Source organism: Spea bombifrons, chromosome 8, assembly GCF_027358695.1.
Source record: "Spea bombifrons isolate aSpeBom1 chromosome 8, aSpeBom1.2.pri, whole genome shotgun sequence".
In the NCBI taxonomy this organism is placed as follows: Eukaryota; Metazoa; Chordata; class Amphibia; order Anura; family Pelobatidae; genus Spea; species Spea bombifrons.
This window is the reverse complement of record NC_071094.1, coordinates 29,311,600-29,383,688: the sequence shown is the minus strand read 5'-3', so window position 1 is coordinate 29,383,688 and position 72,089 is coordinate 29,311,600. Positions and strand designations below refer to the sequence as shown.

Below are 72,089 nucleotides of genomic sequence, written 5' to 3'. Positions count from 1 at the left end.
CCATTTACGCATGGCAGGGACTGTGCAAATATATCCACTGCCCACAGTGAATTGTGGTGAAGGAAACAGCTCTTAACTTGTTCTGGCAGTGCCCGTTTGTTCAGAACTCTGGAGTTGGAACTCAAGGACTCTATTGAGAGAAAGTTTCTGCCCTAACACTGTGTGCTTGACGGACTTCCGTAAAGAAGTCACAAAGAGCGTGCCATTGACGATGCTTGGTGTGTAATGTGCTTAGTAAAGGATGCCTGGTGTTGAGGAGGGAGCAGGTCACAGTCCATGACTGCCGCAGGCTTATTCACAGCCTGCTGAACGACCAGGGATGTAACCTTCCGCAGTGGTCCAGGTCAGAAGGGCCCTTTCTAAACTATTTTGAACCCGTACAAGGAGACAGGAAGAAAGGGTCACAGGAGTCGCACCGAGCCCCTTAGAGGCGACCCCTGTAATTACGCTAGTGTGAGGGACTACTCTCTTATGGACAGTCTAGAGGAGGAGGAGGACTAATCTCACTCCCCTTGTGACCCATCCTCAACCCCCTTTGTTTTTACCCCCACTTCACTCCAAGCCCACTCCCCTCATACACCCCAGTCACATTACCACCCCATTTCCCTACACTGTTTCCCAATGTGCTAAACTATATATGCCTGGAATCGTAATCGTACACTACTTTAACTGTATTTCCTTGCTTTCCGTTAATCTGATGTTGTACTGTACATTTATTGCCCATGTATTTGCATTTTAAATGCAAGAAGAAGAAAAAAGCTGTTCATGAACCCAGGCTAAGCAAAGATTGCTTCTAGGCAACATATGCCATTTTAATGGCAGCTTGAGCTATTATAACTAGCCAAGAAGCAGGAGTACACAGAAAAAAATTCAGGGAACTTCTCAATCTTAAGGAATCTTCTGCAGCGACAAAGGCAGAGGACGCAGGAAGGCTCCAACTCCAGTGGAAGAAAGGCAATGAAGGAGGAGGTGGCGGCAGAAGGAAGGATGCCTTCCATCTTGTACAAACAGATAGGTAAGATATGTGACTTAAAGAAGTGTCCCATCTTCCTCCTTAATGTGAACTACAAGATCCTAGATAAGGTATTATCAATTAGGTTGTAGTCAGTCAGACAAATTGTCCACCCCAACCAGACCTGTGGCATTCCTGGTCGACAGCCTATCCCTTATAAGGGACACGATACATTACATCAAAGAACGCAAGGTTCGATCGGCTCTGGTCAGTCTTGACACAGAGAAAGCTTTTGATTCCAGTATGTTCTGGTGTCGGACATGGCTGCCCTCTTTCACCTCTTCATTTTGTCTGTTGCATAGAGCTGTTTGAGGTCTGCATCAGACAGAGCCCACAGATAAGATTAATTACCATGCCAGGCAGAAGAAGCAGGACAGAGAGAAAGACCTCGCTCTACATGGATGATGTCATCTGTGCAGAGCGAGTGTTGGTGAGACCTTGGCTTTCAGGTGCAAAGGTCAACTGCAGAAAGTCAGAACATGCTCTTTGGACATTGGGACCTGTCTTCTGAGCTGCTGCCTTTCACCATTGCTGTCCACAGCAAAGAAAGAGGAGGAACCCTTTTCAATCTTATATACCTCTATAGCATCATAAATCCCCATTTTACTATAAGTTCTGCTTTTGCTATTGTTGTGGGTACTTTTGGTAGAAAAGTGGTTAATGTTATAGGAATCTAGTAGCAGTCCTAACATTGGTGTGATTTGCAAACGCCCACATTGATGGTGGAGAATATCAGATATATTCTTCTTCCCACTCACCCAGCCCACATATCAAAACCTAAACAGCACTCTTGTGGAAGGTCAGCAATAGAAGAAATTCATTAGTACGATGAGATTAACAGAGCGGCATTGTCTGTTACCAGTTAATGCAAAATACCTGCTCAAGGCTTTCTTAGAAAAAAGTCAGCAGAATTATGTAAATACCCCCCTGTCACTTTTATAACCTAATTAGCTGGTTTACAATTCTTTTCAAACTATTTCTATAGAGCTATACCACTTTTGGATCTAGCTATTGTACACAGATGGACCTTTGATCCGAAAAGACTAGGGAATGCTTAGATTGAGAATATTCTCTACCTATAACAGAGACTGTTCAGGAGCTGTGAGTGCCAGAACTTCGGCTGCTTCACTAGAGAACCAAACTTTAAGGGATAACCCTAAATAGAGGTCCAGATACAGGACAAAGTGTTGGGGCAGTCAAGGGTAAGAGTAAGCAATAATGTTACATTATGTCACCTAGCGTACATTTTCTTGATTTTTTTGGAAAAATAATGTGCAAATGGTATTAAAAAATAAGTTGAAAAAACCACAGGAAGCAAATGCCCCTAGAAAACTGCCTGAGGCTAAGTATGATCACGATGTCACAACCTACTGCTTATCTGATAAAAGCAGAATAAGCTAACTTTGAAAGGAAAACAAAAATACAGTAAATCTCATAGAATGTATGACGGCTTTTGAAACCAAGCATTTCCTACAGACTAGATTGTAACCATATGTTTATAGACACCTCTCAAGTGCTATTCAGAACACAATTGCTTATGATGGTCCACAAACTTAAAGGAAGTGCGCCAAATGCAGAACAAAATTACCAAGTTTCATCATTTCATCAGAAAAAAAGACTTGAATCCAAAGGATTGCAGATTAATCTAAAGTTATTAAATAATAATTTTGAAGTTATGCTGCCAAATGTCATAACCTGACTCTATATATCACTGTTGCAGATATCTAACCTCAGCTCATCGTTCTGGCATTAAGTTCCCACTGCATGTCATAGCATCAGGAAACACAGAATGTCATTGTCAAGCTCAGATAATTAGTATTTTTAATAGCAATAAATTAAACCTCATATTCTGCAAATAACAGTCCTCACAGGGGGTAAGACATATTCAGCAAGATCTTACATTTAAAACTAATTAGGCTGTCATCCATAACTTCATCTTAATTAAAGTCAGTGAGGCATTCTCAGAGGATGCTCAGAGCTGTCTTTCAGTCTGTTGAAAAGCCGTATGAAAGGTAAAGTGAGATAGGATATTCCAAATCAGAGTGCTGGTAAAGGGAAGCATACAGAGTCAACAGTATATATATATATATATATATATATAATATTTGGGAAGAATGTATGTAGAAAAGCACTTTATGTTTGATTACTGCTCTTATAGTATTTCACCCCTCAATCTCCTAACAGAATGTAAGCCTTCAAGAGCAGTTCCCTCCTCTGTACGATTAAGTCTAAATATGTGTTCATGTTACTTTGTCTACTGTTAATTGTGTCTCCTAATAATAGCTATTGCTAAGTAAATCCTAAACCAAAAGTGAGATATTCTCTCCTATGATGATGGGACAGGAGGAGCAACTTTTGAGTCCCACCATTTTCACATTCCTCCGCCCGGCTCAGAAGATGGTGCTCTAGACACACGCCTGGCCTTTCTGGGGGCCAATCCAGCCCTGACTGAATTGGTGGGTATTTTAGGATTATGTAATGTTAATGAAAATATTGAGGACCATAAAAAGATATCATTGTCAAACTTTTTTTTTCTATTAAGACATTTAAACAGAGTTGAGTGCCTCTCCCCCACAGTGTCCTATTACCACAACAATTTTATGTACACATTATCAATATGCAGTATGTCACAAATATATTAACTGTTGAGTGTTATATATGATATGTTAATATTACGTTGCATAATACGTTTATTTTTGAGGGAGTGTAAGTGCAACTATATACGTTTCCACCAGGGGCATAACTAGAAACCACAGGGCCCCGGTACAAAATTGCCTGGTGGCCCCCCAACTTCAACAGCTGGTTTGTGCCATCATTGCCCCTAAACAACATGTCTGTGCCTTCTTTGCCCCTTGCACCTTCTTGCAAGATACAACATATGTAAACGCACTTACACAAATTACACACTCATACAAACACACACTCCATCTCACTCCACGTACACAAACATGCTCACAAACACTTACACATCTATGCTCACACACAATTACACATCCATCCCCACACACAATTTCACATCCATGCTCACACACACACAAGAAGACATCTATGCTTAAACACACACAAGTACACATCCATGCTCACACATAAAAAGGGCACTTTGTAAGCCATTTTGAACCGGTACAACAGACATGAACAAGGCGTCTCAGGGGTCCCCTGTAGTTACGCCAGTGATTTCCACATATGATTTTATCATTATTCAACTTGGGGGTTAAAGGACTCTTTTCCAACCTAACGTTGGCCCTGCAGTACAACATTTAAAATACTGTTTAGCAATCAATTTAAAGTATGTTCATTTTATGTATCATTAAATTCTATCACGTTTCACCAAGGGAGTTCTTATTGCAAAAGACTAAAAGCAGGCCACTGAATTCACAGTGATGATAAAGAGGGGATGAATCATGCTGTGCTTATGGAAATTAGAGCATGTGCACATAATATTTAAAATGTTACTAACAGAAAAAGATAAACAGCAATGACAACATATTTATTGTCTTAGCCAGAAGAGGATGAAATGCGCCTATAAGGAAAGATTAGGATACTTGTCTGACTGCGTCGGGAAGGTGGTAACAGAAATCTGGATGATGCCACCAAGCTTGAAGGCATCTGAGTAAACATCAGCAGGGAAGAACGTTATATATTATGTACCTCATCATCTAATTTTGGTTTACCCAAGAAATTATTTGTTATCCATGATTCTTATTTTCTTTGCCTTCATCAAGTCAAGTCAAGTTATCTCAATAAAGATCATTTTTATATGTTTTCCATGATAAAAATGTCTAGCACTAGTTACATTGACCTAATCAACTGTGCTTAGTACAGGTATAGGCAAGTGGAGATTTACAGTTCCGTACATTGCCAAGCTATCTCACTTGGAATGTGTCTCACAAGACTTTTGGCCACTTGTCTTCCCCCCTAGTAACTAAGATACCCACTGGAACACATTTACACACACTCCGACCAACATACACACACTCATGCTGACACTTTCTCTAAACACACATATTCACTCTACATCACACACATACATACACATTACCTTCAGTAACAGTCTTTACATGTCATTTCAGAAAGAAAACTAATATTGTTGCTAGTTGAAATCAAGTGATCATTTAATCATAAAGGGACAATGCATTTAATTTAGGGGATGCATTCAGAGTTTGAGGATCCTATACTCATTCGTTAGTGGCGTAGACCAACTTTATTAGTGCAAATATTTGCAGAATTATCTTTATATGAAGACATTTTTGTGAAGAAAACAAAACAAAAATGATTCCGATACTTATTTTGCATTAGTTAATTTAACAGAGCTGAGACCTGGCACAGAAGATCAGATTGACAGACGGTCAATAAGAGTTTGGTGAAGGTCAGCCAGGAGGTGCAGGGGTTAAAACAATGCAGAGCTTAAAATGTTTTCACGTGAAACTGGAGCAAAGCTGCCTTATGTGTCACAGCTGCTTCCTTTTCTGATTGTCTGAGAATAAATTGGCTGTAGAGTGAGTCAGATGTAAGAAGAGCAGGTCTTGCGTCTTCTGTCATGTCAGCCAAAACAAGGTGTTGATCAAAGCCGAGTTACATGCTTCTCTGCATGGGGGGATGTCACTATTCCTGATGCCTCTGGCTTCACAACATAAGTCAGAAGGGATGATAAAAATGAGTAAAGAATTATTGGCGTTGCCATTAAACAGAATCATTTGTGTACTACCTATTATATATGCGATTGCAGATGCATAACAATGGTGGTTGCACAAGAAAATATTCAATAGGATTAGATTAGATGGCGTGCATGTATTTTGTCCTAAAAGGTAGGCACATTAAATGTATTAATGAGGATAAGATAACGAAGAGTATCCTATTTCACCATCCCAAGAAAAGTGAAGCGACAATCAAATATCTGCAGCAAAACTGCAAAAAATAAAGATTTTATCATTGAAAAATGAACCACTTCTGCAAGAGTAATGGTTGTTATTGAATCTGGGCTCTAGAAGCTTTATTCACTAGACTTTGAGTTGCAGGTTAAGTTGACCCAAGCCATTTCTCTCAATTGTTAGTGTGCATTATGCACAGCTCTGGGCATCCCAGTATGTCCTTCCCTGTGTGGTACCTGGACAACTTGGTAAGCTTGGGGTGGTTTTTGTTACGTTAAATGGTTAATGTTAATTATTCATGTTCATTATTTATGTTAATTTATGTTATTGTGTTGGTCATTGTTAACGCACCTATTTCAGTTTTAGGTCTGCGTGGCAATGGCTAGTGCTAAAATAAAAAAGTCTGTGGCCTTTTCTAACCCAACCTTGGTTGTTGTGTATTTATTGGGGGGGTTATGTGTTTCTGTATTTGTACTCGGGAACCTCAGGTCTGGGTTTGGGCATCCCGGTGTCCTTCCCTGTGTGGTACCTGGATAACTTAGATTGTAAGCTCGTTTGAGCCAGGGCCCTTCTCACCGGTTGCCTCTGTAAGACAAATTGTTATGTTACATACTACTTGTTTTGTCCTGTCCACCCATTGTACAGCGCAACGGAATTTGATGGCGCTATATAAAACAATAATAATAATAATAACTTGGTAAGCTTGAGGTGGTTTTTGTTACACTACACCTCTGATTCTTTGGATCACATCAGAACTCCTGCACATCTGGAGAGCTGCTGGTTGCCTATGTGAACCTATTTGCATAAACAATGAATGTGTGTCAGTTAAAATCTGGCTTAAATTTGATTTGTAAAATAACTAAATAAATAACCAAAATAAGATAAACCAGTCACCCTGTCATTCCTCACCATATAAAATATCAGCTCCCGCCAAGACGAGATTGTTAATACGTTCACTCTCCATGTTACTGCTAACCCTCAGATAATGGACAAAGTTTTCATAGCCCTCTTGATTCAGGGCATTTTGACATAGGTTGGTGCAAATTGGAAATCTGCTTGCCACCTTAAAAGTAATTTCTTTTCATTGGAACAAGACGAGAAAATAGGTTTTTCAAGACAAATTGTTTTCTAATATCAACTTCCAACCTCATCTCCATTATACTCGCATAACAAGGGCATGTCGACCTCCTAATCCCATTCCATTAATAAACAATGAAGTCTGACGTTGTAGAAAGACCAGTGTTACATTTGCTTCAAAACATATCTGCTGTGTATATAGCCACATGCCACTAGAAAATAGTTTAAACATATCCTACCCAATGTCTCCGGGTCATAATTCACTCTAAAGTGATGTTGGGTAACTGTAGACACTCCTTTACACATTCAAACTAAGCTATCCAAGTCAATATTTAACATACTTGTTTTTTTATATTTTTAACAGGATCCACTACAGTGTATAAAACAAATTTTATATTTGTATAGTATATTTTCTTGAAGGTTTTGTTGCTATACATGTATAGGAACCTTTTCCTTAACCTATGGAGGACTGGCACCTTCTGATCCAGGGGGCAGCTACAGATAATTGCCCCCCTGGCCCACTGCCCCTCTCCCGAGTAACTACGCTCGCTACTCACTATGTCGCTCCCTCATGTATTAATTTCAATGGGAGCGCTTTCCAGTCACTAATTGGGTGCTTAACACTTCCAAAATGGCTTTTCTAGATGAGTAGTAAATATATTATATATAACCAGTCGTAGGCACCAACAGTGCTCATGAGGGACATTTACTGGAGTCTGTGGTGGAGAACTGAATGATGTTCTATAGACCAGGGGCATTCCTAGAGTAAGAAAACTATTTTTTTCCCGCCCAGGGTGCAAGCTCCAGTGGTAAGCTCCAGGCCCGCATTAGGCAGCCATTTGGTTTCCCCTGAAGAGTGACACCCAGGGCAGAGCGCAACCCCTTAGGTAGGCTACTGCTATGGACCTTCCCAAACATTTTGCCACAGACACGGCGTGCTTACACAGACACTTTGCCTATCCCTGCAAATAGCTAAAGAGGAACACTTTTGTTTTAGGGGTGACAACTTTACATGGGAAAAATTGTCCTAAAAGGGTGTTTGTGAGTCCTCTACAGCCTGGGTTTATATAATTGGGGAGGTATGACATAGGGTCCCATAAAAGAAGCACATAAATAAATGGTTGGCAACTCATCTTAACATCCATGTTCCAAGAGAAGCAAGTGTTTCTGATCAACCTGATCACATGGGCTCGAATAAACAGCACTACAGACTTTCATTACAAATGTTTCAAGTCCAAGCTAAAAGACTGGGTCTCTTCACATACATCAGTTTTTAATACAAGGATACATTAGATGTGTGCAGTTCAACCAACCCTGCGCTCTGTATTGACAATATTGTCAGTACCCTAATCATAGGGTAACGCTTCTGCTATGTGTGGGGTTAGTGACACTTGAAAGCCAGTACTGAGTCCAGCACATAGAAAAATAAAATGTTTTATTTCTATATTTCTTATTTTCTTGAGTGCATTTTCTTTTTTCGAGGTTCCACTAGGAGCCCAATATGACAGGACATACTGCGTACTTAATATAAATAAAAAAATGTAAATAATGTAAAAGATTTAATGAATGTTTGTAATAGAGAGAACAATTGGTTGAGCATGCATATTCTATAGTTTATAGTATGGCCACATACTATATGTATACATCAGCTACTATGTTTAAAGGTGTATTCAACCAATATTATTGCATTTTCTGGTATGTTAAGCAAATCGGTGGAATGCTTCAGAAGCCTTTTCAGTTTATATGACAACATCAGTGCTTGTATTGTGTCTTATGACAACTGACCCCAGCACAAATAATGAAGAAGATAACATTTCTGGGAAGGGTTTCAGCATCCAACAGCGCTAGAAATAAAGCTTCTAATGTTGCATTTAGTTATAAAATGTTGAAGAGTAACAGAATCTTTACATCACTTCTATAATTAATTTTCCACACGATCAGAGCAAAATTTCTGTACTTTGCAGTGTGAAAGCCGAAGTGTGAGTCTGTAACCCTGAAGCAGAGAAATATTTAACCACTCCGCGAGTCTGAGTGAAATAAACACAACAAAAACTGTTTCATTTTTGCAAACTCCAGTCCAACAGACTAATTCCAACAGAATAATTGTAATCCTTGGTGCCAGTACTGATTCTGCTTCACCCCTCATATCGAGTTGCTTACCAATTCCTGCCACCTTCAACTTGTACTTGTTCTTTCCTTACACATGAAGCCTCCCACACCTTTCAACACTCCGATCCACCCTGAACACTATTGCCAGACTACTTTTATTTTCATCTCATCACTCTAACTGCTGTCCCATTAGCACCCCATACTCCCAGAATTAAACCCCTGACCCTATCCTACAGAGTCCTTAACACTAGCTATTCAGAGAAATCTTCCACCTACTCTTATAATGCCCTCAACCAGGGGTGTAACTAGAAACCACAGTATCCCGGTGCGAGAATTGCCCTGGGACCCCCCACACTTCATCAAGCAACAGCATGTGAGTGCCACCTTCTCCCAAACAGCCTTCCTGTGCCTCTGCAGACACCACTGACCTGCAGGAGTAGTGTCTCTTCCTCTATGCTGTGCGCAGACTGATCCAGAATGCAGGAAGTGGATCTGATGTCCATACCAGGGAACTTCTGGGCTCCGGCTACCTGGAGCTTACCCTTGCCGGACGCGGCCAAGACGGTCCCGCTGACGTCGGTGGTCAGTCCTGCTGACATTGGGGACATTCCCACAGATGTCAATGTGTGTTCCAGCTAGCAACGATGGAAACACCCCCATTTAAAGGGGAATTGGAAGGGGAGTCGGGCCTGTCAAGACCCCGCTTCTGCTACCCAGAGGATTCAGGTGTTGACCCAGAGAACCGGAGAAGCATCACTTCTCCGGGAGTTTTCCGCGTCAAACCTGGAGAGTTCCCAGGTAGGAGTGTCAAATTGTATATTTTCAATTTTAATATTATTGTTAAATTTCACTGTCCCAATAGTGTAATGGCGCTATGAATTCTGCTGGCCCTCATTTATAGATGTAATGAGTAAATGTAATGTTGCTGAAGTTTGGGGTCCCTTGTGTCTGGGCCCCTTACTGAGCACATGGACTTTGGAATTTTTTTCAAAACATATACACATGAGAACATGAGACATTGTTATTTGGGAACCGTATGGCATATATTATTCCTTATACCACTAGAAGAGTGATTCGTGAAAGCAGCGGTGATTTTTTGGATGTGAATACATCATTGCGGTGCTTACATTCTGGGTGGCCAAAGGTCACATGAACTAATTCTTAAAACATTTCAGGTCAGTTAGGTCAGCCTGAATTAATTGCTGGCATTTTAAGGGTGTCCTTTCAGGTAATATACATCCATAAAGGGCAGCTTGGTGCTCATCTGCCCTTTCATTTAATTGGGCTGCACAAAACTCAAATATACACCAAGGTCATCCTCAGAGTCTGATTGGTCACATTTGTCTTTATGATGACAGCTGTCACAAGTCAAGTCTTCTAACTTAACACAAGTTGGTTTTGACAATCGTAGAGATTAAATCAATTAAGGTGTCTTTCATTTCCATTTTCACAGTAAAGGACAATGCCTAAGGGGAAGCAAAACTTCTGAGGCTGGCAGCTAGGGTTAAATTATGACTTGGGATGGGTAATTGCACTGCAATGATTAAATAAAGGTCATTTGCAAACTTTTTCTGTGAAGCTGTGTTCCATTGTTAATCAGAATGACAGAGGTGGGTTAAAAGCAGCACTGTGATAAGGCATACTTTTCTTTCTGCTATTGTTTAACTCATACCCTTTAGCCACATCTGCTGTAGTTTGATCATCTTTGATCTAGCACCACATGGGTAGGTGTTTGGTCTTTTCTTGACTTGTGCGTTAGAGACACCTATTTTTTTCCTAAGAACAGAATCTGGCCCGGACTGAAGGGAGCCAACTGAACTGGAACAAAGCCAACATGCAGCATCAACAGGAAAGTGTCACCTGGAACAAAGACGAATCAGGAGTGTCAACTCGAACAAGCAGAGTCTGGTACAGTAGAGCAAACAAGAAAAATAGTTAAAGCAAAACTTAGTAGCAGCCCTTTTGTGGATTAAGAAAGACCTTGTGTGTTGGAGAATGGACATCACAGGGGTCTCCTGTAGCCACGTGGTGAGGTCTGCAATCAGGGCCAGACTGGCCAACAGACACACGAGGCAAACTTCTTTGGGTTGGTACCCGATGGCACCCCCATTTACTTTTTTCACCATTCATGCCTCCGATCTAATCAGCACATTTAGAAAGTGTGAGAGCATAGCATACCGTAGTGTGTATTCAGCAGGTGGCTGCAAGCATGTAATTTATCATACACTGGCCTTAAAATACCAGGGCTAATTTTGATTGCCAAGCTTTTCCTGACTGCATTTCATTTTTTTGCCACTCAGCTCACATCACCTTCCAGCCACTCTGCTTTTAGTAGTCATGACTCAGTTTGACTGTTATTAAACCATAAACCTCTTTAATTATTTATTATTAAACCATTAAACCTCTCAAATGTCCCAGTTATTGGGGGACAGTCCTAATTTCCAGTGTAACTGCCTCATTGTCCTAATTTTGCTTTGATCTCCCCAGACCAGCCCAAACACAATCAATGTCTGTGTTGTTGCGGCTTCCATGTGGCCACCTTTGGATGCTCTGTGATGTGGCTTTTCAGGTAAGGTGGGCCAACCACACCCTTTGACCATCCCCTTCTCTAGCTACCCGCCAATGTGTCCCAACCTGTGGGGTTTATTCACCAAACACAATAAATACATGATACCTTAACAAATTTAATTTCCATGTTATCACAGCTTAAAATACATCTCTCCACACTTCTCAGTCAACCTTCTGTTCATGTGCAAAAAACATAACTTTTTTATAACTATGATCTTCCAGCCCTTCCAGGTTGAACTAATATGTGAAAAATTAAGAATAAAATAAGGGAATGAGGCTATAGTGTAGATTAACTCTCGGCCATGTTTATGAAGCAATTATATTTGTGTGCATATTTGTGTGCATTCTATTACAGTATTTGAACAGGTGTCCTTATGCACTGCTAATATGACAGACCTCAAAATGAATGAATGACTGACTGTGTATAATGGGTGGAACATGGTCAAACATGTTGGGACTGGCAGAGCTAACCTCTACTGATTTGTAGTCCTAGTGCACCTACAATGAGGCCACTAGGTGCGAAGAGCTCTAGTTATGGCTGTGACCACCATGAACCATGTCACAAATATCCAGGGAATGCAGCACATGCTTGAGTCATCTGGCAATGCCCTTGTGTCTTCTTTCACTTCCTGAAGCAGGTGTATAAATCCATTTTTCTGGCAACTGCATACACAACCTGATAGATCAGATCTAAAGTACAATATCTTATTCTTAAGAATAAACTCTTATTTTAAACAAATATTTTAATATTGTTCTATCTTTCAACATTTTGAGTTTTTTGGTGCAAAACTAGTCTTTTTCTTCTATTAAAATAATCTTTATTTTAATCTAATATTTAGCAGCGGAGATGTGACTGGCGGACACTGCAATTTTCATAAACAGGTTGGGGTGGAATAGGTGAACATATGCTAAGGATATATTTTTCAGTCATGGACAGATAACATTTGACATATAACAAGTAGCAAGGTATAAGGTTGGGGTGATTCTCTATTTCACTTCATAATGAAGACTTCATGTGCGATAAGAAACAATCTCTTAGCAACATGACACATTTCCCAATGTTTCATCCAAATATGTCATTTTAACAGATGACATTTTCTTTTATTGTTACACACCTACAGTTGTAACATATCCTACATTATTTAGACATGTAAAATTAATATTTGTTCCATTTCATACAGCCTAACTTGATTAACTAAATTGACATCTCAGCATGCCAAAGAAGAACACTATCCAGCCAATGGCAGGCAAGCAAAGAGATTTCAGCCTCATTGGCTGCACGTACCTTTATCAGTTTTCTTAACCTTAGTATCCCCTTCTCTTCTAATCCTCAAAACCCACATGAAGTAGGGTTATGTAGTGCAAATATTTATAACCGCTTTATCTTTAGGGGCCATTTAATAATTGGCTAACTTTCTTCAACGTCAAAAGTGGGAGGGCTTTGGTAATCAAGTCCAGACACAAAGCGGTAGACCATTGAAGTGAGTTACAAAAAAAGCTTGTGCGTCGGGAGCTTCATGACATTGGTTTCCATGGCCGAGCAGCTGCATACAAGCTTACAAGATTACTATGCACAATGCCATGCGTCAGTTGGACTGATGTGAAGAACAGCCCTGGACTCTGGAGCAGCGGAAGAGTGTAGTCTCTGGGTCTTAGCCCCAATAAACACCTTAGGGATGAACTAGAATGGAGACTGCAAGCCAGGCCTTCTTGTCCAACATCAGTGGCTGACCTCACAAATGCTCTTTTGGCTGAATGGGTAAAAATTCATGAAGAAGCATTCCCAAAATCTTGTGAAAATCCTTCCCAGAAGCTGTTACAGCTGCAAAAGGGGGAGGGGTCCATATTAATGCTTATGGTTTTGGTATAGGTTGCCTATCAAGCTCATATAACCCACAATAACTGCCAATGGACCTGTATACTTTAAAGATGTTTGAGTATTTCTTGTTCCTTCTTCAAAAAACAAACCCTTGCATGTTTCCATGTGCGCTATATGAAGACCTGATCTGTGTGGGCAACAAAAATAAATTCATGAGAAATAAGATTTTTACTGTGAGTTGTTAAATCAACCATGGAATAAACCCATCGGAAGCACTCATGTTATGTTCATATTTGTACAGGGAATACTACACTTCACCCTCCAACACTGCTTTTTCAGGAACAAAAACCTCATCTCTTGAGACCTCTAGTCTAGGTAGTCTTCACTATTTATTGAGCTTCCTTTCAGCACAGAGCAGCAGTAATGGGATGTGGCTGCTTGTAATGAACTTTTAGAAGCTGTTAATGAGACTCCCAACAAACTTGATTGAACAGCTAGCAGTTTTTCTCTGCACTTTTTCATTATTGCAGACCTAAAATTAGAATCAGCAGGAACTGGCTGCGCCGGGGGAGCAAAAGGTCTTTCTCTTGCTAGCTTTTCATTTGCCTTCAAATGACAAAACGCACATTCCTCCTACTAGTTATAAGCCCAGACTCTGATCTCGTTAACTATACTGTAGGTACAATGGATAATGTTCCACTGGCACACAGATCAACCAGTTTTGCACAATGCAATCATTATGTATGAACAGAAAACACACATTACTCATTAATGTGAAAAGTGACAAAAATATGTGTTATAGGATTAGATTATTGCCTGAACATTGGGGAAGGTTTTTCTCTTTGAAAAACATTGACAGTTTTTTTGTGAAATAAGGTATCTGAAGCACCTAAATACAGTGCCACTCTAGGTGCATACCTTGTTTATCTAATGTAAACTCCAAGGGAGGGACCCCCTTCCCTGCCCAGGTGTGAAGAGCTCTAGTTATGGCTTTGACCACCATGAACCATGGCACATGGCAAAGTATCTTCAGAATCCCCCCCCCCGTTGCATTTGTAAGGAGGGCACCATGTAACTTTATAGGGGGCACTCAGCTATCATACACATTAAAAGTGCACACAATGGCTAGAGTGTCCTTTTGTTAGAAGGTACTAATCCAGGACACCCACTTTATAGTCTAAATTATTTTTCATGGGGAGTCATAGAATAGTTTGTAAACAGATTCCACATTTGGTCTGCCTACTATATAACTGAAAATCGAAATGTTCACTGATCTTTTTTATTCCATTTTTTTTTCTTTTTAAACTTCCACTGTACGAATTTGGTTGCCCCGAATGCCATGCATCCCATGCATACACTAAAGCCATGTAAGTCAATGGGGCTCTCATTTCCTTCACTTTCCATTACTAGGTCATTACTTCGCTCATGTTCAGAAGAGTTGTTTTTGAAGAGGGGGACTCTACTAGGTTTGCAGATTGACTAAGTAAGTTGGGCTTGGTTCCGGCTTGTCATGCCTATTTCTGGAATTCACAACTGTTGTTGGAAAAAGTTTTTTTTTGTACGTGTGCCAAATGAATGGACCTCTCAATGAATGGAAGTCATTTGGACATGTTTTATAAATTGTTCTAAAGTGAATTTCAAAAGTGGATCCAACTCAGGATCTTAACTTGAATGGTGCTTATGATACCCAGGACAAGCAGCTCATGGAACTCTAAATAAATCTCACAGGCTGGGGTAGAAAACGCCCCCTTCAACTTAAACCCAAAATTGAGCTGAGCTGGTGCAGAAAAAGGGTTACTGAAATTTCATATAATCTTTACCTTGATGATCACCACAGACCAAATCAACTCTTAAGTGAATAAACGCCATAGTCTATTACAAACAATATATATAATGCTCAAATTATATAACAATACATGTTCATATTCAGACATCAACTACTAGCTTCAACTAAGGTCTGAGTCTCGTCTTGTCTTCTTCCAAGTAAATTATATGGTGTCTAGAGCAGAAGTTCTATTGACATTTACCTTTATTCTTAAAGGGGAACTGTCCATTTCTGATAACGTAATGAATTCATTAAAACTTGTGCACTCCTGTAGCTATCACCCCCAGGGCCGGCCTTAGGGGTGTGCGACCTGTGCGACCGCACAGGGCGCCATGGTAGCAGGGGTGCCTGCCCGGGACTTACGGTAACTTAAAACATCGGGGGGGGGGGGTTTAAACTTTATTTAACATCATTCATGTTAAATAAAGTTTTTTAAAAAAAAACAATAAAAAAAACGATGCTTTAATCTAAGTCCCGGGCAGGGGCACCGAACGGTTGCTCGTGAAGTTCGTGAAAGTGACATTTTTTTGGAAACAGGAAAAATATGTTACTGGAACTAAAAATGTCCTAATCTCTTACATGCTGTGCATGGATGATGGGTGTTGTAGTCTGGATCCGAGTGCAACTTTTGTAGCAATACATGCTTCCCTCCACTGGTTTAACTTTGCAAATCAATCTAGTGAAGTATAAAATCTCCTATCTGTTTGAGAAGACAGGGGTGCTAACAGTTGGAACAAGTGAAAAATCCATAGGTGAATCAATGTGTGTCAAAAGCCATTACTAGGATCAATTACCAGTGATTTAGAATTAGATTAAGAACAAATCTCCTGAATCTATGTTGTTCCTTTATCTTCCACCATGTTAAGGCTATCCACCATTCTCTTCCCATCACACATCACATGTAATGGACAGTTACAGCAAGCTTGTAGACCTTGAATTTAAAAGCCTGCTGTTTGTTTTTTATTATTTATGTAACACATATTTACTAGGGATGGTGTGTGTGTCAAATCCAATTAATGTTTAACACCTGATTCAACAGAGAAACGACACAGGGGCATTAAAGTCAATCTGTCACCCAGAAATATTTGGGAAAATGTATAACGAACAAATGTGCCAACACAATATCAAGTAAATTTAGGGGGTTTTTTTACTTGCAACCCTGGTATTTCAGTTAGAGACCATATTGGTTATTTTAGTAACCGACTCCGTCCTGGGAATGTATTTAGCCCATTTTATTTCTGGACTTGTCATGGTCCACCACACAAGTCTACCGCAGTTCTAGCAGAGATACTTAGTGCCTTCTCTTAAGCCACTGGTATAGGCAGCTGCTGAACCCTGTAACTACAAGATAAAGCACTGGGGACATATGAATCATGTTCAATGGACAGAGTAGTCCCAAAATGGTTAGGTCAGTTCCAGTGCTTCTGTTACTTTCAAGGCCATTGTGGAGACTGTTCAGGAACCCATTGAAAGGGACAGTAAACTTTCCCTTTAAAACAATGCATATTACATCGCGATGGACATGGTCAGCAACAATACTCAGGTAGGCTGTTCCATTTAAACAATGCTCAATTGGTACTAAGGGGCCCAAAGTGTTCCAAGAAAATGTCCCCCCACACCATTATACCACCACCACCAGCTTGAACCATTGATACAAGGGAGGATGGATTCATGCTTTCATGTTGTTTATGCCAAAGTCTAACCCTGCCATCTGAATGTTGCAGCTGGAATCGAGACTCCTCAGACCAGTCAATGTTCTTCCAGTCTTTCATTGTCCAATTTTGTTGAGCCTGTGTGACTTGTAGCCTCAGTTTCCTGTTCTTAGGTGACAGGGGTGGCACCCGGTGTGGTCTTCTGCTACTGTAGCCCATCTGCTTCAAGGTTCGACGTGTTGTGTGTTCAGAGATGGTATTCTGCATGCCTTGGTTGTAACGAATGGTTATTTGAGTTACTGTTGCCTTTCTGTCATCTCAAACCAGTCTGACCTCTGACATCTACAAGGTGTTTTCGTCCACACAGCTGCCGCTCACAGGATATTTTGTCTTTTTCTGTGGTTGTGCGTGAAAATCCCAGTAGAACAGCAGTTTCTGAAATACTCAGACCAGCCCATCTGGCACCAACACCCATACCACGTTCAAAGTCACTTAAATCCCCTTTCTTCCCCATTCTGATGCTCGGTTTGAACTTCAGCAAGTTGTCTTGACCACGTCTACATGCCTAAATTCATTGTGTTGCTGCCATGTGTTTGGCTGATTAGCTATTTGTGTTAACAAGCAATGAATAGGTGTACCTAATAAAGTGGCCAGTGCGTGTATATCCAACAGACTGTTGCACGTATGTCATTTAGCCACTTCTGGCCTTAAAAAGCCGGCCCTACAATATGGTATACATACCCATGGTATGGTTGCTATTTCCACTTTTTCTGCATATTGTTATAACAGGAAACAAACTACAACATAGAGGTTTAACATGAGCATATGTGCTAGCTGAATGTTGCCATCTGATGTCAATTAAACACTGACTTCAATTAAAGGGATACAACACATGTGATGGAAGCATGCTTACATTCTCTATGCTTTCGGTAGAGGCAAAAAGATGGCAATCAAAAAATCTTACCATAAACCTCAACATTTAAGGGGTCCAAATCAGGGCATCTTTGTTGAGGGGCAGACTGGATCACCTAGATCCCCAGGATCACCCTGAACTGAGCTTGAGAGTTTCTTCAAGAAATAATTTATGCATAATCCTGGTCTGTGTACTTATGAATGAGATTTATAGAATGACATTTTCTTTTACCTAAAAGGAAAGAGATATAGTATACACTTCTGTAGAATATGCTTAACTAATCTTTTATAATATTTGGGGTTTTTTTTCACTTTAGTCTAGTATGGACTCAATCCCCCACATTTTCCATCACAAATATGCGGTACTCCCACCCAAACCAGCTTTTCTTCTTCACACCATGTATAATTTGCTTTATAAAACAGTGACTAACAGATGTGACTGGCTGTAAATTGCCATCTTTGAGATACAAATGTATTGCTCTTGTTAAAAGCTCATGTCTCAGTGAGATGACAGTTTAGTTCTCCCTTGTTCATTAAATATTTTGTTCTTCATCACACAACATCAAACACTGATAGAACTTAAATCCTTTGCAAGGGAAATCAAAGACAAGCTCATTCATAATCAGGGTAGAGAAATATTGTAAGGACGCTCGTTTGGTTATTGTATCCATGACAATGAGAGCTATTTTGTTAAATGCCACATCTTGCACTTACTGGGTCCCAAAGAGGAAGGGACATGAGCCACCATTTACCAAATTTACAAGATGTTTGATGACGTGTAAATTGATGCCAGCTCATGCCCACATCCATGCTATCACACACTTATACATGCATACTTACTCATTTACACATACTCATTCACACACCCTCCAGCACCCCCACCTCACCTGCAGCTTTCCCTGTGGCACTCGCACACAGTGCAAGCAGCTTCTTTTTTTTTACCGTCCAGGTGAAGCAGGAGAGCAGCAGAGTAACGTAACTTAATGCATTCCTGCTTCCCCTGGGTGAGGTAAACTGGGGGCCTGTGAGGGAGTAGTCACATGGTGGTCACGTGGCCCCTATAGTTGTGGGCCCGGTTGCAGTTTCAACCCTTGTGGTCATGGTTGTTACGGCCCCCCAGGAATGGGTCACCTACACCTAGCACAACGGTGATATATTAAAAGTTTTTAAAAAGCAATAAGCAATATGAAAAACATAAATTAAATTATTTTGTTAATGCCACGATAATGAAAATATATAGGCATTCTGATTGCATTGCTGAAAAAAACTGTGCTGAAAACTAATACTATATCCCCACCATCAGCATAAGTCGTGAACTGCAGGGCACATTACCCTGTTCAGCTACAAAAGATGTTTTATGTTGCTAAAAATTACACCTTATCAGTGGGCAGGGGAAGGCTGGTACCTTCTGTAAAGCCAAGTGCCCCCCATCACCTTGTCTCCTCCTCCAGTAACTAACATATGCACTAGCATATACATATTTACACACACGTTCACGCTAACATACACTTAATAACATTACACACACACACTTATGCATACATATTCACGCTCCCACTGACACACACTCACTTTATTATCCCTCTTACCCTGCCTACAGACTTTTCTCTAGCTGCTTGCACACACTATGCAAACAGCCGCTCTATTACATCGGATGAGCCCACCACTCTTCCTCCTCCATTAGTTGGGGCAAATTTCTTTTAATTTTATTCAATTTGATAGGAAAATATTGTATAAAAGTGTCCTAACCAAATATTACAGTGCACAGCTTGTTTTGAAAGATTGCCCTACTGCCTTAGTTAAAAATGCCATACAAAATGTCACGAGCACAAGGGTTCCGGTCAGGATGAGGGACACAATCTGGCTTTGTTTTCATGGTAAATTGTATGTTAGATCTTATTTAAAATTTAAGAATTTGGTGGATCAAAATTGCCCAAGGGACGAATGTACAGACATTTTAGAAGCTATGTCCCATTTTTTGTGTCTATTTAGTGAAAAAATATGGAACAAGATGGCAGCATATTTAAAGATGTCTCATCTTAAAGTTGGTATATGGTGAATTTAAAAAGCCAGGTACTATTAATAAAAGTACCTTGTGTGTAATTAATGCCATTGTTATATATAATTTTTGTGGAATGCTAGGTGTTTAAAGTCAGCAAAACAAATTTTGTTATCAGTTGAGTCTGTAAGAACTTTGATTATTGATGCTTTAAAAGATGTATATGTTAAGGAGAGAAGTACACAGTATTGGGAGGGGATCGATCTGTCATTTCTGTTTTGATGTTTTGGGCAATTTTTTTTTTTTTGTGCGTGTTGTGATTATTGTTTTTGTGATTGTATTTTTTGTTGCATTAGTTGGCCGGTTTATACCCAGCAGGCCTCAAAGTGCTTTTAGCGCTTGCTCTTGGAATTAAATTGGCAGCAGAATCATAGCTGTTACTATTACCCCATGAATGGTACTCACTTATCAACCTCAGAAGCATGAGTTGACGCTGCCATAGCTGAACCTGTGACCATGAGACTTGAATAGGCTCTGCAGACAGGGGCATTTACCACCTGAGCTATCTCACTGGCATACATAGCAAATCATTGATGTAGCTTTAGTTAGTACGAGGTCCTCTGAGCAATTTGAAGGGCCAAAGTAGGACACTTTTTTGGTTTATTATCAGAGGTGCGGCTAAGGGGGGAGAGCTTTCTTTATATGAATTTATGACCTATGGTCATTTATGTAATTGAGTAGGCATGTAGAAGAAGACAAAGAATGAAAGAAGAACATACTAAAATGATTTATAGTAAGGATAGTGAAAAATCTAAGTCACATTCTTACGTTATAATGCTCATTTCTGTAGTGTCATATTGTTTCTGTAATGGTTAAAGAGAACCTGTAACTTTCAAAATACCCGTGACTTACCTTTCCGTCCGTGTGTACACCATGTGTCTAGCGGTTTCCTCACAGTGCCTCTGCCTTGCCAGCATCAATGCGGGAGGGAACGGCTGCCGGAACATCTTGTTGTGGGACAGAATTCAGCTTCTCAGGACACAATATTTTTATCCAGGACATTGCAGTGTCCAGAATTCAGCTTGCCCATGATGTAGAACAGGTTCCCTTATTACGGGACTGTGGGCAGTCTCGGACCCTCGATCACCCTACTGTAGATGATTTGAATTAGCAATGAGCCATTATATTGTTTATCACAGGTAGTATGATAAGGAGTCAGGGTGTTTGTCTAGTAGACTGGGCTAAGATAACAGAGCTAGTCCACACTCTGTTATCTTATTATGTAGCTGCCTGAAGATATTATGCTTAAAGGGAAAAGAAGATTTCTATCTCAATTTTGAGAACAAATGTTTGTTAAGTCACTGCACAATTATTGCATTGAACGAACTTAGTGACATGTTAACCACCGACAATGTTTCTTTTTCTGTACAAAAACAAATTGTCTTTTAAAAATCTAATAAAAAGAATGTGAAATTAAGATATAATGCAAAAACTAGAACTGCTTTTAATATATATATATATAAATATATACTTTTTTAATCTGATACTATTAATAAAAATTAGTGGGAATTTCTTTTCAACGAATTATTAGAAGAAAATTATTATATTATTATTATTATATCCCTTTGATAAGTCAACTGAGGTACAGAATGAAACAGGAAATAAAATTGGTTTTTTGGCTCATCATTTGACCTAGCTTTTGATTTATTCAAGAAATGCACGCACAATTTTTCTTTTTTTCTATGAATATTTTACATTTTATTTCACAGATCCAATTGCCTATGAAATATATTTGAGCAATCAAATAAAAGCCACAGTCATCTGTAGAAAGAACCCTCTAAACTGTAGTTTCACACAATTTCTCTCTTTCAACATTAAACATATCAAGACTTTGTTTAAAGGTCTGAATGTTAGAACAGCACCAGAAAAAATCCTATTTCTAAAAAACAAATAATAAAAAAAAAATTACGAACACTGGGAATGTATGTTTTACGGCAGAGTAACAGCCCGAACAGCTGAACATTTGGCTTTTGTATTGAAGCCCAGAGCCATTTTTCACTGCAACGGTGCCACAGCAATGAAACATGCCCTGTTGTGCTTACAACACGTTAAATAGAAAAACAACACCAATTCAGTTCAAAATCGCACAGAATTCAGGGCAATTACAGTTACATTATTACTAGTGAGTATCAAGGAAGGAGCTGCAGAATGGTATTAGAGGAGGAGGAAAGAAGCTCTATTCATCCTGCTTCCGCTTTGGCTTCTTTGGATTTCGGGACCGGCTTTTTGCTTTGCAAAGGGGGCAGATGGGTGCATTGCGATGGATCTGCTGATGACAAGACAAGCAAGCCTGTGGAAGAAGAAGAAAACTAGTTTCAATCGTAAAGTGTAAGCTATATAGGAAAACAAAACAAAAAACACACAACAAGCAATTTATAGCAGATTGAACGCAATATGATCAAGAAAGATTATACTTTTAACAAGCAGGGAGCCTTTACATAGGATTAAACTCTGGGGGAACATAATGTCTCACATGCTCACAACTAAAGGCAATGGGGTGCCAACATATTGTACTAGGTACTGGACCTGGTGGGTAGGTAGGACACTATTAAGTTAAGATAAGGGACTTAATGATGCAAAGGGGTTTATGGATTCCGTAGTGTTAGGGGTCTGTCCCAATACTGGTGTTTAGCCCTGAAGAAAGGGCTCTCAGTCAGATAATTAAGAATTAGTCTTATTTTGTGTTTTTCTATAATTTATTCTAAAAGCTGCTGCTCTGGAACATTTTCAATGTTTAATGTATTGATGGGCATAATATAATAAATTACTTTTTTTGGTTGTCTTTAAATTAGTGTGTCCTTTTCATTCTGGGTTGTTGATTATTTCCAGTGTGTGCAGAGAATGAAATGAGGAGAATGTAATCTATGTTGATGAGAACCATAATTTAGTACTGTATTACACAAGTGCCCTTGAAGGTGAAGGACTTACAAGTGCCTTAATTCCAATATTTTTTTTATACGTTAGCCACAGGTGTTTCCTAATACAGAAAATATGATGCTTAGCAGTGGAATTTCTCTGCATATAATTCTTAAGATAGGTAGGTTATGATTTAAAGGGGAGTCTCAAGGGAAAAAAATAATTTTCTTAATCAGCGTGGCATATTTTAATTTAATGTAGCAATGAAGATTTGTTTATCTGTATATCACCATTGTAGGCAGTCATGCTATTTTGGCTCCAATCAAGCACATATTGAGGGTTTTTGCGTTTGTTTTTTATAGTAATGTTAATGAAGTCCTTTACCCATAGACATCTCTTCGAGGCAGTATGATAGGAACTGACCGGACCAAGATAACAGACCTCAACAATATACAGCTGCTGCCCTTTAATGGCATACTTGCTCCAATCGTTAAGGTTTCTTTGATTTAGTGATTTACGTTTGTCCCATAAATTCAGACGCTAGAGTGAGTTTGAAGATAAGTCAAATTGTTTGTTCCCTACAGGTTTAAAGACTTTGTCAATTCCCACTGATGAAACCTGTCCTTATAGAGATATACTGAGTTCACCCTGGCACATTATTATCTATGACTGTGACTCCAGTAACAGGGGTTAATCTAAATTGTCAAATGGAATATGGATAGGGCTGCAAGCAAAGTCATGGAAACGGTTCACTGAAAATGCCATAGCAGAGTGGAATCCCAGATGATTCGGCTTCTAGGTGAGGGTGGTGATGCCTTCTGGGCTCCTGCCTCCCTCTAAAACCTCAGAGGTCCCCCTCATGGCACTTTTGAGGGAACCAATAACATCCGCTCCCCCTCCAAGCTTTTGCCATGGAGAAAGAGACCATGTATCTCTTTAGGGACTGCCTCCTCAGAAGATTTTGGGGTCCGGTGTCCAATGTGGCTCTTTGTGGAGCCCCACACACATACACTTCTTCATTTCAGAGCAACGAAACACCAGCACTTCAAGCTTCAATCAAACAAACGGGAGTCACCCCTTCAGCAGTTAAATTATATGAAATGTGTTCCTGATTGACATTCTCAGAATTTTCAAATTAAAACCATGTTTTCTTATAAATTAAAGTAAAATCTCAGGTGCATGCACTCCTCCAATTCACGTGCAAACTTTAACCCTTTCTTATCATCTAAAGTCTTAAGAGAAGATGGAACGAGAAAAATTACCTTCATAGGAGGTGGCTGCTGACGGAAAGTGGCCGTCTGTCTTGTGTCCTGCTTTCTGGCCACTTGTAGCTGTTGTGCTGCCGCAGCAGCTGCAGCGAGTGATTCTGGAATAGGAGGTTCCTGAGACTCTGTTTGCCATTCTGCCTTCTGTTTCTCAAAGTAGCTGGAACCAAATAATGAAGCATGTTTGAGTTTGTGATCTACAAACCGATCTTTTGCAAACATTTTGCAACAGGTGATACGCCATAAGCATGTTATATTGTACAGCATGAACAAACATACAAACATTTCTGGAGGCTACGGGGTGGCTAGCTAAAAAGTTTCTATCGAGTATATATGCTAAAGTAGAGCTGAACATTTTAATTCTCTAGCTGTGTGTTATGGAAGGACCAGCACCCTTTCATCATGATCGGCCCGGGCGCACGTTACATATACATTTATGAGGAAGTATAAGAAAAATACTATTTTCCATCTACTTTTGGACATAGACAAACTTTGTATGTGTTATCATGATACCGAGCAATGGTACTCTCCCAATTGGACCAGTACTTTGATTGCTAAAGATACTTTTGCAGAAGAATCACTTTTATGCACACACACACCCATGCATTTCTTATAATGCTTGCTTGCTTGCTTTTTGCAATACATCAAACAAAAATTCCAGCTTTGTATGTAAATATGACTGTCAGATTAGGTTTTGCTGTAGACATTTTTCCCATAAATATCAAGCAAGAAGCAGGAGAAACTACAGATGATTCAGAAATGATTATGTAATGTTTTCTTAGACAAAATAGCACATAATGTAGAAAATAACGCTTAAAGTGTAAGAATCAAGAATAATGTTATTTTGTAGGCTTCGGTATACGGTAATGCGCTATAATGCTTAAAACACCAGTCCTCTTCTAAACAAACAGTAACATTTAAACTGAACTGTGCAGCTATTATTTTAGTAATTCTTGCTTAATATATTTTTATATGAAGTGCTGCATGAAATGTGAAAAATAACCATTGTTTAATCAGTGTCCAATATGGCAGAACTTTCCACAAATAACTAGAACTGTTGATTAAGACATATGCTGTATAATATTTGTACACTGTGCTGGCAGATTGCAGGGATATACAAGTATGCAAAATGAGGGGTTTATACAATGGACTCACTCTCAAACTCAAACACACATTCCAACACACACACTTAGACATACACACTCACCTTAACACATGCATACATACAAACTCACTCCCTTACCCTCTAACTCACTTATTCCCTTCCTAGTATCCATTGAAGCCTTCTTTCTAGCAGCCTCTTTTTTATCACACAGTTATGGAGACTGACCAGGGGCAATTGTCCCCCTGCCCCTCACAACGGCCCACTGCTGATATTCATCTTACAGTGTTTGATATTTCTTATCTTCCCATCTAACGTTACTGTGTCACAATCTAAGCCTACCCCGTCCTGCTTACAAATCACACTAGACCTAATCTTAGAAAACACACATCTGGGGCGATATAAAGGACTCACTCCAAAGAGAGCTTCTCTTCTTCCTCACAGAGGTCTGGAAGCCTCTGCAGTCCTAGCGTCATCCTCAAGGCGTCTACGTGTTCCTTCAAGGGTTTGTATTCCTCATGCAATCGCCGTGTGGACTCCAGCAGCTTATTTAGATCATTCTCTGACTGCTTAATTGTGTTTTCCATCTGCATAGGAAAGAAAACTGCATTTTAAAGAAGGTATAAAAAAATATACTCATATTGGACTAAATTCACACAACCGTAACATTAAGCACTTTATTATTATGCCATTTACCCTACTGCCAGGTGAAACATTGTGACATATAGATCTTTTTGTTGGTAAGAATGCAAAAAATGTAACTAACTCTGATGATTTTTAACCCCTTAATGACAAAGCCCGTACATGTACGGGCTCAAAATGTATTGTTTTCAATGGGTTTAGGGACCGCCCATTGTCCTTAAGGGGTTAAAAGAAAAGTTCCTTAATTTTGCACTTCCCCTGGAGAACTACCATCGTTTCTCAAAAGGGTTTATTTTAACCTTTCCAACTCCAGTCTGGAATTATTGCTGCTAAGACTATAGCACACTGCTTATAAAGCCACTTGTTGACAAGATGAACTAATGGAAATCCTACTCAGGGATGATGCAAAAGACATGTAGTGAAAGTCTGACATCACACGTAGAGGCGTGAGATTGGATTAACCAAATCACATGTTACAGTTGGGAAATCTATTGAAGTAGGGAAGTGACATAAACTCCAAAGAAGAGAAGCCTAGATGCTGCCCCATGGTGGGTACAGAAATCTGTAAGCAGCTTGCAAAATAGGCCACACATTTCAGAGCATTCACACAGGCAAGAAAAATGTCTCTACTTTTTATGCTAAGCTAACATGGAATTCTGAAATGTGCATGATGAGACCTCATCAAACAACTAAGGAAGTAGGGAGGTTTCTTCTGCCTCCTTATTTCGGGATAGCAAGTCTGAATACTGCAAAGTGTATAATTGTAAGCATTTTTTCTCCTTATTGCACTGCCTAGAAACACAGATACATACAATTTAACGGCAAATATAAACCATTAGGCCCATCTGGTCTCCCTGTTTTTTTTTTCTTGCTGTAGAGACCTTAATCAGTTCTTAGTGCCATCTTAGTTTCAGTATGGGTGCATACCTACCCCATTGCTGTACTGTATTAAACTCTACCACTTCTGCTTGGATGCTGTTCCACTTACCTAACATCCTATCTGTTTATCGTCCACTTAGGGAGAGAAATTTAGGAGGTTTTTTGGGAAGCTGTAGATCTCGCACAAAACAAACACAGTAATTAAAGGTGCAGCTTCCCCTACTCTGCTAAAGTTAACAGACTTTATAACGGAATGTCTCATTACAAGCAATCCTTCCCTGTACTATATAATGCCCAAAGCCTGTCCAGAAATGATTCTTTATTCAAGTAATTTTAATGACAGCCTGTTGCTATAGAAACAGAAAAGGCTTCTTGAAAGTTTTGTCAGGGGCTCGACAAAATATGTGCGCCAGCTCTCTATGGCAACTAAGGATCACATGCTGGGGGCCCAGCGTTTCGTAAACGGGCTCGACGTGTCTATCCAAAACTATTAGAAAGAATAACTCTTTAGTGTCCCTGTTTAAGAGGAAAGGACCCTCTTTGAGATCCAAATCCCCTCAAGGACACAAACCAGCTCTGTCCATGCAAGGCCGGAAGTCATGGTTTTTCGAGATCATGGTTGAACAATTTCCTCTTCCTGGTCACCCAGGTGTACTAAAAAATGTAAAATATCAATGGGAATATACTTCAAATATATTTTTCTCATTTGAATTAATGGGGTGCCAATAACTGTGCCACACATATATTTAACAAATATAAAATAAACCTGTGTTGTGTTTGCAATTGTTTGATATCAATGAGAGCAGAGTGTTTTTGTGTATTTTTTGAAGAAAAGATCAAAGTGTTAAACAATAAAGACAATTTTTCACAGACTTTTTTGCTCATATTTACTAAGGGTGCCAATATTAGTGGGGGGCACAGTATATGTGCGCTGCGATGGGTTGGGTAGCTTCCGAACAAGAGCAAAGGTCTGGAATGATGTTCCACTCCCCAGAGTATTGATCTCGGGAGAGGTGTGAGGACTATTTCCTATTGTTTACTAGAATTAAAAACCTCTCCCCTGTCGATTTTTATTGGAAAAAACTGTAACTGAGATTGATGTTTTCTAATCTAAGCCATGTATTATTTCCATGAATGAATTACACAAACATATTTTATTTTTGTTTCCATCAGTACAGAAACCCTGGAACCCTACTCCAATTTAGACATTTTAGTTACATAATCCATTAATTGTTTCTGCCTACTATCACCAATAAAAAATTAGGAAATATTGGTTAAGGGTCGGTAAACCAATTTTAGTGGCCATTAAAACTTTTGTTCACGTTTTTTCACAGAGCTACGTTCATAGGTATGAATTGGGAATTTGCTATTAGTAAATAAACCATTATTCGGTTATAATTTTTTCTGAATTTAAAATAAAAAGGTTTTAAAGATAGTAAATGGCACATCCATACACATGATTACCTAGTAGACAACCCTGAATAGCACTGTATCGTTAAATAGCCTCCCATTTATTGTTGTTAATCTATGCATTAATGTATGTCTACAAAGAAAAGATCATGTATGGACAGTGAATATCAGAGAATTTATCTATTTCCTCTTCTTTTAGAAATATCAGCATTGAGGACTAATATGGTAGCTAGGAATGTGCAGATCACAACTTTTAGTTTAAAATAATATTTTACAATCATTTTCTCTGTTAGACTGTCCCTAAATCTTTTACAAGGTGTTGTTTCACTTACACAAACCAATAATGGCTCTCTCTACTGAGCTAAGAAAATATACCTGAGCAGATTTGTTATTATATTCTTTCTTCTGATGGTTTAAAAAATATAGGAAAAAAACAAAAAAGCTTTAGGAAGCTTTAGTCTAGTTTCAATAGCGACAACCAATTAGTTTCTGCTGTTGTGTCAAAAGATACGTGTTCCCAGTACAAATTCTGAATAAAGAACATCACAAAATAATTATTTCTGGGAAATGTTTGGCCAATCAACAGTGCTAGGAATGATGTTTCTAAAGCTGCGTTTTGAATTACCAAAGAGAGAAGAGTTCAGCTTGCATTTAACCGCATTATCAGAAGAGGAACAAAACTAATTTCTTTTCAAGAAAATAAAACAGCCATGGGTCACTTTGGAGCTGAGGAACCTACCACATTGATATCAGCATGGATCAATCTCAACTCCTCCACATGAGCCATCTTCTCCTGAAGAAGGAGGTCCATTTCTTGCTTGTACTCTTTAAGGTGCCGTTCCTCGGACTCCAGGGTTTCAAACTCTGCCTTCAGTCGAGCTTTTATCTTCTCCATCTGGTGAGTCTTGTTCCTAAAATGAAAAACATGATTTCTACAAACAACTGCTCTACTGATGTATGCCTTTCCAAAGTTATGTCAACGTTATCGTTAAGTGCAATGTTGTTTTGGAACTTTACTACAAGTGCTTATGATATAGACCTTCCTATTGGCAAAACAAATTTGTGTCACCTTCTTCTGCGTGAATGTTGCAAATGATGTTGTTAAGTATGGTAATACTTTCTGACCACATTATAGGAGCATTTGCATTCTGCCTTCAAGTGGTCAACACACTTAAAAAGGATAAAGATACACATTAATAAGATATTTTGAAGACTACAACAGAAAGCCCCTGCTAGTAGACAATAAGTACCTGTTTTTATTTGCAAAGGTACATGTGCATCACTTTTTTAGATCAAACTATACCCTGGATGTAAGGGTTGCCAGAAAATCACTACACAATCTAACCCATAGAAGAGAGGAGCTCAATTCATGCACTGTTGTTCTAAATCTTGGCCTGTCTCACCCATATCTGCAAGAATTGCTTTCCATGTGTGTGTGTAGACCTTATTAATGCAACCTAGGTAGACTTCCCCACAGCTCAGAACAAATCTTATATCATCTAGATGTAATTTCAGATTGTAGATATAAGTATATTGTATATTTGGTAATACAAATTCAAAAAGAATAATAAAAGTGGTAGATCTAAAGAGACATCCAGCTGAAAAAACACACATGCAGCTAAAAAAAGCCACACACAAACATAGCTTCCTGTTGCTCTTTTGATGGAGTGGCATGCAATTCATGGGGCATAATAATAATAGCCTCATTGGTATGCCACGGGAGATATCAGCGTACTTTTCAATGTGCCAACTAAAAGTCTAACGCCACTCACCAGCTTTATCCTGTTCTGGATTGTGCAAACTCCATTATTAAGGCAGCACAATTTAGACCTCAGACATTCCAGAGTTTAGCTTCCCAGTGAACTTCTAAAGCTCAGAAATGTCTCCGTATCTTAATATTGTCTTCAGGACAGCAAGAAGTCTTTCTCATATATTCTTGAATGTTACTACCTTTATGCATTGATGACCAACTATTCCTATAGAATTCCTATTAAAGAGGGATATTCACTCTCTTCATTCCAGATCCACTCGCCCCTCTTTTCTAGATGCTCAGGCGGGAATGAGTCTATTGTATTGCATTCTACATTTTCAAAAGTCACAATATAGCGTATATAAACAAAGATGCACATTTTCTGGGTATCTGAAGTCAAAACATACGGAAGAAAGAATAGGTTATCGAGCCCAAGTTTTTTGTTTCACTATGGAATAGTTACTTTGTTAGCCAGCACCAATTAGGTGAATAAGCCCCTAATTTATAACCCTAACAAATGATTCTATATTCTGTGCTCCGGGTGAGAATTCACAGTCATTTCTACAATAATATGCCTTAAGACTTTGTATTTTAATGCATTTTTGTGAAGGCATTCAGTTAGAGTAAAAATCCCATGGAAACCATATTGGTTTCATTTCATTTTGGTCCAATATATTTTCTATATCTGCTGGCCGGGAGGCTGCCATTTTTGTCGATCATGTGATATTTTGGGTGGCACTTGCTGCACCAAACACCACACCGAGCTGATTCTTTATGGCAAGGCCTGCTTCCCTATAGATTTTCATCAGTCATAGCGTCAGGGTGATAATTAGTAGACCATTCTATTGATTACAAGGTAGTGAGATAAGCCATGTCTTTGTCTAGTAGATAAGGCTAAGATAACAGAACTAATTTGCAGCTGTCTTAAAAGGAACAATCCAGCCATCATATGAGCTTTACGCTTTCCCAGCTATTTAACACGCAGAAGATACGTTCAGCAAAACACATCTGACGGCACATGATAAACCTGCCTCAGTTAGCTCCAGCCCTGGCTTTTTTGTGAACAACGGGGCTTGAAGCAAACCCCTACGGGCATGCATGACAACAGGAGCACTATCCTGCCAATGGCGGCGGCCAATCAGTGGCCCATGTGTAGAACCGCTAAGGGTGGTGTGGAGCTGCAGCTTCTCACTAGGGTATTCTTTTCCATGTGTAGGTTAAATAAATGGATATAAAAGTACTTACATAGTGCTTTCAGTGGGACAATCTAAAACATTTATCCTACATGAAAGATTAGAAATAGCACACTATTTTGAGAACTCATTTTTAATCGGATAAGAGTAGCAAACAACTAAATTGGTGGGAGTTCTCCTTTAAATCTGATTGAATAATTCCTTTCCATTATTCCATGGCATGGAAAGTGTTCAAAGGCAGCCGCCTCCCTCGGGGGCGAAGCCAGCAATGAGTACAAGAAATTGCAATTGCTGAAAGCTGTAATATCATTAACACGTAATTACAACTGTGTGTAGACAGGAGCTGGAGAGTAAGCCTGAGGCTACCTCGTGTTACCTCGCGGTATTCCCACAAATAACAGATAGTAGATGCTGTCTTCAGAATCTACAGTTCCAAGGACAGGAACCATTGTGACTTGCTACTGACACGTCAATTACATTAGCCACTTTTAATGAGTTTTACTGGAACGTGAGCCTTTATTTGGTACCAAGATAGAAAACACTTCAATGCACAGGAACAGTAAATTTAATCAAGCACATATCGTATTTCTGTACTTTTACTGGGAAAAACAAAACTTCACTTCACAAAGTCATTCACACGAAACGTGAGTCCTTTCAGAGTAAAATATTCTGTAAATGGCCAATTACATGTTATTCACATAGCTTCTAGCTAAATATTTGTAAGATTGTGTAAAATACGAAATTCTGGTTCAGCTAAAAGTAGGACAATCGGCTTGAGCAATCCATTGGTTGCTACGGTGATTGCATCAGAATGTGTCTTTTATATAGACCCCCCCAGAGTCCATTGTATATTGGGGAGGAATAAGCAATTCTTGACTATGACAACAATTTCTAATATCCCCTAAGGACATATCATCAAAAGTGAACTCCTGTTGTGTCCCCAAATACCAAAGCATCTTGTTGGTATAACAATGCTTTACTATTTGATGCAGAGTTCATGATATTGAAGAGGATGATGATGATCAGGGACCTCATTCATCCATTGTGTGTTGAGACTATGCCTGCGATGGCACTTGACTCTCATAGGAAATGCATCAGGCAGATATTGATTTAATGAAAGGGATGTTATATGCATATTATTAGCCCTACTGTAATACAGCAAATAACTGTGCTGTAAGGGAATCCCCAGTTATTAACCCATCCAACAGATGCCTTGGGGAAAAAACAACTTTAACCTACTGTATTATTGTATATTATTCTAATCTGTACAAACAAGGTTCTTGTAGCAAATATTTAGAGACGAAAATGTTATGATTGCTGAAAAAGTCAAATAAACATCAGAACACATGATCTGGGGAGATGCTGAGATTTAAATAAAAGGGACATTTCTGTATGTAATCGCAGCAGACACTGATATTTGCACACATATCCGTATGTGTATGTTATTACACATATGTTAAGCACATCGGCATACTTATAAAGATTAGTACTAAGCTAGCCGTATTCTTAATGGAGATAACAATAGATTTTCTCCAGGCAAAATGCCTGCCCCAATAGTGTAATAGCCACGATCAAAAATGAATATTAACCCCATACCTGATCTCTTTTATGCTCTCCAATTTGCACATGATCTCCTGCTCATCCCCCATGTTCTGCACCTTGCGATTGTATGCCCCGTGAGATGTAACAAAATGCCAGCAAAAACAACACAATGGTTAGAATGTAAGCAAAAGGCTTCGATCGGGCACAGCGGCGCACTGGCAAGCAGCAGGGAAATGTAGTCCAGCTACCATAGTCTTTGCATGAGACCCTTGGAGGATAAAGACTACAACTCCCAGAAGGCAACGCGGTACGGCGCTTTCCTTCACTTCCTGCTGGCTCCACGGTCTTTGGGTCTTAATCAATTTGTTGGGGCTAATAATAATGCGAGCGCTTGTCAGGAGAGGGAGGGCTGCGCTTTTTTGTATGCTGATTAATGAGAGAAGTGGATTGAAATATATTGCAGTCTAATGAGTTTGCGTGTGGCCGCGCGTTAGAGGCTTCGTGTTAATATCCTCGTCCTCGCTTCACTGCGATCTCCATTCATCAATGGCTTATTAGTGCGAGGATGAAATTTACGAGGCTGGGCTAATGGGGATGAGGCCTGATTTTATTATTTCTTGAAGCTAAAAAAAACACAAACGGGTTGCTCTCAGTGATTTTGCTGCCGGTGATTTATGATGTGCCGTTAAATGTTGATAGAGTTTATTATTTATAAAATTTTCACAAGCAAAGCTCAGCATCCACCATCTAAGCGGTACCTTTAGCATCCGGCTTCAACTATTGTGTTCAGGGGGATACAGGATCTTTCATGGAATGGGCTGCAACATGATCAGAATTGTTATGAAAGCCAAGGGCGATCTTTTGCATGTCCTTCGACGTCGCAATAGAATGTTAACACCCCGGTGATGTTGGCACTGCAGATGACATAGTAATGGCGCCCTTTCTCTTTCTTAAGTTGTTTGGAGAAGCTTCTTGGCCGACCACACTTTTATTTGCATTTTAGATGTAACAGGGTGACTGACATATGCCCTTTCTAGATCTCCTTAAAAAATTCCACTTATATATTACATATGGCATGCATCAGCCCACAAAGATACTGATCTAGAGAAGAGGAAGCATATCTGTCACACACCGTCCAGGATATATGGACATACTGCTACATAATTAGAGGAGTGTAGGATATGTAGATACATGTATATGCCCATCAGCGAAGTTGGGCTTGAGATGTGTGGGTATGAGGAGGACAGCCTCAGATGTCCCATAACGATGGCATCAGAGGTGGCCCGGTACCTCCGAACAATGTGAACACGACAGGTGCAAGAGTATCCAGATGGGAAAATATTGGCTTGTTTCACCATAGAAGCAAGAACTAGTATTTGAAGGGTTGAAGCTTGTGTCGGTAACTCGGGGTGAATTGCATGAAATTGAACACAGTAAGAAATGAACAGAAAAAACCATTGTTGAAATGAAGCGTGTAGATCTCACGCTTTTGTACTGTAACGCTAAAGTTGGCTAAGGACCATGTATTTGTTTCTATTGACCAATTACCTCTGACATCTGTATACGTTAAGGTGAATACATTATATTGATAACAACTCACTGTCTCCTGTCCGCTATGTAGAAATCGACAGATGAATTTATGGTAGAGTGATCTAGTTCATGGGCTGGAAAGAAGAGTTGGATATTTTAGCTCCATGATATCACTATGCAGACCTATTCCGCTCTTCTTGCAGGAGAACCTCATTAGGGTTGACTCTTAGTTTAGTCGAAATCAATTTCTGATTAGTTGGCTTTTTCCCTTAACAAAATGCTAAATTGAGCTGGTAGCTGCATTTCACATTGATTACTCTTGTGAAATAAATTCCCCACTGAATGTCAAAAAGATCTGTTAAGTCTAAGCACATCTCCTATGCATAAGGAGGTAACTCCATGGTGTCTTCTAAAGGCTGCAGGCTGTTTGAGTAAGTGGAGCTCCCTCTCCACAGTGTGGGGCGTTTGGTAATCATGTGTACTTTCTCCTGCAATTAGAAACACAATAGGGAGTGCAGGAAGTTAACAGAATGTCAAAAGGTCAATGGTTTGATGGGTTAGAGAAATATGCATTACAGGTGTACAGAATAAAAGCAATTAAAATAGGAAATGTGAAAGAAAAGTGCTAGCTTTATGTTCTTTAACGACCCTTTCACTCCTCAACTGAGCTTTAGTGTATTACAAAGCAGAGCCAATGGGCCAGCGAGAGGGATAAAAAGCTTCTGTTCGAGAAAGTCTATGAACACTTTGCAACATGGTAATTCAGTGCTGGTTAAATTACTCTTTGGGTTTTTTTTAATTGTTCTGCAGGGCCGGACTGGCCCACCGGGATACCGGGAAATTTCCCGGTGGGGCGGCCGGCAGACCAACATTCCTTGTGGCCACAAGAGTGTGCTTGGGCATCGCATTAACCAATACAAAAGTGGTGGGGGCATCAATACACAATGTGAGGAGGTTAGTTGGGGCATCACATAAATCAATGCTGGGGGGCAACACACAAGGGTGTGGGGGAATAAATGCACAAAGGGGGCAATACACAAGGTTGTGTTGTGGGGAGAAGACAGTAATCAATACTAAAGGGGGCATCAATACACAAGAGGACAAAAATACAATAGGGGGGAGTTCATGACAAAGCATTGTAGAAAATAAATTTTTTATGCTTCAGTGTAGCATAGCCTGTCCTGGTGTGTGTGTGTCTGGGTGTCAGTGTGGCAGAGACTTTCCTGGTGTGTGTGTGTCTGGGTGGCAGAGCCTCTCCTGGTGTGTGTGTATTTGCATGTCGATGTGGTAGAGCCTTTCCTGATATGTGTCGGTGTGGTAGAGCCTGTCCTGGTGTGTGTTTGCATGTGTCCATGTGGCAGAGGCTGTCCTGGTGTGTGTGTGTGTGTGTCTGGGTGTTGGTGTGTGCACTGTACTTACTGTAGTAATAAATTGATTTATTTAATGTTTACTTATCCAGAGATAAAACGCCCTCCTGAATTTGTAGTCACTTCTGAGGACAAAACTTTCTAGGCCCGGAAATCAGTGAGAGGAAAAGTAAAGGTATTTGTCTTATTTTCAATTATTTCAATCTGCATATTTTATTACAAAGGATTAATCGCAGAAACTTGAATGGTGGTTGGGATCTTCAGAGTGAAACCCAATTTATTTGTTAGAGGACCTTTTCCATAAACATACTGGCAGACCACTTTGCACCATGAACTGTGTGCAGTTTTTTTTTTATGTGTCTGGGATGAGGTATTAATTGGATGATGCAGCGCTAGAACAGTTGTGGTGGTATTAATAGCCAAAAGTTTCTTACAAGAATATTGTGAAAAATAATGTGATCGCTGTTTTGTTCCACTGAATTTGAAGTAGCAAATGTTTTGATTCCATTATGTCTAACATTTAATTTATTAGGGCCTTTTAACACTTGCTTTCTGGCATTTTAATACAAATAATGTGACAAAAAGAATGTTTTATAGTTATTTGTATGGCAAATAGTGTGACTCGGGTATGTATTAGGGGTGCGTGTGGGTATAAGAGCTTGACCGTGAGATAAATTATATGGGGCTGGTCTCCAAATGTTTCCAGGGCTGCTTTTCAGTCCAAGTCTGGCCCTGTTGTTCCGAGTTGCCTTCAAGTTGGTATTTGTGCTAAAAGGATATTCGAATAATGTCAGTCTTTTCCCCACTCATTGGCAAGGATCAGTGAATTATATGCCATTTCTGAAAAATGTGGACACAAAATAAGATTTATTTTATTACTAGGTGGTTTTTAAAACCCATATGGGAACTCTTGTTGTTATATATGGGGCATAAATGTCCTTTATCTATGTATTTTTGGTTTATTGTACTAAATGTTGAGGCCTGGGCCAGTGTTCTAAGTAGCCCCTTATGTGTGCTAAAAAGTAACTGGTGGGGTCCAGTAAAATTTTATGATGAGAGGTTGTTCATTGGATAAGTGTGGGTCTCATGCCTGCTGATGAGCACATGCAAAACTCTAGCTGGATTCTGGGGAGAAAAAGGGATTTTCTTTTGGCTTCTGGTCTTGCCAGGTCAACAACCCTATGTAGCAACTGAAAATCAGCACGTATAGGTGACCAGCTGGTTAATGAAATACTAGTATCATTCTATCACTATAATCTGGTTTCAGAGCAGGTTGTTGAAATATATTATACATCACATTATAACATCCAAAAGTTATATTGTCTAGATGGACTAAGTAGGGAGTCTATTCACTAAAGAGGTGAATAGAGCTAGAAATGTTTTGGGGGGGAAACCCACGCAAGATCCTCCTTCAAGAAGAGCTGAGGCGGCCCTGTATAATGCATAATGTAGGAGCTTTAACTAGGTATTATGCAGGGTTAGCTCAGACCCTGTTGCAGGAGCCATGTACTATGGCTTGCCCTTGATGATGCATAGTTGTATGAGGGCAATTTAATGTTCAGCTTTCCCACACACTCCCTCTGTAGTGAATAGTTTTTAATAGAGTTTAAACTATAAGGGGCTCAAAGAAATGTTTGCGAATAGATTAGTTTTGAGTAGTTTACCAAAATTCTGATCGTTGACCGATTCCAGTAGGAATTGGCCAAGTATGTGCCAATTCATAATATAATCCTGTGGTTTATTTTTTTTACTTTCCCGTATGCTAGTACGGCATGAAGTAAAGTAGCATTTGGCCTTGTTTGTGCCAAAACTATTCAATAGATGCCAGAGTAAGATAGGCTGGATTAAGAGGGGTATAAAGATAAATCATAGTAGAATCACAAAGGTAACGGCAAAAAAAGACAAAATTTGAATTTAAATAGGAAGGAGGAGGGTATTACGTAAGGACCTCAAGTTTAATATACTGGTTGGTTCAATGGGTAGCAGTAAAATTATTTGCTATATGAGGTAACATGGTTGCTAAGCAACTGACACTAGAGGTATAGAGAGGCAGAATTACATAAAGAGGAAGCCTCTATTGACTGCCTTTGACTCCCATGATGCTTAGCAAATCAAGAGCACTATACTCGGGGGAGGGCTGGTACCTCCTGGTCCATATTGCCCCCCTCATACACTTACACGTACACACTCTTGCTTACACACACACAACCTCTAACACAGAGCGCCACGACATGACGTCATATCCCGGCACTTAGCGTTAAAGCTGTCCGCACCGCGAGGGAGCACTAAAACAGAGGTCTGTAGGAACTGACATTGTGCTACTTCCATGGGACCACCATGTTAAGAAGAAAAATGTAGAGAGAAAAGGGGGAGATATAGAAAATGAAGAGGAGAGATAGAGTGCGAGAAAGAAAAGAAATAGCCAGAAATGTACTAACACATTCTTAATCATTTCTATAATGTACTGGAGGTAGCGAAAATGGCTGGCTTGTGGTCTCCAGATTTCACACCCGGCACAACTTATATAATATTTCACGGTTTCTACTAGTCAATAATAAAATGCATTTCCAAAAAGCAGTTAATACCTATTTTTATTGTAGGAGCTCAAGATGAACCAAGATGCCCTTAGAAAATAAATTTTTGGCTATTTTTTGCCAGGAATAGAACTGATATTTTTTAGCTCTAGAAGTAGAATGTTTTTCTTAAAAAAACTTCAGATGTCACAGATGTAGCTGAATAGGTCACGTTGACATGGTGATAGTTGTTTCCATGACAACTGGAAACATTGGCCAAACCAGAAATTTCTACAAAAATGAAGCTTTATATATGTGCACTTCAGTTGATAGGGGAATGAGGCATGTTTACAAATTTCACCTGGTCCCTTTAATGTTTTAAATAGAGTATAGAGATGGACATTTCAACTTTTTATGTATTATGACGTGGGATCTCCAGTGAGCTTCTTCAGCAAGAAGGGCCCAGCTGGATAATGTGGGGAAATTACGTCTGTAATTATTAGACTTTTGTATTCGGGTGAACAAGAAAACAAATTCGTTCAGCTCGAATACCGAACAAATGAACATGGCGGTGGCAAAACGTATACGAAGACACACAACACGAAGAATCTTCGTCTTTGTCTACTATTCTCCCTGGTCCCTTCCCCATCTAGCCTACCTTATCTACGCAGCATCACAGGGGTTAACGGAAGCGGAAATCCGCAGGAGTTAAAGGGCCGTGCGAACGACTCTATTGGTTGCCTGCAGGGGCCTCCTCTGCCATCAACCAATTGGAAATACAACATATTCAGAAAATAAACAATTAAACATTTTGGGATGTGTCTAGAGATGGTCGGTCCCATTCCCCGTCTGTCGCTCATTTTCCAAGCTCTCAATGGCTTTATTTACATTTAGTTTATAGTTTAATTATTTATAATACTCATCTATTATTCTCATTAATTCGGTCAATGAGGACTTGTTCTAAAAATATAAGGACATCATCTGCATATGGGCTGATCTTACACTGATTTTAACCTAAATCCTATTGTTTATAGCCCTTTTTACTTCCTCTGGATCAATGGGTTTGTTAATTTCCTCTAATTGTTCTTCTGATATTTTAGGAATCTTTCTTTTGGAGAAGTATACTTATAAAGTTTTATAATATTCATTAAAGGCTAAGCCAATACTTTTTGGAGTCAAGCAGAGTTCCCTATTAGTTCCTATCATACACTGTTTCTTTCCCTTTAGCTTATTAGACAGAAGTGTATCAGCTTGATTACTTTTATAATACCAGTTAATCTTCAAGTAGTGTCGTTTTTTATTATTTTCTTCAATCAACAACTCAATTCTATTTTGAGTCTCCAATAACTCTTTTGTTTTGAGTTTAGATGGGGAATCTTTATTGTCTTGTGAGAGTCTGTAGAATTTCAAGTATAGCTCGGCAAGAGATGCACCTCTGGCTTTCTTTGCAATAGAACCCAGTTTAATAAAATGCCCTCTTATCACACATTTCTACGCACTCCATATTATTGGGAAGGAAACTTCCTTGTTCTCATTTTCGGCAAAGTATCTGTATTATCAATTATATACTCCCTGTTCTCTTTCTTAAATAATACATTTTCATTTGTTCTCTTTTTAGGTTCTTCCGGAAGATTATCTAATATTATTGCATTATGGTCTGACCAGGTAATATCCTGTATCAGAACTTTCTTTACTTTTCTGACCATTTCATCATCTCCCAAAAATAAATCAATTCTGGAATAAGAACAAAATGTTTAAAAAAAGCAAGTATAATCTTTTTCTTCCAGGTGGTAAGTACGCCAAAGATCAAAGAGGGCATATTTCCTTATAATTTTCTTAAACTGACCTGCCTGCGCTTTTACATTCTTATTCCTATTCTCTGAGCTAAATGTACTCTTGTCTAATGCCGGATCTAAAATTTGATTAAAATCCCCCGCGAGTAATAATTCACCGTTTTATTCTATTTTTTTCAAGTAATCCAAGAAAAAACCCATTAGAGGGACCATTAGGTGCATAGACATTAACCAGAGTATAGGTCGCACCCTGTATCTCTGCTATCAGAACTCTTGCTTCCTCATCAGTTTCTTCATATATCATTTTTGCATCTAAATCATTGCTAATAAGTAGGGCCACTCTTCTTTTCCTATTAATTTCCAATGAGGAGCAGATTGCCTGATTATACCTGTTAGGGATAAATCTCTTGCCATGTGATTTCTTCCAATGAGTTTCTTGAAGAAACACTATCTGTGCCTTTTCCTTTCTTAAATATTCATCCATTATTAAACGCTTAGTAGGAGAGTTCAAACCTTGGGTATTCATTGATATGATCTTAACCATTGTGAAAATGTCTTTGAGTCACAGGGTCACCATCTCTGCACATCCCCAGATAGACAGACATATAATTAAAACATAGACAGTACAAAGCATCTGTTTAGGGAGTACCCCAAAATCCCTCCCCAGAACCTGTGTCGTCAATCCCATCACACGGAAAAATACCAACCTCCTCCGAAAAAAGCAAAAGGGGAAGTATGGTGGAGCCGCTAGGCCCGAGACCGCCAGTTACAACTGAATTCAACAGGAAAAAAAACCCCACAATCTAGATAAGTGTTTCTATTAGTGTTAATTATCTCAATACATTTTCTCTTCTCTCTTTAATATTATATTCACTGACATATGTTCCTCTCCTCCTCTCTCCCTTATCCTTCTTTTTCTTTTTAAAATGCCCCATGGCTTCTATAACCAGTGTGCCCGTGTTAATATCTTATATATCAGTCAATCATAATTCTATAGATTCTTCCCATATGATTATCAGCAATCAACTTCTTAATAGGTGTTTCACCTTCTCTGTGTTGTAAGTGCTCTATTTGTTAAAATACTATTACTATAAAATACTATTATTACTATTATTAAATACTATTATTAATAATATCTTAAACATATTAAATTATTATTTATGTCTTAATATTTGTGACCTTTAATATGTGACCCTCCCCGTATTTTTAATATCCACTAACTATAACTATAAACGTTATACCAATTTTAAATTGTAACCATGTGGGTATCTTATAAGAGAGGAAAGAAAAAAATGCAATCATCTGGTTAAGTGTTTCTCTTAGTGTTAATTATCTCAATAAGTTTTCTCTTCTCTCTTTAATATCATATCCACCAACTTGTGTCCCTCTCCTCCTCTCTCCCTTACCCTCTTTTTTTCTTTTAAAGTGCCCTGTGGCTTCAACTACTACCAATGTATATATCAATCAATCATAATTCTATAGTTTCTTCCAAAATGATTATCAGCAATCACCTTCTTTATAGGTGTATTACCTTCTCTGTGTGTTAAGTGCTCTATTTGTTATTATACAATATTATGTACATATAACAAAGCAATTATTATAATATCTTAAAAAGAGAGAGAAGAGGAGAAGGGGAAATGAAAAAACCCTAATCATTCAATCACATAGGGGGTCGACCCTACATCATGTAAAATTAGGCATTTCTAGAATGTTGATTATCTCACCCTTATTACTGTATGTGTTATTTATGTCTTAAACTTTATATCCTCTAACCTAGAGGTTTAAATTGACTTCTTTCTTTTCTTTTCTTCTTTACTATAATTATTATTGATGTCTTAATATATGTGAGCTTTAATATGTGACCCTCCTTGTATTTTTTAATATCCACTAGCTGTAGCTTTAAACATTATACTGATTTAAACTGTAACTATATAAGTGTTTTATATATGAACTTGAAAGTTCCTTATATACCAGCAATACAGATTATTTTAGGATATTTTGTAGCATTTTGTATATTCCAATCGGGACCTTATATGCCAACATATGTATAAGGCAAGTCAAGTGTAGTTACTCCAATTATTCGCTTTGTAAGTAACATTCATAAGCAAAATCAAAATTACCAATTCCAGATTGAAAGCCATGTTTACCTCTGCTAGACTTGCTGGTAATAAACTTCACATAGAGGTCAGAGGAACAAAGCCCTGCAGAGAACAGCAATACAGCAGGAGATTTAATCTCCACAGGAGGTCGATTCTGTGGGCTGTCGTCCCTCACAGCTTCCCTCATGGCACCCCACCTCCCTTTTTTTCTAAAAAAAAAAAAAAAAAAAAAAAAAAAAGTCCTCCAAGGCACGTCACTGCTTATCCAGACCCTCCGTGATCCTTTCAATGGAGGACCCTTCGGTGGGGGAGCAGAGCGTTCATACATAACAATACTCGGGTTCACTGGTTCCCATGCAGAATGTTTACAGCACTGAGGTTAGATGGGTGACCTATATATTTTTTTTCTTTTTCGGAGTGAGACGGTTTGACGGCACTTCCAGGCCTGTACAGTTCAGCCTCCCCCATTAGGTGTCGCTGCTGCCCAAATGTACGAGGCCCGGCCGCCGTTGCTAGGATACGCAGAGCGGGTGGTGTGTGGGCAGCTGTAGGCTGCGCTTCGGAGATGGTGCCGCGGTTTCGGACTGCTCGGTGAGGTGGAGGCGAAAGGGAGCGGCAGGGCCCCGGGCCCGGACCCCGTGTAGGCCGCTTTCTCTGTGCACCCAGAGTTGCTGGGTCCGGCTGGGGCCTGCCTGGCCTGCGCAGTGCTCCGAGACCCCTAGATAGATGGTGTTGGTGCTGAAGGTACCGGAGAGTGCGTGTCCTCTGCTGCAGCGCTGTGCCCCCCGCATACAGAGACTATTTCGTGTACGTTTACGCTTCCACCAACCGGCCTCGAAGCATGAGCCCTGCCAGACTGTGTGCATCGATATAGGAGATGAGGAGCACTGCGATAAGGCCCGGGTGAGTCTTGTATCACAGGCCACTTTTTGTCAGGGAGTCGCCCTCTGATGTTGGAATATAACCTGTCCTGCTGTCTGTTACCTGTGACCCATCCCACTGCTTACTTCTGAAACATTAATAATCACCCGAGCCCAACACATTTTGCCCTGCAAGTGATGCCTTCCAGCCTTTTCATCCTCTGATGATACCCCCAATATTATCAAGCTGCTGCCATTGGTACCCCGACTTGCTGCCATTGGTAACCTCACATGCTGCCATTGGTCTTCTAAAAGATGTATCCAGGGGCAAGGTGCTCCTACATAACTAACCCATACTGCTGCCACACTTTGTAAGCTTATTAGATGGATATTTCATGGGCACATATATTCTTCCATTAATGCATTCTCCTAAACTATACATTATTGTGTTTGTTCTCTGCTAATTGGATACTATCCCATTCTCTCTTAACGGGTCATATATTTCTGTCCATAATAGTTTATCCTGCATTATTTGTTCTCCCCTTATTGCATCATGTCATTACTCCATCCCAAAGGGCAACAAGTCAAACAACCACCCCCTGCAATTCGGTGGCAACTTCTGTAGTTAACCATGCACCCCCATACTGACTTGTTGCTCAGCAGCCCAGGCACTGACCACAGGTCTCCTAGGCGCTAACATCAAGATGTAGTTTTAACTTTCAATGACCCTCGTTGTTTACTAGCTTCTCCTACGCTGCAGCCTTTCAGTGAGCTCCACACCCTACAGCCTTAAGTAAGATTGCCATAGAGAAACCTCTCCTGCATCTTCACCCACACCACTGTTTACTATAACTGGGCATACATTCTCAGCAACTAGTTTCGGTCTGTAATCTGTTTTTCTTTAGGATCACCTAAAGAAGTCTAGCACAACATATTTTATTACAGAGAATGCTAGATGTTGATTTGTTCTATCCAAATATGTGCACGCTATGCAGTGTTGTATGTAAAAGCTTTTGTTGCCAGACCTGACCATTAAAAACTGGACACTTGTCTGCCAGAATTACAGCCGGACAGTGCATGGAACTGTCAAGCATAAGTTAATTCACTTTATTTATTCATAGGGTAGGCTTAAGCAGGCAAGCAGTTTATGGTAAGCTCAGAGCTGCTGGACTTCCCTCAGGATACCAGAACTTTGCAAGTGTCTATTAAGACTATATTTTAGCCGACTCAGCTCCATATTGCACTCCTTCCCTCTGGATGAGTTATGCTAAATCAGGTGTTGGGTCCAAGTCCTTAATTAGTCCCTGATCTTGTGATGGGAGGCTGTTCCACTTATCTACCACCCACTAAGTCTCTAAGTATTTCAATGTTTCTATGCTTGTTTCACATGTTTACTGCAAGCTATACATATATTTAAAGACGATAAACAAATTGGGCAATAGCATATGAGAGCTCTCAAATGACTAATGGCATTCCCTTTTCTTACTTATACTGATCAGATACCGCTGACATACTGCCATAATGGTTCAAAATTCACCGCAAGCCCATCCTGCTTTTAAAACAAAAAAAAAAAACAGGGAAAGAAAATCTCACTAGAGACTGAATCATAGTCACGCTCACTGCCAGTGTAACCCAATTGTGCTAAGTCACAAAGATTCTTGTCCTCTTGCAACTCATGTGGGTGGCTGGAAAGAGGAGGACATAGACAAACAAGGAAAGGCAAGGCGATCAACACCAATCATTAACTCATTGAAGGTCACACAGCATCATCATTTGGAGTTTATGTTTATTGTTTCAAGTTAGTAAATTAAACAGGACCTCTGATTGAAATTCATTGTAATTTTCAGTCTAGAATAGAAGGGTATTTACATAAAACCCATATTGTTGACTATTGTACTGTTAAAACATCAGTTAAGACGCACGTTTGCCCTAACACTCGATTATGTAAACTGTTTTGACATATTTGCACTCAATACTATTCTCACAGCAGAGAATAAGAGAACGGGGTAAGATTGTTGGATAGAGCTGTGACTTCTCATTATTCCTGTTGTCACTGATGTGACCAAAATGTGTTATACTAGTTACAATAGTTCACATAAATAATAGGTGGGCTGGGAACATTTGCTTGGGACAGGTAAACATTCCAGTCTTGACCACTAGGGGGAGGCAATTTCAACTGAAAAAACACTTGTAAAGGTTGTAAAGATACAAGGGAGAAAAAAATCCTATTTGTAGGAATCACACAAGCTCTGCATACACCTCAATAAAAGATACAAAAAGGTACCAGTGTCCTTTTTGGTGTAAATTAAAAGTGCCTGGATCCTGTCCAGATCTAATGCGCTTTGTTTTAATGTAAACAAGGAGTACTTCACAGCAAAAGGCGATGCTAGTAGCAGGCATGATTTCCAACCCTTATGAGTTGAGATAGAGATGGGGGACAAAGCTAGCAGGGTGGTGCTCACTAAAATGCATATTGTAAGGACCTGGGTGCCAGCTCCTAACTTTTTGCACCAGTAAAATAGATGTTTTTATTCAGTCCTTGTCTTAACCACCCTTCCCGCTTACTATTTATTGTATTATATAGCACCATAATATTCTGCCGAGCTGTACAATGCTTATCAGACTAAGTGAAGTGAATGTCCAGTGCCCTGGCCTTTAAAAAGTAAACTACACTTATGGGTGCTCACTCACTTGTGGTCCTGTTCTCGCCTCCCATCTGTGTAGCAGTATACGCAACCACGTGCTCCATGTTTGCCTAACTCCTCAATACAGTTGAGTATGAGTTGTATCTACTGGCAATCATCTCGTCAACGAAAACGTCCCATGGGAAAATCTCTTAGGCAGTAATGTATGTCGGTATGGGCTTATTTAATTTCCCCAATAAATCTGCTTTGAATGGGTACCTGGAAGCTGCTGTTGTTGGATGTGATATTTTGGATGACTCCTTTCTCAAGCACCACACCGATGTGATACTTTATGGCAATGCTAATGAGGTCATATTACAAGCCATTCTTCCATGCACATTCATTACTCACAACGTCATGCTGAGCAGTATGATAAGGAGCTCAGGGTGTTTGTCTAGTAGAATAGACTAGAGGCAGAACACATACAGTTGGCCAATATGCAGCTGGAACTGTTTGAAAAAGAGGAAACTGCACAATACTTATGAAAACTTGTTTTTAGTCTGATACTAGTAATAGAAAAGTTGGTGGGAGTTCCCTTTATTGTGTTCTGAGACCCCCATTAGATTCAGTGGAGGGGTTGGGATTAGGTAAAGGCAGGGAGGAGCATCTCATAATCAGTCTACTCCTGACTTTTTCCACTGCGTCAGAGCAATTATTTCCTCATTTTCCACTTGGTGGAGACAGATCACACCATACTAGGACAATATGTGAATCATCCCTTTCTCACCTGACCAGCCTGAATATTGAATCACTGTTTTGGCGCTCCCAGCTCTCGGATTATTGTCAGGCCGTTTCTTTTTTTTAACCACCGCTCCGCTTTTATCATTCAAAAGATGCATTTCCTATATGATTTTGTAAACAGGAACTTGGCTATCTGAGTGATGGATGCTCTGTAATTCCTCCGGACTCTGCCTGCACAAGTTACTGCAAATCTGAAACACCAAATCCGGAAGTGACAAGATAAAGGAAAATACTTTATGGTTTAAGCAATATTTATTTTCATGGAAGGTTTCATTTTGTGCTTCAATTAGATGAAATATATGTATTTATATATGGGTAGACTACAGCTTTTGCTATATACAAGCACCCTTAAACTAAAGTGGAGCACCAACTCGGTGGGGAAGAATAATTCTGCAGATCTAGAAAACAGGAAGTACACCTGTACAGTAAATTACTAATATACCCATTGCTAATTTGAATCTGATTCTAACAGTTTTATTTAGTTCACTGAACCATTGAAAATAATATTTGAGAAAAATGATGTATCCCCTTTAAAGGGTAACCCTTACATTCCCAGTTTGTAAATTAATTTGTCAGAATCCTCTATCCTTAAAGTTGTGGCATATTCACGCCGAAAAGGTGCTGGCAGAATTTAGTCCTAAACCCTGTCGATTGTGAGCGTGTGAATCCATCTATTAATGAAGTAATCGCTCTTCTGCTGAATATATTTCATGTGCTTAAAGAGACCTTAAGGCTCAGTTGTTTTTCAGGGATCAGAGAAGCTAAAAATGTTTGGCAATGAACCCAGTGATGCTCTAGTCTTCAAGGTTTAATGGCGCCAATGCAAGAAGGGTGGAGGTGACGCGCAGTTCTTAATTATGCGCACACATTAGTATTTTGACAGTTTTATAAAATAAAAGTGGTGAAATACAGCGCTATTCTTTGGGAGATCCCCAGAGGAAGGCTAACAAATTCCAAAAAGACAACACTTTCAGCAAAGCATTGCTCAGTCCTGTCCAACATCTCTCCTGACCACAACCACCAATACTGAACAGAAAGGCCCCAAACATAGGGTAGGAATCTTACAGTGATAGTATTAGTGCTATCTTTGTTACTCTGTACAACCATAAAGTACAATATAAAACCCAAAAAGAAACAAAAAACGGTAAAGGGACCTTACAGTTTTAAAATTCACGACAGGGCAACGGGGCAATCACCCTCCTGTCCATTTGCTGTCATCATCCCAGAGACCCTCTATGCTGTCTGTTTTATGATATGACATCAGTTGTACAGGATTGCGATTCGCCTCCAATAATTATATCCATGCTCCAGCAAATGGTAATAACAGTGTAAATCTTATTTATATAGCGCCAACTCTGGGCCAGCCTTCTCAGTAGAATAGATGAACGAGTTCATGTTAATATTTCTTTCTCTCAGTAGTATTGGTTAAAGGATTATCATTGTGTTATCGTTATGCTATCATTATGTCATTCTTCAAAGGAGCTGTATATAAATTTGTTTAGCATTTGACGACGAGTCCCCTTTTGAATTGGGGGAACTTGCTCACTGTTAGTCTTTCTCCTTCCTCTCCTCCTATCTCTTAAGAACTGGAGCACATTCATACCGAATTTCTTAGTGATGTAATAGAAGAAGATTTTACAAATGCCTTTTGATAACATAAAATATTTAAAACAAACTTTGACCCCAAAATTTGTCTTCCTAACTCTACAGCCAGGAACCTTTATTACGATCTAAAATATATATTTTCCTTAGCATATGCAATAACCTTACCATACCACAGTGACATTCTTTGTAAAGCAACGGCTTATGCCATATGAATGGTGATAAACACAACAAATATTCTGGTTCCAAAGCTCCTACCAAGGCATGTGACTTTTCACCTATGACACACATACTCTTTATAGCGCATATCTTCATGCTTCTGTGAGATTCATGTTTTGTGAGATTGTCACTTTTGCATATTTTTTTTGTTGTTTGAGGAATTTCTGTAAAATTACATGTTATGATTTGGTAAGGTTAAGCCACAATTTTGCCTAATGTGCTTTTGTGATGTAACATTTAGAGATTTTCCATGAAAAAAAAAAAAAACCCCTTATTTTTTTAGGCTAAAACTCCTTTTGTTTTGATATCATGCAGTACCTCCTGGTTCCCTCTGACTCAGTGATACAGGGAGATGAGCACTATTTACAGAGTCTCTGTGAATCATAGCGTTAACCCGATGCAAGCCACGCAGGTCCGTAGCTAGTGTGTTGCCATAGCTATTTTTATTTTTATTTTTTTTTTACTTACATATTATACATACGAAATGAAATACTACAAAAATAGTATAAAGAGAAAACCCTATCTTTGAAAAAACTATGAGTTTTGTCAGTACACTAAACATGGAAAAGGGGAATGGTGGTTCAACAGACATGGTAAAAATGGCACAAAAGATGCTGTGACCTGGGGGGGTTACAAAGTAAAAAAAATTGCAGGCTGGGGTTACAAGCTTTGGTTTGCTTGAGTTATCAGCATAACTACCTGATTTGAGCTCTAGAAAAGTACTCAATGAAATATGGGACCTTGATGTTTTCATTGATGCAAGCTTTGGACTAAAGTGTGTTTTGGGTGGGGGTGATGTACTCCACATGATGTTATCTGTCCTAGCAGTCAGTCGTGACTCCCATGAAAAGAAGTATTTAGGTGAGGAGGAATGGTTGCTAAGCACTGGGCATCTGTGGATTCAGATCTGTACGGCTACAAGCCTGAATTATCCATTATAAGCCCCACATTCACAAAGGTTGTTTAGCAGACTCTTACCTATGTGGTTTGGCCCATTCATATACTCTGCAGAATACAAAAAAAACATTTTTTATTTCTTTTTACGTCACCACATCATTCAACTCTGTAAAGATTTTTATTCTTAAATATGACTTTTTTTCCCTTGCTGTGATAAAGAGCTTCCATAGAAACACAAAGTGGGCCAGCGTATTCCATGGTAGCCGTTAGCTGAAATTTATTTTTCTTTTTTCAGTTACATTTTGCTGAGTAGCCTTCTGCGTTTACTGAGACTGTTTGCTAATGAAAAGCATGTTGTAGTTAATTACAGTCCAAAAAAAATATTTTACAATAGGTTTGTTTAGCTATGACCCCCCCTTTTTAAATTTTTACTGTACCCATATAAGTTATACATCATTTTATACTTAAATCTTCTTTTGATACCACTTTTAGATATAAAGTCCAACAGTTCATCTGAATAATATATATATATATATATATATATATATATAAAGACATAGTAATTGTTATATTAAAAATGTGGTGCTTTTTACTTTTTTTTTATTATATATATATATATATATATATATATATATATAATAAAAAAAAGTAAAAAGCACCACATTTTTAATATAACAATTACTATGTCTTTGTGGCAATTATAGGGCAAATATTACTGTTTCAGAGAATCATGTTTTATTATTATTTTCACAGTTGGTATATGCGTAATCACAAACATAATGGTAATCACAAACAAATAAAACAATGAATATCCCACATATTTCAGCTTTCACTGAGAGCTTTTGGGCTCTTGTTAGACAACCATTTGGCCCCCTTACTTGTCATCTGACTGTATCTCCCTTACTTGTCATCTGACTGTCCCTACGATTGTGTTGATATGGACCGTTTTTTGGTCTTGTGGACATTTTTTCATGGTGTATCTTATACGTCACTGGTCTCGAAAGGAATAAAGTACTTAGTGCACACAAGGTGCAGACTGAATACTGCATGGGTCAGAGTGAAAATATGTTAATCTTATAGCGTACCTAACATAAATATGTGTAGTAATAGTAAGTGACGTGTTTATCAGTGGCAGTGAAAAAGGATGTGAGCCAACAGAACCACGTTGCATGATGGAGATGAAAAAACCTTTGCTTATGATCTGCAGGCATTTCTTCTATTTCACTATATCTACTGCTGTATTTTATATAGTTTCACTTTATTTATCTGATTTTATTCTTGATTTTGTAAGATTTTCTGGGCACTGTATTGATGAAGGAGGGTCTGTGATAGGAACGCTAGAACAAGAATTCTTTCTAAAATTGACCATAGTGTAAAAAGTGTTTCTTAGAAGGTGGATACATTTCCAGCAGAAATGGTGGAAGTTGTTTACAGAAGGATTTATGAGATTGTTTGACATTGTATATCCCTTAGTATAAAATACTCCTTTTAAAAAAAGTGCATTTTCAACAGATAGGAAAATATTTTCTGTATCTGCTTTTAGCTTACCGAGATTGGTTTTACTAAAACTCCCTTTAACTTTCACTTTTTGTTTGGTAATTGTTACGTTTGTTTAAATGTCAACCTCACGGAAGCTGAGATCTGTATCTAAGATCTGCAGAGCCAGCATGCTCTAATCAGATTTCTGTCCTGACATTCTCGCCCTTCTCCTCGCCCACCATTAAAAGGGCTAACTGAAGGGGAGATAGGAATGATAATGCAGATCCAGTAATTACATATATATTGCATATTTGAACCCGTAAACAACATTGTGAGGGTTTATTTTAGGGTATAGAATTGTAAAATGTCATATATGGGAAAAGTGACAGATCCATTTTAAAGAATAGTGGATCTCTGCTTGTATACATGCTCTTGATAGAGTAGGAGCACATTTCTAAAACAACCCACTGCTCGATGACTCAGAATTCTCAAGCAACGCAGCATCAGTTTATATTAGCTCATGTAAGAAAGCCCCAGTTTGTTTATAGACGAGCGTGTCTCAGGAGCTCCAATTGCAGCAATATAGCTGCAATATCTATGTATCTGATTAGGAACCAAGCCTTAAATGTAGTTCTGTGCCATAACCGTATTAAATACCTCATGCATTGAGTTCCAATGTTCTTTAGGCACTCACCTTCATAATAAAGATTATCTGCTACTAGTAGAGTTGTCTGGTTCTACAGAGAAAACAAGCAAAATAATTTTGGCACTTTCACATAATTTTTTTCTTAAAGACACTCAAGTGGTCAAAGTAGCCCCCTGAGCAATGGATACATATGAACTCTGTGGTCCAAGGTTCCATGACTTTGATTGGCGTGAACAATGGAGAGCACTTCCAAGCCGGCGCTGGAGCGGACTGGCAGTATGTATATTAAGTTTGAGGAGATGCGTATGGGGGATACTGCAGAATCAATCCATGCATGTTCAAGGGGGACACCACGGAGATTTAAATGCAGCTATCATATACATTTAAGATGCATGTGATGGCTGGAGCGTTCCTTTAAACTTCAAAATAAATATGTTTAACTGTGTATTGGTTATTCAGCAATTTTTATCTATGTGAATTGGTCACTTGGAGAACATTTGAGTTGCCAACCATATTGATGGGGCCATTAGATGAAGGTGTTTACTTGTATTGGGCCAGCTCAGAAAAAGATTATGTAAAATTATGCATCTTTTTCTATCTTGGCCCAATAAAAGGTTTAATCTTTGACTAAAGATCTTCTCTTGGGGCAATACAGCTATATCCCTTTTCTTTGGCCAGATTTATAAACTCTTTTATACTACTGACTATATACAGTCTACAGAAATACGGTTTGATGTCAGTTGAAGATCCTGTCTGGAAATGGCCCAGCAAACATGGGCAAAATCTGCAAGCCTCCACTTTGAGCAATTTCAGATTTGGAGCAAAAGAATAAACGTTTTGAGGCTACCGATCTATATTTAGCCGTGTCTCTTGGCTTCGCCGTATATACAAATAGTTTCCTTATTCAGCTTTGTAGATTTAAGGGATATTGGTACCTGCGTTTTAGGGACAAGAGTGCTTAATGTTTCCAGAGTGAACAGAAAGTTTGCTTATTCTTGAAACAAAAAAATTTTAATCTTTCTAATTTAGGACTGGTAAAATTATAATTCCTCTACTGATCTTATAATATAATGTTATTTTTGACAAATGTTCCTGCTTTTTTCATGTCTTGCATTTCAATACAAAAACAGAAACTTAATTGAGGCACCAGAGTGTTTCCCCTTTCCCTTCCCTTCTTGTAATAAATACCTAGTATGTGTTTTAAAATCTAGAATGGAAACATTGTTGACGGTTGTTAAAAGAACACTCCACCCAATCAATTAAGTGAAATGTATATTAAAGTCCATTTTGCATGGAATGCAGTGGATTTTACTGCATGCAACACATCTCATTGTCCTACTTCCCTACCTTGTTTTCCTGAAACAAGCAGTGTTGTTAAAGGGGAACTTCCACTTTGCGCAGCCTACCTTCTCTTCAGTCAGTGCTTCAGCCTTCGACTGCGGCACCTCTACCAGGCGTACCGCAGACCTCAGATGATGTCAGACACCAAAAAGGTGGCCACAACCTGCATTCTTGTGGTCCTATACGATTGCTGCTAGGAGCGGTCGCATTCACCTTAATGAAAGTCTACATGCCTTTCAATTATGGCAACTAAAAAAACTACTTAGCAGGCGATCAATGATCAACTCCTAAGCTTACCCAGTGTTGCTGAAGTGGCATTTCAAATGGCCACCTGAGAACTTGAGGTACAGGTACTGCAGCCAAACATACAGGTCAATGTAGACCACTATGTGATCAGTGAAAATAAAACTTAAAAAATAGAAGACCCCAGTGATGTTGCATTTATGAGCAAGTCCTAAAATCGGCATTGTATCTTCCCACAAATCCTGCCATGAAAGGAGTTGATATACCAGCATTTGAAAACCCCGGGTTTGTCTCAGATAGAATATAGGGGCAGATTTTTCGATATGTCAAAATTCCAAGTTTAAAAACTGAATTGCGCATGCCTCAAATATGGCCTTTTAGCCCCCCCAAACATCCTGACCCACGAAGCATGAGTAGTATCACTGTACTCCGGAGATGTTGCTGAACACATATTGGGGTGATGTTTGTAAGTGATATATACCAGGAGCTGTACATTCATACCTAAATGACTACCACATAGTTTGGCAAAGACTGTTAGTAGAATTAGTGCATGGAAAGAGTTAAAATACTAACATTTGAAATACCCTGGGGTGTCTAGGTTTCAAAAATATATGGTTTGATGGGGTAAATTATATGGACCCGCTTCAGAGATCTCCCATATAGCACATGGGGGCCAGAATGACCAAAAATGGTTTTATAATAGCGAAACTCAGGACAAATACTGCCCTTACACACACATACATGTGCGTACTTATACTGCTCTTACACACACCTGTCCATAGACACACATAAGCTTACCTCTTCCACCATCCTCCTTCCTTCATTCTCCATCCTGTGGTGGGAGCGCGAGGCCTGTCACTTCAGATCTCGCTTTACTGCTCCCTCATCAATACACGCTACACGCTGGCTATTGCTGCAGAGCGCAGGGATGACGTCATATCCCAGCACTCGGCATTATTTGCAGGCACGTAGTGATGAGGGAGCAGTAAAGCGAGGTCTGAAGTGACAGACCTCGCGCTCCCTAATGTTGAGCCGACTAGAGGGAGATCGTGATCTCCCAACTAGTCCTGCAGATCAGGTGGCTGTGCCCCCCCCCCCTTAGTGAGTACCGCTCTCACCCTTCCTCCGCCGCAGCAAAGCAGGACAGAGGTAGGGATAGGTGGGACAGAGACCCAAAATCCCGACTGTCCGGCCCAAATCGGGACAGTTGGGAGGCATGTATTTAGCAGGCTTTTTCATTCGCTTCTGTAGATGAGTAAAAGATTTTTCAAATAAAATTAAGAAAAAGTGTCTTTTTTCAATCTTTCACCATGGTTTACTATTTTTTTTTTATAGTAAATTATATGATACGATCAAAATAATATCTAAAGAAAGATCTTGTCGTGGAAGAAACAACATATAACTTGTGTGGGTTCACTGAGAGAGAAGTTTTTGCACCTCTGTTGTACCTGCTTTTGTGGACTACGTCTTCCTTGCTCCGCAAAAGCTCAACTAATAATAATTTTAAAAAAAAGTATATTTATACACTACATATCTGGTTATTTATTTGAGGGGTCTTTGACAGGTAACAGTGGCTGTTAAATCCCAATATCTGACCTGCATGTTACCAAAAATTAGACTATTGACCCTGCAAAAGATGAGGTGAACAGATCACCTGCCAGCGTTCAAGGACTGTTAAGGGTCCCCCTCAATTTTGTTACCATGGAAAAAGCAGATAGCGAAGTTGCCAGCCCCCATAAGATAACTGATCATCTCCCAGTTCGAATGCGAGACATCTGTAATGGAAGTCTCATTCATAACATTTGAAACCCAAAAGCGTCCTATGTGCGGGGACATGTACAGTATCTCACAAAAGTGAGTACACCCTCACCTTTTTGTAAATATTTTATTAGGGGTGTACTCACTTTTGTTGCCAAGGTTTAGACATTAATGGCTGTGTGTTGAGTTATTTTGAGGGGACAGCAAATTTACACTCTTATACAGGCTGTAAACATGGAAACAATGCGGATGTAAGCCTAAAGTGGCCATCTGGCACAATGGGCAAACACCTAGTTATTATTATTATACTATAGTTATAAAGCGCCAACAGATTCCGCAGCGCTGTACAAGGTAAAAGTTTTACAGATAATGACAAGTACAAAATGACAAGCAATTGACATTCAGATACAAGAGAAATGGAGGCAGGGCCAGCCCAAGGCAAAATGCCGCCTGGGGCGAATTTTAAAATGCCGCCCCCCCCCTTATCTACCCTTTCTCTCCCTCCGTCCCTGCCGCCCCCCCGCCCCATTATCTACTCTTCCTCCCCCCGTACTTACCTTTCAGCAGTCCTGCGGCGAGACTCCCTGTTCGGTCTCGGTGCCGGCTTGTAATGCTGAGCGCCGGAAATCTTTCGGCGCTCAGCATTACAAGCCGGCACCGAGACCGAACAGGGAGACTCGCCGCAGAGGAGAGAGAGAGGGGCGCCGAGCGGGTACTGACAGCTTGGTAAGCGAAAACCACTCGGCGCCCCTTTCTCTCTTTCGCTTCAAAAAAAAAAAAAAAAAAAGGGGGGGCTTGGGGCGGCAAAGTGCCGCCCCTTCAAAAGTGCCGCCTGGAGCAGTTGCCCCACTCGGCTCCATTGTCGGGCCGGCCCTGAATGGAGGGTTACATTGTAGGGGTCAGAAACAGGAGGTGAGGACTGCGTGGTAGTGAATGATGTTAATGTAGGGGGAGTTTATATCAGTGGTAGGCTTCCCTTTGTGCCTCCCATGTACCTTTATCGTCAGGCCACTGCTTTACTGGGTGGTTGCCTGCTGCTGATGCTGCCATGTATCCGCAAGCACATCATTGCTAGCCCTAAAAGTGCCAGGGTTCATTTTGTAAAACACACTGGGGGATATGTCACCTGTGCGCATGAGCAGAGGACCCTTGTGCATGCTACCAGAACACAAGCAGCTTTCGCGTGTAAGTGAAGCGCCACACTTTCTGCTTGCAGACCAGCGCCAGCGAAGCCAACGCTGTGGCCTTCACCCATGGCTTTGCAAAGAATAGGATTCCTGTGTGGTTTCAGCCAAATTCTAGATCCGGCTGTACAAGTTCCACATGGCAGCCCCTCTCCGCCGCTCTAATGTCCCTGTCTTGGTTAAGCTTAGAAAGTCCGCTTTACGCCTCATTAATAATAAAATAGAAACGTGTCTATGGTCGTAGACGAGTGCTTCGCGTTCTGTGCAGGGCTGGCAAGTGGGGCTGGTCTCCTCTGAACACAATGTCCAGATCAACAGCGTTTACACCATGTCTGGCTCCTGTGCATGCTCTTATTACGGGACCCTTATTCTATTTTGCCCCCTGATAGCCTTATGTTGTATCCCACATATATTCCAATCTGCCCCTGGCCCGGGCCTGTTGATGCCCTGCTCCCTCTATACCATACTTATATTGGGCCTCTGACAGTAGGGCACGTGGCCCCCGGCTGGGGGTATATTTAGAATGCTGTTCCTTTTGCTGGGAAAGAGGAGACTTCCCCAAAGAATCAGTGTTTAGTAAAGGAGTTTTTCTCGGGCGTTAGTCATGTGTGTTTCCGGCATGACAGCATGATGTCAGCGGGTCACGAGCCTTCGCTCTTTGTTGTCTCTGTGGAAGTACTGAATTTCCCAGCCGCTGTCGGGGATCCTGTAGTAGGCGACGTCACGAAGAAGGCGGGACCAGTGCGGATGACGTCAGCTCAAGGGTTCTCTTCTCTCAGCCCCGGCTAGCAGGCATTCTCGCCTAAAACTCTCGGAGAGGCGACCGCATCCCACTCATCCGCCTTCCTCCCGGGGCTGCGCGAGGCACCAGGTAATGACGGCGGGATTTGGAACCCGACCCTGGGGTAAGGGGGCGTGGGGTGGGTTACTTACTAGTAAGGTCTCGTCGCTTCTAGTGTGTGGCGATCGCGGAATGAAGTGGGTTAAATAAATGATAATTATTGATAGAGGGAAATGTGGCTCACTGTAGTGATTGGAATGGGTATTTACTAATCGATCAGTTCGCATCTCCCATGATATAGAGGTCGCTTTAGGGGTTCTGGTAGAGGGAGTTCACACATCTTTCCCTGCGAAGTTTCTAACTTCATCCCTCCAAGCGTTCTCGGCAGCTGGAAGCTGTTTTGTTTAAAGGGACGCAGGGGAAAGTCTCTTAAGTTTCGGTTACTGAATACACTTTACTCGCTGGGCAAACACTGAATAAATGCATTGCGTAAGGGAGCACTTGGACCAATTAGTGTGACTTTAAATGAGGATCTGGAAGAAGGATCTCACAAATGTACATAGAAACATTCATTCCTACACACGTACATAGAACCATTCATTCCAACACACAGGTGTATAGAACCATTCATTCGGACACATGTGCATAGAACCATTCATTCCAACACACAGGTGTATAGAAACATTCATTCGGACACATGTGCATAGAACCATTCATTCCAACTCACCTGTACACATTCTAAATTACAGTGTTGTAGGCTGTATAGACAGGACTTGACACAATTTCTAGTCTGACGAAAGGGTTTCTGTCTAAATAAAATGACGGGTTTAAAGGAATTGAACATTTTTTTGTTTTGGCTCATCTGTTACTTTAAATTTTGGATGTTTTAAGCAGGACTTTTTAATGTTGTTCTTTTTCTGTTTTGACCATTTAAATCTCTTCTAGTATATACTATAAACAGGGGATTATGTATGTCATAGTGGCTGAATTGTCTCTATAAAAATGCTTTATTCTGTGAACGTCCATGGTCTTTTAACCCTTAGGTGGTTTATAACACAGGACATATTTTTTCCTTTACCTGCTGTCCATTCAATGATAGAACATAGTTCTACATTCAGACTTCAGACCTTTCCATGACTATATATATATTTCCATTAACCCTCTATCCTCCTCCTCGAAGCTGTCAATGATGGACTAGTCTCTTGGAAAGCTGAGGATCAGCCTGTGACAGTCTCAGACAGTGACCTGTTCCCTGTACTCAATGCAATGGTTCCTGGTCTTTGAGTTCATTTTCCAGGACTCTCAGCAAAGCACCTGTATGTGTGGAATACTATCCCCCGTGATGCTCATTGACCATGTGGACCTCATCATAATACAGGGTTATTGGAGTTGTGGTTCACAAACGCTTTTCACCCCTTTTTTAATTTAAGGAAATGTAAAAAAAAAATATTTTTCGACAATTTTTTTATGTCTTTGTGATTTTTTTTTTTTAAATAAGGTGGGGTTGACAGCTGATGTCACGCTTTTGTTGTCATGGTAGCAGGCTCCTTATTCCAGGCACAGATCCCTGCCCCCAGTCAGTGATCGGTTCTTTTAACTTGGAGAGAAATTGTGGATTGTTCACTGACCGAACAACAGCCTATTCCCATCCACGATCAAAGCGTTGGCATTTAAACGTAAATATGAGGTGTGACGGACCGACCAGGGACCTCAGGTTGTCCCCCTCCGCCAAGAGCGACTTCTCCCTTCAGGACAATAATTCATGTCACTGGATAACATTAACTGAGAGGTAGGGTGACTCTAGGAACCATCACAGTCCCAAAATGCAGGAACCCCAAATCTGTTTCCGAGCTCCACAGTCTTTAGAGTCTCTTATGATTTGGATAATATGGCACTCCTTACCAGGGCCCATAGTCTGTAGGAAGGAGGCTGGCACTCAGTCCCCTCCAGGAGCCCATGGCATGGAGGCTTTTGTGACATGAGGCTTCCGACAAGACACCAACCTGGAATGAGTGGGAACGCTCCTGAATGGCATCTACCACAACATCTAGAAAGGATTCTTGGGACTTTAACAGGGTTGCAGCACAAGGTTTATATGAACAGTACAGAAAATAGTGTTGCAGAACTTATTTTGTTGCATAGGCCTAACATTACGCATATTTAACTGTATTTTTATTTTTCTAACTTATTTTTAACGTTGGTTAAGCTACCCAGTTCATTCGGTGTGCCCTTTGCCTCACCCAGGACCAAATTTCTTACTGTTTTGCCATTTCATGGAGCTTATAAGGTTTGAGAAGTTTTGAGTCACAAAGCTATGAATGGAAGAAAAATGAATTTATTAAAGCTTAAAAAAAATCTCAGCATTTCTGACCTTCTGTTTTGTTTTGCACTTCTCACTTTTTTTCCCTCAAGCTATACTTTTTTGTGTGGATTGAGGAAAGCTTTTTTTTATATAACTGGCTACATTATTGTAGATATATATTTGGAAGGCAGATTATATGCCGATTATTCTCTATGATAGGAATTGACAGATTGCTGAGAATTCTGAAGACTAGACGCATTTTTTTAAATTATGGAACGCTGAAATTATGCACGAGTGGCTGATATAGCTAGTGGAACTTTCACATGATATGAATGAATCCTTCCCCATTCATGCACAGCCCATCATCTCTATCTGTATCACTATCAACAGTGAGCAAAACTCATGTAAACTGGCTTCACAAACCTACCCCGGTTGCGGTGCCGGTCGTGTGTTTGTGGTTTGCATTCCGGGAACGACAGAGCCCTAAAGAAAAGATGGAACGAAGACGGAGGCACAATAAGGAAGAAGATCTTGTAATGGAACTACAAAAAAGCATTATTGAAGAAAAACTCCAGTGCACTTTCCATAAACAGATAAACTTTATACTTTGGTCTCCCTGCATTCCTGTAACTATTAAGTTTCTTGTGGGAATGCTCCTCATTGTTTTCACCGTTTATACTCACAAAAAAGGTATAAAGCTGGCATTTTGTTATTGGGTTCAAAGGGTAAAAAGCTGCCACAAGTAGACTAAAACCTATAAACCAAGTTGCGGACTGTGTTATCGCCCTCGCGCAGCACTTTTGCAGTAGCTTTCCTAATGACTAGATGGAGAATAAAAACAGGTAAACGCTTGTATTCGGCAGACTTGTATTTCTTTTCTTTCTTCTGTTGGTAAATTCGCCCACGATGTGTCCACACGAGCAACGCTTCCAATTCTTTCAGGATTAAAACAACAGGAGATGAGGGGCTGATTTGCAAATACCGTATTTGCTCGATTATAAGACAAGGTTTTTTCCAGAGCAAATGCTCTGAAAAATACCCTCGTCTTATAATCGGGGTCGTCTTATAATCAGACTTCAAATAGGTCTGATTATGAGACTAAGATCCAGATCCCCCGCAGCGATGCAGGGGATCTGGATCCTCCTGTGTTATGCCCCCCCCCCCAACTTACCGGTGCATCTGAGTCCCCAGTGCTTAGTCCGGGCAGCGTGTAGAAGTCTACGCGATTCGTGTAGACAGCTTCCTCTGCAGCGGAAGTTGTCTACATGAATAGCGTAGAGCTCTACACACTGCCCGGACTCACCGGGGACTCAGAAGCACTGGTAAGTTTGGAGCAGGGGGGGGGGAATGTTAAACGGGGGGCATAAGGCATTTCTGGAGGCAGAGTGCTCTGTGAAATGCCTTTTAACCCACTTAATGCCACTCTGCCTCCAGAAATGCCTTTTAACCCACTTAATGCCACTCTGCCTCCTGAAATGCCTTATACCTCCCTATATGCCACTCTGCCCCATAATATGCCTTTTAACCCCCTAAATGCCAGAGTGGCATATAGGGGTATAAGGCAATTCTGGAGGAAGAGTGGCACAAAGGGAGTCAAAAGGCATATCATGGGGCACAGTGGCATTTAGAGGGTTAAAAGGCATATCATGGGGCACAGTGGCAAGCCTGAGGGCAGATGTGCATAACTGGGGGGGCAGGTTGTAAAAAAAGGAAATAAAAACAAAATATTTTTCTCAATCATAGCTTTTATTAGCAAACAATAGTTCACATAGTTTACATGAATTAACATTTACTGGTAAAACTTTTTTCCTATAGGGTCGTCTTATATTCAGGCTTTTTCTTTTTTTCCGAAATTAATATTCAGATTTTGGGGGGTCGTCTTATAATCAGGGTCGTCTTATAATCGAGCAAATACGGTACTTTGAGGGCTTCATCAGGAGGAAACGAGACATCATGCATGACGGTTCAAACAATTGGTTTCTCAGCCATAGCTACTGGTTTGCTGTGGAAACAAAACTGTAGTCTAACCGATAAAGAGGTTTTTGGGGCGGTATGCCAGGAATGTATACCCGCGTTCCACCACTGGAAGGGTTAATTTGCACCCATCGATCATTAGGTTCTGTAGAAGTGTCGTCATTGCAGTTTAAGATAGTGTTAGCGCCAAATGTAAAACAGACTGATTGTAAATAATAATTATTATTACTTTTTAACATTCGCTCCTTTGTGTTGGGTACAGATATTACTGTCTTAGTAAAGGTATAAAGGAATATGTTTCTAAAAGAAATACAAATTTAACTTTTTTTGTTACTGTAAGTCGGAATTGTTCTGCGATGAACTGTATTACATTGCTCTGCACTACGGAGTATGATGGCGCTATAATGAATCAATAACAATTATAAAAAATGGGCATTTATTTTGTTTCTTGTCTTTCTTGCTTATAAGGAGAATATTTACCATTTAAATGATCTGTTGTGTCCTTTTTTTGCTGAATTTAAGCTGGTGATCCCCCTCCTGTGGTAGCCGTGTAATTCCCGCTTGGTTCTGAATCCGCCGGGTGAATTTGTGCCGCTGTATTATTGAACTCTTGATTTTGTGACGATGGGGGGTGGATAATAAATCCCTAAATGGGGGGGGCACAGTGTCTGTAATGGTTTTTAGAGTAACAATTACCAAACTCACATTTAAACTTCAATTTATTACCATTAACTACAACATGCGCTTTTTTGCTTTTCAGCATAATTCAGTCTATTTCCCGCCCCCCTTCCAGTCATGACCCTTAGGAATAAGGAATGAAGTTGGATTGTGTTTACATACATACATTTTATATATTATCTTTTTACGTGGTGTATGTATATTTGTTTGCTTATTGGCTTGCAGCCAATGTCTGGAAATACAATACTCAGAGCATCCTTTTGTGGAATTTTTATAAAGAAACCAAAAATAGCTTTTCTTTATAGTTAGGGAAATGCGTACCTACAAAAAAATGTTTTTGTTGTTTTCGTGAGCGGTTTCACTTCACCCACAAGCCGAGACGCTTTTGGTAAATAACGTAGTTACAACATCGGTATCCGTAGTGCAATGTTTCGGGGGGAGGTTGGACGAAGGGATTGTAAGGGCAAAGACGGAGCATTACTTTGTTGCGTTGTAGACCAGTAGCAGTATGATGTGTAAGATGAGTATGCAATGCATTAGATTTTATACCTAAATAGTAGTTTGTTGACAACATACAAGATTCATTAAACACAAATTAAACCATTTTTCCCCTCTTCAATGCAGGAATACATTACATCGCTCTGTGCCCCTCAGTACATCAAGCAAGGAACTCTATCACCAGAACTTAGGAAGGTCTTACACAGCCTTCGCGATGCCATTGAATACAAGTGTCTAGCAATCTTGAAGGTGAAAAACGAGAGCTTTGAAATCTTTGGCGGTCAGGTAAACGTGATGACGGCCTGGTCTATGGTCAAGAAACTGGAAATGGAAAAGAAGAGGCCGTCCAAGGAAGAAAGGGCGGCTGCGCATGAGATGGAATACTCACAGGACCCGGCAGATTGCAGCGGGGAATCAGATGAATGGACCAGCTCAGAGAGCGAAGCGGAGCAGCAGGGAGGAAGGGGTGGCGTCGGGGGCTACGGCAATACCCTTTTCCAGGGTATTGATATCACTAGCAAACCACACCGGCAGCTCTGTAGGTCTCCATGCCTGGACCGTCCTAGCTTCTCACAGAGTAGCATTCAAGTTCCCTACGACCTCCAAGGGAAAACGGAGGATTCAAAGAGCAACCTGAACCGAGAGTATCAAGCAAAGATGGACTTCGCTTTAAAGTTGGGCTACACTGGAGAGCAGATTCAGGCTGTTCTCAACAAGCTGGGAGCAGATGCTCTCATCAATGATATTCTGGCTGAACTGGTGAGACTGGGAAATAAAGGCGAGTCCGACGCACAGAGCACTCTAAGCAGCAGTGGTGGGACTCTAGTGCCCAGAGGTGTCTGCACCAAAGAGACTGCAAGTCCAGAATCCTCTCTTGAAGATGAAGTGGTAGATAACACAGATAATCTGAGACCTATTGTTATCGATGGAAGCAATGTGGCAGTGAGGTGGGTCCGGTACATTTCTTTTTTCTTAAACACACATTTTCTTTCACGTCTTTCTAGCACTATAGTCGCTGATGAATTGATTGCTGCTGTGTTTGACTTTTATAGAAGACACAAGCAAGATTTTAACACATTCTCATTAAGTTTAATGTGCAGGCAGCCTTTGGAAAATGACATTTAGAACAGCTGGCTCTGCCATGCTGATAACATGCAGAAACCACAGCTCGCCACCAAAGCGGGATATGTTTGCTGACTTTAATGAGCTTTGTACAAAGCTGCTCTGACTGCTTCTCGGGAGCCCTTTTTTCATGTATTTAGCTACCCTGCAATCTACTCCCCTTGTATTCTGTATGAGTAGTGCTGACCTCCATACAGCTGCTTGCATTTGCATGCCTTAGTAGGCGTGTAGAAGTGTTCCACTTAACAATAAGCGGGCTGCCTAAAACATAATTTTGTTTTGGTACATATATTTTATATTTAGCCAGTAGATGTTTAGCATCAGAAAACCTTAAAAAAGTCCATTTGCACGTAAAGGGACGCTCCAGCCATTATGTGCACTTTAATGCATCTGGTTGCTGAAAAGTCCCTTTAAGTACCTGTTATGTACCCTTTGTAAATACACATGGTATATTTAGAAACGGTTGCAAAAATCATCCGACCTGCACAGGCAGAGTTAAACTTTGGACTTTTAATGGAATTGATGTATTGTCACCTAAAGATGAAATGTTCTCATGACACTGGGGCTTTCCCCTTGTCTCTCTGAAGTTGTCACGGGGGTGATTTGAAATATTAAATATTAGTATTAAAGTTAGGAGACAAGTCAAATGATGATAACCAGCGGCAGGCATTTTGGGCAAAAACATATTGTTGAGTAATGCTGGATTTGAATCTCTGACACACAACCCCGCACTTTTTTTTTGTTCTTCAGGGAAGTAGCTATGCAAGCTTTGACTATTCAAGTAGTCAACAGAGATTAGGTTATGACTATTTAACAAATGGCTTGTGTTTCTTTGTTCCATTTTAAGCCTCGTCTTTTAGTCCTTGGAAGGAACAGGATAATAGGTGTTTTGTACCTCTTGAGTGTTCTCAGATTCTAAGGGAACTGTATTAAGTATATATATATCTCAGTAATTTGTGTCCTACATGTACGACAATGCAGAGAAAAATATGTGTATACACGTAACTTCAGTGCAGTACTTCTAATTTTTTAGCCATGGCAACAAAGAGGTCTTCTCATGCCGAGGAATCCAGCTGGCTGTGGAGTGGTTCTTGGAGAAAGGACATAAGGACATCACAGTGTTTGTGCCTGCATGGAGAAAAGAGCAATCTCGGCCAGATGCGCCAATTACAGGTAATGGTCTTCTTGTGCACTGTGCCAGCTTTGTTACCTGGTTTTGGGTGTGAAATGTGGGATTGTCAAAAAGCAGTTGAGTTTCTAGAGATACCTTTATAAAGGGTTCTGTTACTGATCAAGCCCTTCTTATTGAAGAAGCTGTGTATCCCTATCTTACCAGAAATAAATTACTTTTTTTCTAATGCATGTTAAATCTATAGTTGGGTAACTTTAAACATCAACATGTAAAGTACTCCTGATGGTAATAATTAAGCTGCATTCTTGATAGAAATTCTTCACATGCGATTAAATTCATAATTTCAGTTCTCTGAACTTTTTTTGTTTCACATAGATCAAGATGTGTTGAGGAAATTGGAAAAAGAGAAAATACTGGTGTTTACACCGTCTCGGAGGGTCCAAGGTCGCAGGGTTGTTTGTTATGATGACCGTTTCATAGTCAAGTTGGCCTGCGATTCTGATGGCATCATCGTATCTAATGACAACTATCGTGACCTCCAGAATGAGAAGCCGGAGTGGAAGAAGTTTATAGAAGAGCGACTCCTTATGTACTCGTTCGTTAATGACAAGTATGTGTCTCAGGAGTTTGCTTGTTTTGTTGTTTTTTTTTGTAGGCAGTAACGCACCGATTACACTTAAAAATATGAATTAAAGAAACCATAACTTTTTTTTCCAATTGTCTTACTTTTACTAATGATTCTTTATTGGGCTTAGCCTTCTTTGATTTTATGTAACCGTAATTTGGCACTTACCTTTAGCAATAGTCTTAGTGTTGTCATTGGTTTATTTGTTTTGGTGTTCAGTGGCGTAGTTTGGTGTACCCTAGGTCAGTGGCCCTATCACTAAAAACAAGTCCTTCCATTGGCATGACTTCTTTTTAGCAATAAATCCAGGAGCAAGAAAATATTGGCCTATTCCTGTAAATGTGCTGAGGCTTCTGAAAATTCTAACAGGAACCATTATGTGTAACAAAGCGTTTTGTCTTTACTTCACTTTTAATATGTGGTCACTGTGATTACTCTACCAAGCAGTGACATTTTTTGACCACTTTGGGTATCTTTCACAGATTTATGCCTCCAGATGATCCGTTGGGAAGACATGGTCCCAGTTTGGACAACTTCCTTCGCAAAAAGCCTGTTATTCCAGAGCATAAGAAACAGCCATGTCCTTATGGTGAGCAAACCATGGGGAGGGGATTTACATATATGTGTATGTATGGCATGAACAGTATCTGCTGTTCTACATCACTGATGATTGTAGGTAGAAAGCTGGAATGTAAATGATGTAAAAGCAACAATTGGTCAAAATCACTATAATATAGAGGAGGCTTATGGGTAATGTCTCACAGTTGCTGAACATTCATCTCTGTGGTTTATATTTGGTGTTTTTGTCTGTTAGAACAAAACTTAATGATCCAGGAAGTAGGATCGCAGAAAATAGTTTCTCTCATACAATATGGCAGCAGGAAGTGTTAGTACAAATTACCGAACGTTAGGTGAAATAATCTGGTCGCTATCTTTTCTAGACTATTTCATGTTTCATAATAAAAACTGATATAAACTTTTATTACCTAAACAATGCCAGGATTCTACTCCTCCCATGAGTATTATGCCTTTTATAATGCAGACTTTTTCCCCACCACCCATTTGCATTGCATTGTTTAGAATTTTTTTTTCCCTTTTTCTTTCAGGAAAAAAGTGCACTTATGGGCACAAATGTAAGTACTACCATCCGGAGCGGGCTAACCAGCCTCTGAGATCTGTAGCAGACGAGCTGAGGATAAGTGCTAAACTTTCAGCAGTCAAGACAATGAGCGAAGGAGCACTGGTGAAATGTGGCACTGGACCATCCAACTCAAAAGGGGAAGGGTGCATTGAATCAAAGCGCATTGCCCCTAAAAGGCAGTCAGACCCCAGCATCCGCTCTGCAGCTGTGGAACCGGAGCAGAGGCTTTCAGTAGCTCGTAAGTCAGAGGCGAGTTCTGTACCATCTCTGGTGTCTGCCCTTAGTGTTCCAACCCTCCCTCCTCCAAAGAGCCATGCCGTCAGTGCCCTAAACACAAGATCTGCCAGCAGCCCTGTCCCAGGTACATCACCGTTTTCTCATCAGAAGTGCTCCCTAGATCATATGTCCAGTGTCCACTATCCACCAATTCTGGTAACAAACAGTCATGGGAATTCTGTGAGTTACACAGAGGAGTATCCAAAATATGAGTCTCTGGGAGACCATGGTTACTATTCCATGCTAAGTGACTTCTCCAACCTGAGCATCAGCAGTATGCCCAGCTCAGATTACTACATGTCAGAGCAAGATCGGGGTGCTTTTTCCAGGAACTCCAGCCCATGCCCAGAGAGCTGCCTGAGCCACACCAGCAGTGACTCCTACTCCTCTTACAGTGACCTCTATTTAGGTCTCTCAGACCCCAACCTAGAAGACAACATGAAGCCTCCTAGACCTCCCCCACAAAGCAGACTTCCACAGTTTGCTCCTGGTTACCATGAAGCCCTAACCAGAGTTCAAAGCTATGGGCAAGAAGAGCCCATGCAAGCACAACGGAAACAGTCCATCTCGCATTTGGCCCTGCACATCCAACACCCTCTTGTAGGGGCACGCTCTAGTTGCCCTGGAGATTACCCAATGCCAGAAAATATGCATCCATCGGCCAATGCTCAGCCTGGGAGAGCACTAGTAATGACTAGAATGGACAGCATATCAGACTCCCGTCTCTATGAAAGCAACCCCATGCGACAGAGAAGACCCCCTTTGTGCCGTGAGCAGCATGCTAGCTGGGACCCCTTACCATGTCCCACTGACACCTACGGTTACCATTCTTACCCTCTAAGTAACAACCTCATGCAGCCCTGCTATGAACCAGTGATGGTCAGGAGCATGCCTGAAAAAATGGAGCAGCTCTGGAGGTCACCCCACTGGCCATCAATGTCCAGTGAGCCCAGAGAGCAACATGTTATTCCAGAGCATCAGTATCAGACCTACAAAAACTTATGCAACATTTTTCCCGCTGGGGTTGTGCTCTCTGTCATGGAAAAAAACCCACACGTTACAGATGCCCAGCAGTTGGCTGCTGTCATAGTTTCCAGGTTAAGATCGGGCCAACAACACTGCTAACTAGCACCGGTTACGCATGGACAATAGTATCTATTGATTATGTAACCTAAATGAAAAATGTTTCTCTTGTCTGGGCACGCTGAGCAGTTCTCTGCTGTAGTTCAGACAATCTGAACAAAACATACTTTTATTTATTTATTGTTTTTCTAGAAGCTGACTTTAGAGGTTTTTTTTTTCTTTAAAAAAAGCATTCCTGGAGGAGTGCATGTCTTTATTGCCCAGACATATATCCCTGCTAAACCTGCGTGGCAGGTTAAAACCCACAGAGTTTCCTTGGTGGGCAGTTGTGCTCCTTCCTAGTCTGAATACAGAGAATGGAAGGGATGTGTTAACCCCTGAAATGCTGGAGATGCCAGCCCTTACCTACAGCATAGGAGTTGCTTGCATTATGTTGTGTAAATGCTCTCCAGCTGCACATAGAAGCACCAGTTCATATTGTTAGCAATTATATTGCATGCATACTTGTGTATTTGCAGTTTTAAGTCGGTATAGGTTTGTGTACATTTATACACACATCTATACTTACATAGATACATAAACTAGTAGTGTTAAGCAGTTGCTTTTCTGCGACAATCAGCCATGGCTGCTGTGGGAATGGTTTTTCTTGAATCTACAAAGATGCTGTATTCCTGGCCTTAGATGTATAACTCCCTGAAATGTATAACCACTTCTAATTACTGGTTACTAACATCTGCCAACATCTTCAACTGATCCCCCCTCTTCTTTGCCTGCTGATTGACCCTACTGCCCTTATCTCATGTTATCATTTCATGGAGGTAGGTTCATCGAGGACTGAGAAGGCACGGGCATTCCTCTGTGTAAGACCTTGTTGCCCAAAATGGCACTTTTAAAGTTTAGCTTTGTGGCTTATGGATCAGAGCACCTCATGTTATGGGATTAGGGGTGAATAGGGACACATTTCAGTACCTATAAAAGGTAAGCAAGTACTCTGGAACTCAGACATATGCTGATATTTATGATAAGTATCTGTTAATACACTTGTAAATATTGGACGCCAAAATATTTATGCTATGCAAAGCTACAGCAGGGACAGAAACAAACCTATCCTGTACAAGAATACAATGATTTTCTAAGGAAATGATTACAGGCCATTCCGTGAACTATTTTTATATACATCGGTGATGGGTCCAGAAAATGTCACTGTGTACGCTGATGATTTTGTGGCTCCTGTCCTCGATTCCCGTGCATTGAGAGGAGGATCGATCTATAACGGTCGGAATCCCGAAGAAGTCTCATGAGAAAAATGACACCTTAAACACAAACCATGTGAGTGGATTTTAGCGATGCTTCTCAGGAGCTCGCTACAAGTTCCAGAGACGCACTTCATCGATGGAGGCTCGATTCCGTCACCAGTGATAAAACCAACGATCAGATTGCAGTGTATGGGACAACTGACATTCAGTTCCCAACGATGCATTTCCCTCCAGTGACTGAATCCATCCTCCGATCTTAATATGTTAATCCCGCTGCACTTTATATTAAGTCATGGATTTAAAGGGAATTGTGTTATTGGATAGAACGGGAGAAGGTGTTGTTTTTTTCCTTTTCCGAGATAAAGGAGATGCTTTAACCATTTATTATAAATGTACAAAATGTCAGAAATATTACAGCCAGATCCTTGATGACCAGCATAACATGACCGCTCAAAGCTTTGCAGAATACAGGTATTGCCACCATGGCCACTTCTCTCACCAGCAGGTTCTGGCTTATTTCAGGAGGAGCTGGCTGTCTTGATGGCGATGTAATGCTAAGTTGCACTTTTTTGTTGCAGAGGTACGTGCGTGTATATATGCAGAAAAATAACCAAGCAGAGGAAAAAATAACCATTGCCTGACGAGGCATTTTTTTTATTATTATTTATCTTCTGCTGCACTCAGGTTGCTGATCCAGAACCACTTACATTTCATTTTGTAAGCAACCCGTTGTATAATATTTGGCTATTTTTGAGGTCGCTCCATAGCGGGTATCCCTGAGCTTTGGAATTTTCGTGACTTCGGGGGGGGGGTTGGGTTTTCACAAAAGTGTAGAAGGGCCACACTGAGAGCCCTTTTCTTTCTTCATGAGAAGGTGTAAACTGCCTAAATGTTTCTTACTGTGAAACAAACGGAACGTCTGGCTGCCGTCAGGGTTTTCTCTGGCTCTCTGAGGATGGGTCTTCGGCTGCTTAATATAACGCTCCTTCTCTAGGATTTCCATGGGGGTTGCGTTCCCCTCGATCTGGGGCAAAACTGTCCTTCTTACAGTTGTTGATGAATGAAGACAATATTTGGACTTTTAAAAGTGATTATGGAGCCTTATCCACCCATTTGTTATATAAAATCCATTAATTTAATGATGTTCCAAGCCACCCCTTGTTTGTTGCTCTTAACAAAGTTTTTCCACCAAGACATAACATTCTTTGCTTTTTTTTTTTTTTTTTTTTCACTAAAGCGAGTTTTTGTGGAAAGCTGACATTTCAGCAAGTTTAACCCTTGAGTTTTCCATTGTGCAACCCAAAGAAGGTTTAGCAGATCTACAACTATATCCCTTTCTCAATAAGAAAAAAAAAAATGCTAGAGGTCCTGTACCCTTTGTCTGCATTAATTATTCCTATCACAAGCCCGGTTCCAGCGTATTCAGTTACAAGCCTACTAGCCGATATAAATGACCAGTCAGATCCCGCTGTGGAAGGGCAGCCGAAAAACACCATCCTCATATTACCAGAAATGACCTTTTGTTTGTTGATACAAATTGTATCTTTTTTTTCTTGATTGTATTTAAGACAAAACTGAGCAAAATGTGTGTGTAAATATCTATATATATTTAACATAAAAAAAATATTATGCGAAGAAAAAAAAAAATATTGTGTAGAATAGCAAGAGCAACGCATTTTCACTGCTATGTTTGTGACACTGTGTGTCACTTTGTGGTAGCCCATGGTGTGTAACCTATTTGCTGCAAAATAGAAATAGATCCTGCAACTGTGTGCGCTCCGAAGGCTCATGAGTTACAGGCTCAACCAGCAGTGATGAGGTTAACAATAACTCCTTTATGACTGGGCAATGTAGTTTATAACAAAACACGAGACCTTTTGAAAGCCACTATATATATATATTTATATATATATATATATTTATATATATATGTGTGTGTGTGTATAGCTAACGGATAGGTACCCTGTGCACAGCGAAAAGCATTATGTAAATTGTCTATTTATTAAACTGACTTTAGTTCACAATAAGACTCCTTGTGTGGGCGCTCGGTGTTGTTATGGTGCTCATAAAGTGTCGGGTAGCTCGTACCTCCTGAGATGCTTCTGTAACCGTATTCTCGTTGTGATGTGAAGCGTTTGTGAGCAATCTTTCTATTTTCCCTAATTTAGTTGACTTTGCATGAGATTGCGTGCCCGCTGAACCCCTGGCTTTCTGAAATCCTATGAGCTGCACCGGGGGGGTAACCCTTAAGATGGTCTCTGGCCGCTGTATATTTGGCAGCAGTTTTCATTTCTTTCTGCCTTTGCAGGATTGGTTTTTAATTCTCTTTTAACATCGTAAGTTTCATGTGCTTTCCTTAAAGACGTATTTATGTATATTCAGATTTCCTGACGTGTGAAGTGATACTTTGTAGATGCTTTACTTTTCGTTGTGTGCATTGAATGCCATTTGCTGCTGTTGGGGTAACATTTCACAGTTCCTTAATAATGTAGAATCATTCTTACAAGAATTGTTATTTTTGGATAGAAGTTTATACAAAAGTATGCATATATAAAACATTTTGGCTCCACCACTTCTAATATTATTTTTTTGCTGACAATTAAGGGAGTTATGGTTTTATGTTACCTGCATAATGATGGTGGGAAACACATTAAGATAATTGACTATATACCATATTTCCCCATGAATAAGACGCCCCCATGTATAAAATGCACCTTAATTTTACACTTCTATCATGCCCAGGTTCCAGGATGAGTGTGATGTTAGCTGTGCGGGAATCTGGGTATGCCTGGGCATGATAAGAGTGTTACTGCTGTTAGCAATCCTGTATATTTAATATAGCAATCACACTCCTATCATGCACAAGCAGCCAAAACATGCACATCACTTTCAGCCTCCCTGTGCCCTGCCCCCTTACTTACACATCCATGCTGTCACACACACATATTCATTCATTCACCCATTAACGCAGACTCATACACCCTCCCCCACCCTTACCTGAACTGCAGATCTTTCGGTGCCGCTCACAGACTTTGTTTCCCTCTGCGTTGCTCAAACTCTGAGTGAACTTCTCTTGTCCCGGCCAGGGGAGCAGGAGCAGGAACGGAGTGGAGTCATGTAATGTACATTTACGTGACTCTACTGGATTCCTGTGTCTCCTCGACGGAACAAGAGGCGCTGCAGAGCAACACAGAGGTAAGAGGAAAAAAATATATATCTACAACCACTGTATAAGACGCACCATGTTTTTACACCCCACATTTTTCAAAAAAAAGGTACGTCTTATACATGGGGAAATACGGTATGTAGCATATATCCAATATAGATCTTTCTGAAAGAATTTATTAATATTGAAGGAAGCAACTATATCAAAGGAGTGAAATTCTCCTTTATTGTCCCTTTCATTGTCATCATACCTGCTTACATAGCAGAGGGGTGGCAGCCTGTGGCATTTCTGATGATGATCAGTTGGTTGCTTTCTTTAGTAACATTCTAGATTTGTGGTCATGTTTATCATTTCACCATTGAAGGGTTTCATTATAGCTGTACTTGGGGGTTTTATGGAGAAAATACATTTTACAGCAGCCCTTGCCGAGTTAGAAGTTTTATTTTGTACTGTAGTTAGGGATCCATTTTACTTTTTTTGTTAAATCCTTTATTATATTCTGATTAACCCTTCTAGTGCTGAAGGAAATAAGGACTATGTTGCATGGTCATGTTTATGG

At 40.1% G+C, this 72,089-nt stretch overlaps 2 protein-coding genes across 3 annotated transcripts; one reads left to right on the top strand and one right to left on the bottom strand.

The window, feature by feature from the left end:
- Nucleotides 1-21,568: 21,568 nt before the first annotated feature.
- On the bottom strand, nucleotides 21,569-32,787 carry ZC4H2 (zinc finger C4H2-type containing). The gene is made up of 5 exons (XM_053473548.1): nucleotides 32,595-32,787; nucleotides 28,795-28,966; nucleotides 25,539-25,711; nucleotides 24,020-24,182; nucleotides 21,569-22,191 (listed from the first exon to the last, which is right to left on the bottom strand). The coding sequence occupies exons 1-5, from the start codon at nucleotides 32,645-32,647 to the stop codon at nucleotides 22,078-22,080; spliced, it is 675 nt and encodes a 224-aa protein (XP_053329523.1). The 5' UTR covers nucleotides 32,648-32,787; the 3' UTR covers nucleotides 21,569-22,077.
- A 9,647-nt stretch (nucleotides 32,788-42,434) lies between these two features.
- Nucleotides 42,435-68,211, top strand: ZC3H12B (zinc finger CCCH-type containing 12B). Of its 2 annotated transcripts, none has more exons than XM_053473774.1 (6): nucleotides 42,435-42,745; nucleotides 61,856-62,676; nucleotides 63,885-64,024; nucleotides 64,359-64,593; nucleotides 65,091-65,197; nucleotides 65,715-68,211. In XM_053473774.1, the coding sequence occupies exons 1-6, from the start codon at nucleotides 42,569-42,571 to the stop codon at nucleotides 67,148-67,150; spliced, it is 2,916 nt and encodes a 971-aa protein (XP_053329749.1). In that variant the 5' UTR covers nucleotides 42,435-42,568; the 3' UTR covers nucleotides 67,151-68,211. The 2 variants fall into 2 exon arrangements, with proteins under 2 accessions (XP_053329749.1, XP_053329750.1); XM_053473775.1 differs by lacking the exon at nucleotides 42,435-42,745 and adding an exon at nucleotides 56,305-56,367.
- The last annotated feature ends 3,878 nt before the right edge of the window (nucleotides 68,212-72,089 follow it).

Excerpts from the sequence above, each read along its gene's own strand:
- ZC4H2 (XM_053473548.1), bottom strand. The coding sequence starts at position 32,647 with ATGGGGGATGAGCAGGAGATCATGTGCAAATTGGAGAGCATAAAAGAG. Across the intron at positions 28,967-32,594 it reads GAGAGCATAAAAGAGATCAG|GAACAAGACTCACCAGATGG; the intron begins GTATGGGGTTAA and ends TTTTCATTTTAG. Across the intron at positions 22,192-24,019 it reads AGCAGCCACCTCCTATGAAG|GCTTGCTTGTCTTGTCATCA; the intron begins GTAATTTTTCTC and ends CTTCTTCCACAG.
- ZC3H12B (XM_053473774.1), top strand. The coding sequence starts at position 42,569 with ATGGTGTTGGTGCTGAAGGTACCGGAGAGTGCGTGTCCTCTGCTGCAG. Across the intron at positions 42,746-61,855 it reads AGCACTGCGATAAGGCCCGG|GAATACATTACATCGCTCTG; the intron begins GTGAGTCTTGTA and ends TCTTCAATGCAG. Across the intron at positions 62,677-63,884 it reads GGAAGCAATGTGGCAGTGAG|CCATGGCAACAAAGAGGTCT; the intron begins GTGGGTCCGGTA and ends CTAATTTTTTAG.